Source organism: Sander vitreus, chromosome 4, assembly GCF_031162955.1.
Source record: "Sander vitreus isolate 19-12246 chromosome 4, sanVit1, whole genome shotgun sequence".
Lineage (NCBI taxonomy): Eukaryota > Metazoa > Chordata > Actinopteri > Perciformes > Percidae > Sander > Sander vitreus.
In genome coordinates this window covers 20,147,945-20,220,033 of record NC_135858.1, presented here as the reverse complement: position 1 = coordinate 20,220,033, position 72,089 = coordinate 20,147,945, and the positions used below count along the sequence as shown (strand labels likewise).

Here is a 72,089-nt window from a genome sequence, read left to right as displayed (position 1 = left end):
CTGGAAAAGGCTTTATTGTTCGTTTATTTATTTAATACTCTATGAAACAAAGCTGCAACACGATGATTTCACTCCCAGTGTCTGATGAGGGGATGCAGGCCGAGCTGTATCAGGCCTGTGCATCTCGTGAATCATAAAATAAATCGCTCACTCTGTCTTGCTCCTGCTGTGTGCGTTTTGTGTGTGTGTGTGTGTGTGCGTTTTGTGTGTGTGTGTGTGTGTGTGCGTGCGTGCGTGCGTGCGTGCGTGCGTGTTTCTGTTGGCTGCACCAGCTCAGAATGAAAGAGTTAATGACAGAGGCTGTTATCAGCGGGCTGCAGCCCTCGCTGATCTGCGCTGTCTGATGGAGTGTGCTGCAAGATGAAAAGAGCAGCCCTGACACCAGCAGCCAGCAGGTTACAGCCACCGCACACCTTTTCACGACCTGCTGTACAGATGATAATAATAATTATTATAATAATAATAATACTGGAACATATTTTTGTTTGTCATTAATGTGAAGGTATTTAGATTCAGGTTAGGCTACAATGAGATTAGGTTTATTGTAATTAATCCCGTATAGGCTACGTGCGCGAGCACATCTTCACGCACGAGGACATCTTAAAGTGCTCCTTTGAGGCCTCTGTTACACCGTGTCAACTTTCGCCCTATATTATTGTAGGATAAGTGTCTCATACTGATGGATTAAACAGGTTTGGAGGTCTCAGACCTTCCTCACACACAAATGTGACAATAAGCTTTCAGATTCTTCGCAGACCTAAATGAAAGATTTCACACGTTTGATCACAGCTACTTCTGCATCCACACGCGGTGTCTCTGATCTCTGGGAGCGCCATGGTTATCCGTTTACAGAGAGGAGGAAAGTGATTTTCTCAGTTTATCACCCATCACTCTGAGAGTCATCAGAAGGTCAGGGTGCCACGTCCCAGGAGAGTCTTCTTCTCTGTCGGTACAGATATTACAGATCAAAGCTGTGTTGTCCGAGTTTGCGCTGCTTTGTGTTTGACCTGCATGTTCGATATCCACCGGATTCTTTATTTCTTGATGGTTAAAAGTCAAATACAAAACGGCATTGTGATCCCACTGTGTCCTCAAATCCATTTTCTCCAGTATACCCACTCCCACCCACATCCCCCCCCCCCCTCTCCCTCCTCAGTATTTCACCCCCGGCTCTCCTTTTTCACATTACACACATGGGTGAGCTGGCACAAGGTTCTCCGCCTTCATGTAACCCCTCCCTCCACCCCCCCCCTCCGCCGACCCCAACCCAACCCCCCATCTTTTCCTCGAATCACTAAAATAATGGCCTAATTTTCGCGATTATGGGGGATAATGTATCCTGGAATCAGTATTCTGATTACACAGCCTGTAAAGATCTGCAGACACTGGGACACTCACCTGCTATTGATGATCGTAAATTAAACCAAATCGTATAAAAAAACAAACCTGATATGCGCATATGTGTGTGAACCACACATATGCGCGTTGACATGTTGGTGTGTTGCTGCAATGTGTAGCCTAATATATTTCACTGCACAAAGCAGGGTAAACAGGACTGTATGTTTTCCATGGCTTTGACTGCAATTATGTGTATGTCTAGAATGACTTTCATTGTAGACTATCATTACCTCATCCATTAAATGTTTTCAGTGAGACAAGCTAATGCTGTGTGTGTGTGTGTGTGTGTGTGTGTGTGTGTGTGTGTGTGTGTGTGTGTGTGTGTGTGTGTGTGAGAAAGAGAGGCAAAAGAGAGAGTGGGTGGATGTGTGTTACATGAATCGTTTGACGCACGACCCAGATTGCGATGGTACAAAAGGATTTTGGTAAAGAATATATATAAAAATGCATTCTTCCTGTGCGGCATCACCTGTCATTTAACCCACGACTGCCTGGCTGCTGCGTCTGTCTGCCAGCCCAGCGAGGCAGAAAAATACCACCCAACACTCAGCAATTAATAAAGGACAGTGAAAAGGCTCTCTGGGCTCTCTGGGGACTGTAGAGAGAAATTAGCCCACATCAGGCTAATCAGAGGACCTCAGAGTCCATTAACATTTGCATCACAATCGCAGGTAGCACACTAGTCTCTGTTATCGACTAGATTATGCGTTGTCTGCGCTGAGCACTTTTGTGCAAATCGTTTAGAAATCAGAGAGAGAGAGAGAAAAACATTTCAGAGGCTGTTCATGATGGAGTCCAGACTTCAGGACCACGGACAGCGTTTGTTTCTACTCAGCAGCTTTAAAGGGAATTCCACCCAAAACCAGATTTAGGCTATATTACATTTGGAGGTTAATTCTTGATCAGACAAACAACACGAATTCCACTTATTATGCATTTGTGAGACTTTCAGTTACACTTTCAGACCTTCCTCGATGGAATGAGTTGCTCAGTTGTCTTAGAGATTTTTTTTATCAGTGATTTGTGTGCTGTATAGGCTATTCAATCTCTACCAACATAGACGCGACAGGAAGTCAGAGGAGCCAGACTTGAGTTAAAACATTTTAGAGAAAGACGAGATTTCTGGATGGGGGGTCCTCATCAAAATGGGGCTATATTAAGTAATTGTACTATTTTTTCACCCAACCCCATCCCATATAAAATTGAATGTACCAAATCAGGCTACCTCTTATTTACTCATCTAAAGTTGTATAACCAACGGACGTTTTACCGACTGTTATTGTCCAGTTTTTGGAACAAAGAGCATCGTGCTTGGAAATCATAACTGAAAACAGCCTGTTATACATGCAACCATCATCATATTCCTATCTCCAGTGTTTGTCTTCCCCTCACTACGGAGCTGCAGCCCGAGGCAGCAGGCAACCATAGCCGCCGCCCTCTTCCACAGAGAGAAAAATCCAGGTGGCCCGCAACACATAAACCACTAAGAGCCTTTTCATTACTCCTAATGCGCCTGTTTAATGGCTTATTATGGGCTCCCGAGAGACTTCCTCAGAGAGGGGTTTGTATTAGTCCTGCATGATGGCGTCTGTCTGAACAACAGTGACAAATGGCATGAGAAATTCTTCTACTCTATCTATCTATCTATCTATCTATCTATCTATCTATCTATCTATCTATCTATCTCTATAGTATAGGCCTATCTCAAGACCAATAATAGGCAATTTAATTAATAGCAATACTCAAATGATTTGTATTAGCCAAATACGAGTATAAACTGTATCTGTAGGTGAGTTTATTCCTCTCTGCCGCCGTGTTTTTGATATGAAACGCTCCCCAGACGCCGTTTTGCGGTTAACCCACGGTGACTTCGCTCTCTCCATCAACCTTTTGACGTGCTGCTTCCCGGGTTCACTCTCCTGCTGCGACACATTAACATTGTAATTGCCTTTTTTTGAGCACAATAAACTGAGCCAGTCCGCGGGGACCTGCACGGCCCCGGGCTGGCACAAAGCTATGCCATCGATTGTTCACACACTGACAGTGAAATAAATAAATAAATAAATCTCGATCCATCAACAAACATGGACCTGGATATGCGTGTTTTCCTTTTTTTATTTTTATTTTTTTAATTCATTTTGAAATTCTGCAGATGATGTAGGGTATCTGGTGTGCACATCTCCCCTCAGGGCACATAAAATACATTGTGGAATAACAGACCTAATTATTGTTTTAAATGGCCTACTAATGACATAGGCTACAACGTTAATATTCTCAGTTATATCATTTATGTCAGACATAGGCCTAATTTGTAAGTGCAAGTGAGTAGTAAAGCAACATGTCTTCTGTATCGAGTAGGACTTAAAGTGTTGGAAAACCATCAATATCTATCACACTTAATCTAGTCTACTACACTACTACAGTAAGCACTCCTTTCATTGTGTGTGTGTGTGTGTGTGTGTGTGTGTGTGTGTGTGTGTGTGTGTGTGTGGTCTTGTCACCCAGAGCCAAGTCAATAAAGGAGCAGACCTCAGTGGCTGGTTAGCTGACGTGTAATAGTTTTGTTCTCATTAAAGTTTTATGTCATGAGAGCAGCGACATCTTGGTCAGCTCTCACAGGGATTCCCCTATGTTTGACTCAGCCTGCACTGTTACTGAGAGAGCTAAAGGTTCACAGTGTTTCATCCTGCAGTACTTGACACAGTCACAATAACACATGACAGGGAGAGTTTGCCATCAGGACAACCTGCCTGATGAGCTGAGTGTTTTGAAGTGTGTATCATGTAATAGAAGCCTGTGCTTCCAATCCATGCATTACTTCAATCCATGTAATGTAGACTATAGATTTCATAGTTTAAGTGAATTACTGACTAGTTGTTAAAGTCTCCCCTTTTTGGTAATCTCTGTTTTAAGAGAGAATTTTTATTCAAGTGTCATACACCCTCCATACAGACACTCCTTACATTACATACAGAGACAAGAGGAAAAAACAGAAACAGAGCTAGCAAAACATGTGGAAAGAAAGTACAATATGTTTTCACTACTGTACCTAAGTACAATTTTGACATACTTGAGTATTTTCATTCATGCTACTTCATACTTCTACTCCACTACAATTCAGAGGTAAATATTGCACTTTTTACTTCACTTCATTTATTTGACAATTATAGTTACTAGTTACTTTATACATAAAAAAAACATATGATGCAATGCTATGCTACAATTCTACCCAGTAGTACACAAAGTATCTCAAATCGGCTCCACATTGAAAAACTCCAACATTAAAATGCTTTTACATGGAATAATATTCTATAACACTTTCAAAGGAGCCATTCTGCATAAGGAGTACCTTTACTTTTAAAACTTTAGTTACATGTTGCTGATAATATTTTTGTAATTAAGAACTTTTAACTGTGATGGAGTATTTTCACAGTGTGGTATTTCTACCTTTACTTAAGTAAAGGGTCTGAATGAATACTTCTTCCACCACTGTAGATGTTTATCAAAATGTGTATTGACATGACAAACTTTCATACTGAGCTGCTGAGCTCTGAAAGGAATATTTCGACATGTTGTGAAATATGCTCATTTGCTTTCTTGCTGAGAGTTAGATGTGAAGATTGACACCACTCTTATGTCTGTTGCCTTAAATATGAAGCTACAGCCAGTAGCTAGTTAGCTTAGCACAAAGACTGGAAACAGCTAGCCTGCTTCTTTCCAATGGTAACGAAATCTGTCTACCAGCACCTCTAATGTTCACTAACAGATTATATCTTGTTTGTTTAATCCGTACAAAAACATAGGTGTAAAAACTGTGTGTTTTATTTATTTATTACTATACTTTAGAGGTGCTGGTAGATGAATCTTGTCTGAAAAAAGATAAGCTAAGCTAGCCGGCTGCGGGCTGTTGTCTATCATTGAACAGACAGACATATCTCTTTAAGTGTTACCGAACGACAGTGTACTGATTACAGCAATAAATCAGCAAAAAATATATTTGAGGATATATTTTCGTGTCTTTCAAAAATCAATATGTAATGTCCTTGAGGCACTTTCATTCAGTTCCCTTCATGTTTCTTAAAAAAACATTTCACTTAAGTGTTTCTTTCTAGGAGCATAAATAGTTTTTTTCCCCTTTGAACTAGATGCAGGATCAAAAGCTGAGAACAGGGAATCCCTTTTTCAAATTAGCATTGATGCTTTGTTTATTCTAACGAACCCCTGTGTTTTTATTAGTATAACCCATCCATTTCCTCTCCCCATTCAGCCTGAATGATTCATTGAAATGCACATCTTGTTTGCAATTGACTACGTTCACAACCTGCTGAAAGCTTTTTGTTCTCTCCCTATGGTGTCGGCAGGCCTTCAAAAAGCTTTGATTTAATTGAAACTTGCAGCGCTCATTGAAAGTGCTCAGAGCTTAATAAAGGCAACCTCTGGCCATGTTGCATACAGGTTTATGAATATGCTTTTTAAAATGGGTTTTTTCGCTCAGAGTCCTCCGATCCCCCCACAGTCGAACAGTACAGCCACTCTGGGCTGTCATTAAATGCTATTGTCAGCGGCACAATCAAGAGCAGGATAAAAAAAAATAAAAAATACTCCAGCACTTATCATGAGCTCAGCCACAGGACCCCCATACACACACACACACACACACACACACACAGGAACAGGAACACACCAGGAGAATAGACGTTACTATTGATTTCTGGGCTGATGTGCGAGGCGTTGCACAAATACTGAAGCCTGGCTACAAAAGGTGTTTTTGTCTTTCAAGAGCTATAATTGCTCTGCAACACCAGGCCAATGACTGGCTCTATATTAGACAGCAGGTCAATACAGCAGGTTTGCTACAGTCTTCAGTTTAATCTGAACCCCTCGTCCCTGCAAATCTTCTTATAGAGCCGACTTCCTCACATGGCTTTGAGAATAGATATAGGAGCCCAGTAAGTAAATATGTAATAAAATAATATGACAAAAGCAATGTGCTGAAATGCTTGTGTTCTCAATCAATGTCACTTTATTGTTCTTGTTATCAACAAATACCATGAAATGAACAAAACCAACAATGAATTGATCCTTCTAACGAGTAGGATCAATGTTCCCTTGTATCCAAAGTCTGATACAGCTTGTTTTTATGTGCCATAGACCTCTATTGTCCAAAAAACTATTAAAAACACATCAATGAGCCGCACTGTTGCATTGGGTGACATTTTACCTTCATTGCAAAGAACTTGGGCACTGTAGTTTATGTCTGACTATATCCCTCACACCTCCTGGTGCTTTAAATACTCACTAACGCACCAAATGTGTTGTCATTCGTTCATTTTGTTTGACGTTTTTGCATTGGCCTGGCGTTGAGCTTTGGGTCCCGTGGTCACCGTGTACTATGTGATGTAATTTCCTGTGAACTGGCACGGGTGGTCCCAGAGACCCGTGCTGCGATCGAACGCGTTTGGACAGGCTAATACAAAATGTAAATAAACTAACCAAGTCCTCATGACACGAAGGACAATACAAGGGCTAATTCGCAAGTAAAAGTAGTCCCCAACAAATACACTATTTACAAAATTAGCCAACCAACTGTCATCAGATTCGGATTCAAATGTTGCTTAATCCTGATTGGTTTACTGAATTACATGACATCACCTTTTTCCATTATTGCCCCACCTACTTCAAGCCAGTGAGGTCTCAGAGAAAACACAAATACACAAATCTGTCATGTGAAATAACCAAAACTGTTCAAACCTTTGCGAAAACAATCGTATGTTCATTAAGAAAACAATTACTCCTAAAAGCTAATTGGGAAAATACATTTTCAGGGCCTTTAAAATATTATCAAAACAGACTAATGTCCTACACATCACTCACAGGTTTCTCTGACTCCCTCAAAAGCATCTCTCATTCACTTCTATTGACAGACTAGAGGCTAATCTAACCTGTTTTTTTCTGCCTGAGTTGTGTGAGCTGCGTCCCTAAGGGCAACTGCAGTAACACATCTCATACAAACCTGTCAATATACTCAACTTCTCTCACTCCTCTCAACACCGGCCCTCAGGCTCTCTCCTTGTGTGTCTACAATTCAACACTGATTGCTTTCTGATCTCCCTCTTGTACTGTTTAAGCAGAACATTGAGGAACACAGGCACAGCTGCAGAGGGCAAGCTAGCCAGGGCAGGAAACACACAGTTATTCAGGGATTTGCTACATCTCAGAAGAGTCCTTTCAAAGTCAAGTTTTCATAATTATAAGATGTTAGCCAAGTAAACAGGAGCGATGCAGGTGGAGCTCATGAAGCCCATTTTTTTTTAGGTTTTGGTGTATGTTTGTATGTAGCTCTAGAAGAAACAGCCATGTTAAATTTAGTATCAGAAAAATCATTTGGCATTATTTGTACTATAGTCAGTGAATATTTCTTAATTTGCAAGCTTTACCGTGCGAGACCCCAGGAAGAGTAGCTTCTGTTTAAGACAGATAGAAGCTAATGGGGATCTTAATAAACAAAGAAAATACAACCAATAATGCAATATAAAGGCCTAATGTTTGCCAGGTTATTACAGCAACATTTTCTCCTCTCACCTTTGGTTGCAGCCATTGTTATACTGCAGACACTCTCACCTGACATTAACAACGAGATGACCATGGTTTAATATTATGTGTATATATGTCACATTTGTAGAGAAAGATGTTGGCTCAAAATAACTGCAACCTGTGATATGCAAAGTAGGACGTCTCCATTTCCACGCTCATTTTTCTTCATCGCCTCTATCTTTGGGTGTTTGACAGAAACACAAATCAGCAGGCTCCCTGCTGTCTGACCACAGCCTCTTGTTTTGGTCTCCAGTGGGCACACTGTGCTCATGTTTAACAAAGCTGAGCAGAACTGCATGCACACACATTTCCACATTTCATCCCTTGAATGTGGTTTCAGTGGAAACAGGCTTAGGTTTAATTCCCACAGGAGTGTCAAGGGCCTAATTCAACTGTACTATGGTGGTGGGTTTGCACATTTTAGCCCATTAACTATCTTTTGCATACTTATACTGGATTACTGCCACCTATTTTCCACAAGCAGACTAATTATTTTCAAATTAGTTTCCTAACATCCAGGGAGCCATTAGTTTCAGTTCATATCAGTATGGTATGAAAATCAACTTGCAGAGAAGAGTCAGTTTTAACGCACCCCGAATGATTTGCAAAACAAATGTAACTCAACAACATAACTCAATCCCTTTGTTGGATTAAAACTTTCAAACATGTGTTACTTATCTCTAAAAGTGGTACATGCTGAAATGATCTGAAACCAGTGGCTACCTGTAATGAAGGATCTCAAAACGTATGTTATACCTAAAATCTCAAGTCCTCCAAATTATATGAGGAAATACTTCTACTTCTATCGACACTGGTTAAGATTAGGTTAGGTTTAGGCACAAAATGACTTGGTTATAGGTATAAGGAAAGACATATCTTTCCTTTTACCTAAGTACTTGGTAAGGGAACGACCGTGGTCATGTTTTAAAGAAACAAACGTTGACTGAAAGGAACAGCGACTGAAAGAAGTGTTAAAGGCCAATGTTTTGTTGACACATCCATCCACCTCGACCTCCTCTCTCTGTAAACTTTGTGGTTCAACCTTACACAACGTCCTTCTTTGCTTTTAACAACCATTTTTGAGGATTTGCTGATGTTCTTTTTTTGTAAGGAAAGTCTCACGTTGTAAATGGTCACTTTTAATGCAAAAATGTTCACATGTTCTACTCTGGTACATCCAAAACTCTTGGCAAACAGTGGTCCTCTTTATAATCCTCTTTAGTTGACATTAATTCACTGTTTAGAAAATTACTCTTACATCCAGTCAGTTCTGCCCCATCTTTGGCATTCCTGTAAAAAGAAGTAAATATTCTTCTGGTCAAATCTGCAGCAACAGAAGTCAAGCTATTAGATCCCACCTCTCCCTAATTCAATCTTCAATCTAGTTTATCACGTTTCCACCATGATCTGAAATGTTTCTCCCCCTTTAGGTGGGCGAGATAACATCTTCTCTATTGTGCGGCTGGGTTTAGTTGAGATAAACAGCAAACAATATTAAACACCTTCATATCTACACCCTTCTCTCTCCTCGCACGATCCAGTTCTCACTCCCACTGCCTTATTGCATTTCAATCTTTCAGCTCTCTGTGTAGTGGTATCTCCCAGCGGCGTTGCTGTAGTTTTTATTTCCAGTCAGCATGTGCTTCCAGTTTCTTGCTCTTTGTTTTTAGCCAAGCTGGGGGCATTTTCTAGATGTGGTTGATTGGTCCAAAAACTATTAGAAAGTTTGTCCAGACATTTACAGTCCCCAGAGGATGAATCCCAATGACTTTCATGATCTTGTGACGTTTCATCTAGCACCACCATTGAGACATTCATGTTCCCCTCAGGATGAATTGTAATAACTTTGGTAGTCTCTATACTTTTCCACTTTTCATCTTTCTTTTTTGAATTTTTGAATTTGTCCAGTACTTTGGTTTATGACAGAATACCTTTAAAACTAATGACATGCCCATCAGCCTCGGCTATACTTTGGGTTTACTGCTAATTAGTCAATGTTAGTATGCTAACATGCTAAACTAATAAGACATTTGTCATGGTAAACATTATACCTGCTAAATATCAGCATATTAGCATTGTCATTGTGAGCATGATGCATGCTGACGTTACCATTTAGCTCCAAGCCCTGCTGTGCAGCCCCACAGAGCCGTTAGCATGGCTGTAAACTCTTGGTCTTGTTATGTTTATTGAAACAGCTTTCATTTGCACAGTCTGCTCCTTTACTCTAGACTCTACACTAGTTCAATCAACAGAAAACTATTCAGCAATTATTCTGATAATATTATTTGCTTAAGTTTAAGTCCGTTCCACTTGTTTTACATTATAAATTGAATATTATTGGCTTCGGACTGTTGGATTTAATCAATTGTGATGGGTTTTCTAATCTTTTAGAGATAATCAAAACAATTGTCAGAATATAAATAATGAAAATAATGATTAGTTGCTGCACTAGTTAGTTTAGTGACCTTCCTGTGCTTTTTATTTCTCTCTTTGAGGTATGCTTGCTATTATCTGCCTCTTGTGTCCTTAACTCTCATTGTCTCCTTCATATCTCCTCTTTCTTCTCCTCTATCCTTTCTTCTTTTCTTTTTTCCACCATGTCCTCTCCCCCTCTGCTCTGTTGTGATCATACCTCCACCCAGGCACCTGACTGCAGATAATCACCTGTAGAAAGAAGAAAAAAAATCTCAGTTTTTTATCTGCAGCCACAGCTGCAATTCATTGTAGAGTGGTGAATAGTTTAATAGCACCCCCCTCCCTCGCTCCTCTTCTTTTTTCCTTTCCTCCACTTTCTTTCAATGCTGTCTCCTACAGCTGGTGCTTTCTAAACAGTGAAAAGACCCAGCTCGATTTGAAAGCCCCATTTTGATTTTGCGGAACAGCAGCTGTAAATTATAGGATGTTTTAGGAGAAGATGATCATGTTAGAGATTAAGTTGCACACTGGATTTTACAGGCTCAGAAAGTGTCCCCCTTTGTGTTATTGTGTTTTTTTTTTTTTTACACAATTATGTGGTCTTAAATGGGAGTTAGAATTCTACTATTTCTAAAACATTAACATTAATCTGTAAAACTAGACTGTTTGTTTACAGACTAAATAAAACCGCTGTGTGTTTAAAGCCAGTTGACGGGATGGTGAGAGAAGCGAGGTGCTATTAAAAACCACCATTTGCTCTTGCAATTACAAAAAGGACAATTTTGACCCCAAGGCAGTGCAGCGCACAGCATGATTTAAATGGCGCAGGGGAGCAGTATATTGCAGGGCTCTGTGTAAAATGGCACACTGACAGGATGAACTAAAACACTTTGCTTTGGCCCAGACAAGAAAGGGGGACAAAACTGACCCAGGCTATAACCTTTACTGACTCCCTGTCCTTTCCTGCAACCATCAAACAGGAAGAGTTCTATATCTGTTTGATGTTTAAAGTAATGTGTGTAAAATGCTTTGAAATAACACATGATTTGTCTGCTCTTCCATTCCATTAGTTTTGTCAAATTTAGCTTTCAACTACAGTATGTTGCATATCATTGTTGTCCTGTGAAAAAGCCATGTACCTCCAAAATGTTTCATCAGCTATTATAAACAGCACTGTTTTCAGTTTAATGTTTTCATATAATCCAATGGGGTTCTTACATTGTGTATGTAGGTTATTTACTCCTTCAGTTTCATCAAATTTGGAGATGTATGGTTTTCACTGGACAATGTGATGGCAGAGTTTATTCAGATGTCCCTGCTTGAAGAATGTTTTCATAATTGAATACCTACTTTACTGGTATTTCAAAATTGTTACTCATGTAGAGCAGATACCTTTCACAGAATCACAGTTACAATTTTGGATAAGTTTGGTTACTCGCCGTCCAACAGCACAGCAGCTTTCAATGTGCTTAGATTAAAATGTAGCTGCTCGTCTCCCCCCCCCCCCACACACACACACACACACACACACTTTGTTCACCTGCATCATTCAACAAAAGAGCAAAATAAATTGTGAATGAGGTCTGTTTGTATGTGTACATACATCATATTTTTGGGTGTTTGTGTACATGCATGATATTTTATAAATATATTTTTGATAATTTGGTATTTTCAAAAAATACAAAATAGGTTCCTCCTCGACACATGCAAATGATTAAATGGACAAATAAATACACACATTTACTCTTTTTTTTTTTTTTTTTAACTTGAAACATTTCCTTATTTAGTGATGTTTGCTAACTAAGTGAACTACACAGTTATAGAGATAAAAAAAGTGTAACAATTCAAAAAACTCATTGATAAAGTTAAAAAAGAAGGGAAAAAAAGTATTTCAGGTAATAAAAACACACCCAACAGATAACATGGTATCTGAGATTATCTCAGTATCTCTGCTCACAGTGTTAGTCAGTAGATCATCTGAGATCCGCTCTGTTCTCAAAGACATTATTTCCGCCTCATGGAGTGGCATGGCTCTCCACTCCACTGTGTGAAGGGGTGTCTGGGGACGTGGACATGGGTTGCAGGCAGCAGCGCATCACGGCATCGAGCTCCAGCTGAGTGAGGATTCATGTTGATTTTCATGCTTGGCTAAGCCTGTTTTGCCAGCTGCCATTTATGCTCAGACATTCATTCTGTGTGAGTGACTGTGTGTCCTATTTTGGCCAGCATAATGTGGCATCCAGCTTAAAATAGAAACAGTGTCATCGTAGCAAAGCATGATCACCAGATCCTCTTCGAAACAGAATAAAAGTAATTTTTTGCTGTAAATGTAAACACAAACTGCAGCATCTTCTTATTTCTGGCACTTCAAAAGAAGAGCTGAGAGCTTTTTCTTCCCTGCCCAACATACTGTAATTCAGCTTGGCCTCTAATACATATCATTACTGAAATTGCCTCAAATTTGTTGCCATGGTTATTTTTTTCCTCTCTTTTTAAAGCTTTGTGCCTCCTTGGTGGCCGATGATTAGAGTCGACAGTGGCTAGAAAGAGTCTGGATGTGGGGAGACTGTGTGTGTGTGTGTGTGTGTGTGTGTGTGTGTGTGTGTGTGTGTGTGTGTGTGTGTGTGTGTGTGTGTGTGTGTGTGTGTGTGTGAGTGTGTGTCAAGAGGGGGATATGCTGCAAGGCAGTGACCTGGTAATAGTGAATTCATCCACAGGCCATATTCAAAGGTAGCTGTTAGGGTCACAATAATTGGGAGACAGAGCTGTGAAAGAGGAGTGTGTGTGTGTGTGTGTGTGTGTGTGTGTGTGTGTGTGTGTGTGTGTGTGTGTGTGTGTGTGTATGTGTGTGTCGTGCGTGTGTGCGTGCGTGCGTGTGAGATTGTCTTGGGTATACAGACAGACAGACAAAGAAAGAAAGAGGCAATGATTGACTTTGAGAAAAGGAGGCTTAAGGCAACACTGCAGACTAGCAGGAGAAGGCGGTACTACATTTGTCTGGCTAAATTCCTGTTTGCTCCTCGGACGCATAAATGGCATGGAATATATAAAACATGAAATTGAAATAGTAACTGAATACTAGCATGAGAAGCAGGGTTTTACTTCCCTCTCTGATTGAAAGTTTCAAGCCTGTTTCACCTCAGAAATGTGCTCTGTTATATCTCAATGATATCATGGGGTGGTCCACCTTTACATCACTGCAGCCAGGTGAGAAATCAAACTATGGGAGGTCAGCAAAGACAAGTTTATTAAGATACCTTTTAATGATACGGCTCTTCTAGACATCATTTTATTGGACTGCATGGATCAAATTCTGATTACACAAAGGGTCATTTGGGGTGTTTGTTGGGCTCAGAAAAATGTGTTCACTGTTGTAGCTACATTTGTAGCGACTTTTTTCAGCCACAGATTGATAGGCACAGTCGATACTTGTCAGCAGGATCAAGTTTTTGGTCTTTTAGTGTGATTTGTTGCCAGACTTATCCTTTAAGTTGGATAAATATAATTCTCCCCATTCTGAAATTATTTATAAGTAATCTTATATATAAAATATAAAGATACTGTAGCTGAGTTGTGTTTTCTCCCTCCCCTCTCGCAGCACTGTGTGTAACCCTCTGTGTCTGCTGTCGGCCCTGTCGCAGGCTGTTTGAAGCTGAATGAAGCGCTCTGTCTCGTCTCTTTGCCACAACACAGCAGCATCATCATCCTCTGACACACTGAGATCACAGGGGTGTCCCGTGCCCTGACAGACACACACACACACACACACACACACACACACACACACACACACACACACACACACACACTCTGGTGTCCCACTGTCATCATTACCACTATCCACCCACATCTCTCTCTCTCTCTCTCTCTCTCTCTCTCTCTCTCTCTCTCTCTCTCTCTCTCTCTCTCTCTCTCCTTCCTTCCCCATGCTGTGGTCAGGAAAAGTCCCCTGGAAGGAGTGGTGCAGCATGCGTGTTTCTCTACACTACGCATGCTATTCACTAAAGCAGCCAATGCAGGGATGACGTGGTGTGTCGGTGGGTGTGTGCTGAGTTTGTGGCTCTGTATTGGACGTTGGAACAACTATGACTCTGGTGCAAAGGAGCTGTTAGACATCTGAGGGCACATCTGAAGGACAGAGCAGCATGTACAGCTATTCTTCTCTTGTCTTTTCCTCTCCTTTCTTTACTTTCCTCCACTCTTCTCCCCACCCTACTTCATTTCCTCTGCTCTGCTTTCCTCTCCTTTTCTCATCTCCTTTCTTCTCCTCTCCCTTCTTTATTTCCTCTCCTTTTTTATTTCCTTTCCTCTCCTCTCTTTTCTTTATTTCCTTTCCTCTCCTCTCTTTTCCTACTCTCCTTTCTTTATTCTTTATTTCTCCCTTCCTTCTTGTTTCCCTTCCTCTCTCCTGACCTTTCTTCTCTTCTTCTCTTCTTGTTTCCTCTCCTCAGATGTTGAGGACACAAAGGGTGGATATAGGTGACAGATGAAGATGCCATGGTAACAAACAATTCAAAGAAAACAATTGTCATCTTATATAATGGCGTACAGTATTTGGGGCAAACGGGTGTGTTTGATATGTGTGTGTAAGGTGCTGGGGGGGTGTTGATGGCAGTGACGCATAGGGGGGAGGGGGGTTGTCTTGATCCATGAGTCATGTAGAAGAAGGGAAGCACTGCCCTCCTCCCTCCCTCAGTGGGGTTTTTGACGCTCCAGGCAAAAAGCTCTCTATTGTCACTGTGTTGTAGCGATAAGGTTTGTGCGCCACTCAGTAGCTGCTGTCAGCATGTGTATGCAGGCATGCACACACGCACGCACACACACATCACAAGCATCAGTCTGTGTTACATACAGTCAGATTTGTTCACTGTGAGACAGGCTGTCAGTCTGAAGTGTCACTGTTTGTCTCTATATGTACATGTCGGTAGTGACCCAGGGGATGGTGCATCTGTCGGGGTCAGTGAGGCAGTGATGCCAGCGGTGTGTGTGTGTGTGTGTGTGTGTGTGTGTGTGTGTGTGTGTGTGTGTCACAAACATCATCAGCTGCCACAAACACAAAAGCTGCTGCAGCCGCAAACACACCAACCGTTTTCAGCCACAATACAGTGCGGCTATAGATCCCTGAAACTGACTATAGACAGTAAAAGGTAAAAAGACGAGTCACAAATGAAGCTGAATACATCAATAAATAATACAGTTAGTTAAATAATTACAATTCAGTGTGAGAAGACATATAAATATATGTTTTCTTTAACATCCAATCAGTTATTTTGAAACAGTAGTTTCCATTTAACTATTTTTATGCTCATTTTTTGATAACAACATTGCTTGATGTTTGACTGGTGCTCTTTTAATTTTATCATCTTATTCCATCTTCCTCATCTGCAATGGTTTAATGGCACCCAACTGGAGAATTAAATTATTAAAATTAAACCAACTAACTTTCATCATAGCTGACATTGTAAGCATTAGCTATTGATATATTCATGTTTCTCTCTGATAATCTTTTACTCTTTTTTGTCACTGTCAGGGCTGGTTTCCCTCATTTCCTCAACACAATATTCATTTTGTAGTAAAAATCAAATATAGTCTATACTAAATTGAGAAATACATTGTGAATTGCTGAAATGAGCTCAAATTCACATCTGCCTGAGTAGATCAGTTTAGGGTTATCTGCACCGGAAGCAGCCTCCTTTAAGCATATTTGTACTGATGGATATTGAAAGATAAAGACGGCCTTTTCCGTGCAATCATTTTATCTTTAATTATGTGCGTTATTGTAATGGAACTTTTTATATGGAAATGTGATTATATTAACACGACATACATATTGTAGGTTTATTTAAAGCAGCTCTGCTTTTAATTTGACACTTTTCTTTTGAAAATAAAAGAACGAAGTGGCTATTTAAATATCTTTGATGTTCCTTTCAGTGTGTCTTCCTGATGCAGATTCACAATCAGCTCTCCGCCTGTCTGTCGGCTTTCTGCAGGGGAGATAGTGCTCTCTTCATTACGCGCTTCATTAATTTAAATGCTAATTGATTCTGCGAGGGCCTTTCAGACTGAGGGCCAAGTCCTGTCTCCCCACATTGATTGTGTGTGTGTGTGTTAGCGTGTGTTTTGTGCACCTGCTGGATCCTGGAGTGACACGTCCTGACAGAACAGCCTCTCCTGCCTGTCTGCCTGCCTCAAGTGTGGCACTGATATGGTTTGAGTGCTTCAAGCCAGAGAGACAAGTACTACACTCTAAAACACACACACACACACACACACACACACACACACACACACACACACACACACACACACACACACACACACACACACCAACAACCAGGCTCAGAGGGTCGTTTCAGGGCCTAAAAGCACAGAAAATGTGAATAAAGGCAGTTGGCATATTGTATGAAACTGGGTGGATAAAACAGAGGATGCAGGGGCAGTTAAATGATCCGTGCTGCGTTGCTAGGAGACACCGGGGCTGGATGGTAGAGATAAACGTTGGGATACACCCCTGGCGGAGAGCAGAGGGTGGGAAAGAGTGAGGGAGGGGGAGGCAGAGGGTAAGAAAGGGAGAGTCTAGATAAGAGGGGAGGGGGGTGAGTTATGTGACAAAGACAGAGGCATCCTCATTCATAGCAGATAAGCTCTCCCGCCATCCCCCATCTTCTTTCTTGTCTTCTCATCTGTTATTTACAAAAGTTGTTTAGTTGTTTTCGTCAGAGACCTCCATCCTTCGTACATCAGCTTTTACACATTTTAGTCATTCAGCTATTTAAAGATCCCATCCAGACATGTTTTATGACATAACATACTACATGCTTTGAATAATAATCTGTACAGTCTTTCCACAAAAAAACAAAATACATCTATTCCTCCTTCCTGCAAAATCCAGAATATATAAATGTGCACGTTTTGTTCATTTCAAAAGTTTTATCTGCAGACACATGATGTTTTCTTATTTTTTCCAGTTTCCACATCACACTGGTGTATATCGCACATTGGGCCATTTCGTCAGATGAATATGTAAAACAATGTTCTATTGTCAAACACACATATGTAATTCTGCACAGTGAAGCTCAAACATCTGAGTGAAGAGACATTAAGTAGAAGGGGGGAATTGAAGGGATCTCTTTTCTACGGTAGTTTCAAAGTGTTCACCTGTCTGGCTCCAGGCCTCTGAATTGCTGTCCATCTCAGATTTTTTTTTCAGATATGAATAATGAAGTAAAATTAAATTGCAATTCGGTCTGATGACCAGGTTAAGGCCTTCACCCCCCCACACACTCTTTATCAATAAAGAAATGGCTCTTTGGTATACAGAGTTACTGCCCTGGAAACATATTTTCTCAATCACATGAACACAATATTTTCTGCCAAAGTTAAAACAGATTTGGTTATTTCACGAGTGATTTCTGTATTCCTTTTTTTCTTTCTGCTCATTTGAAGTGGGCGTAGCTCAGTTGGAAAAAGGTGATGTATGTACTTCTGTGCACCAATTAGTCCTCCTCAGCTGATTAAAGCCCCCACATTACCAGAAACTAGTACTGGTTTGAACCTGGTAATCAAGCCTGTGAACTTTCACTTCTGGCACAAACTCTCCAATCACTCAGACACGTATTATTCCATCAGTGATTACCTCAGAACAGTCCTGTAAATCTGTTATATAATAACACCAGAACATGGTTTTTCATCCGTTTCCTGCCTCACCCGAACACATCATTAGCAGCAGATTAGAGTAGTCTAAATTTGGAACTTTACTTTTGTGCAAACTGTCTCATCACTGGTGGAGCCTCTATAGCTAGTTCCAGGCGGGGAACCATGGCTGCCACCATGTGAGCACCGGAAAATGTTTCAGCTCGCAATGTCTTCCCCCATCAATCCGGTCGACTCCGGTCAGCCCGGCACAAAAAGACAAAAGCAGGAGAAGAGCGCTTCCTCCATCAAATGTGAGGGAGGTGGTGAGCTCTGAGTGCACATCGTGATTAGTTGTGAATGGGACGCAGTGGTCTGATTGGTGGAGAGAGCCGGGGGTCAGGCGTTCTGCCAGCAGCTCATACAAGGCTGCTGATTGCTTTTCATCCACTGATTACAGTAATTTAGATCTGCAGCAGGCCAAAGGGGCCTGTGTCTGGCAGGCTGGCTGCTGCTGCTCTGTCTGGTGGGGCTGCAGTTTGGGTAGCTTTTTTTTTTTGTTTTCACAAAAGAGTGAATGAGGCTGGATCAAACATACAGTATTAAAACGCTTCATTCACAAACATTAGTAACACCCCAGATGGTGCATGTTCTAAAAATACAAAACACATGGCTCTAAACTCTAATTCTGTGAAAGAAAAAAACAATGAATGCTATATCACACATTAGTTTTCTTCTCTTTGTCTTTTAGGCGGACATTTGGACACGCTGAGACCTTGAATAATCAAAGTTGATGAGGCAGTTAGTTGCGAAGGTTTTTTCCAGGAGCGGTGGCGATGATTAATCAAGGAACTGAGCAGCGCTGGCCTCTTCACCTGCACACATTACAAGGTTAATCTCTCTATTGATTACAGCAGCAGAATGAAACCAATACTTATTATACAGGTTTTCTCTGATTTCACATATATATATATATATATATATATATATATATATATATATATATATATATATATATGTGTGTGTGTGTGTGTGTGTGTGTGTGTGTGTGTGTGTGTGTGTGTGTGTATGTTTGCTTCTTTGTGAGATGCAGTTGTAGATTCACAAGAATGATGAATGATGCTTTACTTGATACCATCTTTCTACCACACCCATTACCCCATATTGGAAAAATAAATCACGTTTAGCACAACATTAGATTCACATTTATTGACAAAAACATTTTTCTAAAGTTTTTCTTTCTACAGCAAATACTATTTTCACAGAAGTATTAAAAACAATGACTTGTGTAAAGGGCATAAATATACATTCTGACGTCTGCTGACTGACGTCTAAAATCTTCACCACAATAAAAGCTGGACGTTGACGAAGACAAGAAGAGGTCCACAACCACACTTTGATCACAACAAATGTTCCTGTAACCGTCTATCATTTAGTCTCCCTGGGTGATCATATAGATAACACTGTTTCAGAGCTATCTAGCCCAATGGACGTTTCTTCTTTTTCTCTCACACACAAACACATTCACATATGTACAAACACAAACAACAGAAAAATGATGTAGTGTGTGAACTTGTGTCCCCTGTTTTGGTGACTCCACATCGTGTTGTGTGTGTTTACACAATACTTGTCCATGTGCTGGGCTCCTAGGGGTGTTTGGACTCACACTGCTTGGCCTCTGGGGTGCTGCTTCAGAGGTGACCTAGTTCTCCTGATTGTCAGCAAAAGGCAGTTTCATCGGCACGCTCTGTTCTGAGGCACTGAACTGGGACCCTGGGACAGGCCAATTGGACTTGTGTAATGAAGCTCATCACACACATGCACGCACACACACACACACACACACACACACACACACACACACACACACACACACACACACACACACACACACACACACACACACACACACAGCTGCTGTCATCAGGTCCAGGGCAGCAGAATTTATAACATTTATTACCTTCTCCTTTATGAAATAAATGTGATTCCTCAGCGTGTTTCTGATGCATGCACCACACCGCCATTATGGTCAATTATTGGGATGTGACAGAGATGGAGCAGAGGGTGTTGATAGATGTTGGTGCTGGGCCGACTGTCATTACTCCATCTATTGAGTGGAGTGTGGGAGACACTTCCCACAAAATGGCTGCGGCGCACCAACATGGCTCCGACTGCGAGGAGTAAATGATTCACATCTGACGATCGCCGCAAAATGTTAAACACATTCATTTGCGTGTGTTTGAATACCTCGAGTAGCAACACAATCAAAACAGTCCTACTGCAGTGATTTCAGTGCCTCTTCACAGCAGAGTGTATGCATGAATATTTACACATTTACGTTACTGTACTGTTTAGGGTGTAAAGAAAATAAGTACAATAAGTACAAGAAATATGTACAAGAACACTAAATTCCCACACTGAGTATGGGTGACTTAACACAACATACTGTTACACTGAGTGCAGCAACTCCATATTATCCTAAAGTCTCTCTAGCCTAAATTATACTCATCAAATACAGAAGCAACAATGGCATTACATTCATATAAATAACAACAATAATCCCAGTATACCCCAAGAGTCACTTCAGTACTTTTGGCACTTTCATGTGTTTAAAAAGGAGAACTGAAGACCAGCTTCACTGTGTGTTCTTAACAATTCCCTTTAGAGGTGCAATAACTGTCCTTGAGGTTGAATCCCTTGGTATCAAAAAAAGAAAAGTCTCTTTGAGCACTGTTCTGTACAAGTCAGGGGTCCTTGGAAGTCCATGGATTTTTTTTTTATAAGGCCCAGGAGATTGCAGGGTTTCACAGATAAGAAGATATCGGTTCATCTGGGACTCTTTCCCTCTTTGAATGGCACAGACGAACGGAGTCGATACAGAGAAAAACCCCTCCATCTTTGTTTACTTTGTGATCATAATGTCTGAGCTGGAAAAACGGTTAGCAGAGAGACAGATTAGAGGGATCAGCCGGTTGATTAACTGATTGATCAGTTGGTAACTGTATGCTTACAAAGAGCTGAAGTCCCGCTCCGTTTCCAGGTTAGCTTCTGTTCCACTAGCTTTCAGTTTTCAATATTTGTTCTCTCCTGCTGGTTTTTAATTAACAGTAATTGAAAAGTAAATCTCTCCTAGAGAATGTATGTCCATTTAGTAGCAGAATGGACCTCGAGGTGACAATTCCGTTTCCGAGGTAATTGATGGATCTATGTAAAACCAGTGCAGGATAAGACACCAATTTAGCCAAGAATATTGTCGTAAAGCTCCTGAATAATGTTTCAGCTTTTTGCAAAAGACTGAATGAAACCCAGGATATGAAAACACATTGTCTGGCTGGCCTGAGCAGGAGGCGGGACCTGTGCTCTCTATAACCAGAGGTGCTCTGCATCCCCATCTGCTCACTCATGGCTGGAGATGATGAGAGAAAAGATGTCAAACCAAACTGCCAAGCCCCTCTCTCTCTCTCTCTCTCTCTCTCTCTCTCTCTCTCTCTCTCTCTCTCTCTCTCTTTCTCTCTCTCTCTCTCTCTCTCTCTCTCTATGCAGCAGGTTCTCTGTCACGTCAACGGCTTTCTACTTGCAGCGTTGAATTCCCGCGGCAACACAGAATGAGAATGAGAGAGAATGAGAGGAAGAGGGGAAGAGAAAGAGGGCAAAGTGTGTTCATCTGACTATAGCCAGTTTTTAGGCTCTGCTCCTGGCAGATTCTCTATCTATGTGTTTCTGTTTCCTCCATCTGTCTCCTTCTCCCTTGTTGATCCAAGGATGACATTTTTTTTTTTTTACGCTATGCCTTTGTCCTTCTCTGGCGAGCTGTTTCCCAATCTGTTCGTCCATCCTTCACAGCCCTCTGCTGGCGTTGGGTTTCAGCTTGATGACCCACTCTCCTCCAGAGTTAGTGTTGTACAAATCCAGAAGGTGTGCGTCAGGATCCAGGCAGTGCTCACCTGCAGAACACACACAGAACAATGAACTAGAAGCCCTAGTTGTTCATTTAATATATCAATTACGGCTGCAACTAACGATTATTTTTACATTTCTTAATGTCTCGATTAATTGTTTGACCTATTGAGTGTAAGAAAATTGTGAAAATTTGTCAGTTTCCTGGAGTCCAAAGTTGACATCTTTAAATGTCTTATTTTGTTTGATACTGATACTGAGTAGCTAGGGAAATTTTACTTAAAAAATGACTTAAAAATAGTTCCCGATTATTTATCTGTCGATCAACTATTCGATAGATCATCCAGGTTATTTTTCATCTCTAGTATCAATTCAGGACTTGTGTATCAAAACAGAGATTATAAAATCAATAATCTCAGTCAAGAACGTGGAGATTCAGAAGTTTTACATTACAAAGCTGAACTGACACGACAAGTTTTTTTCTTTACTGTTAACTGTCAGCTCTTCTGTGAGTGCACAGACGTGTGTAATAAGCATTTGTCTGCTCTGATAACTGCAGATGCACCGCTCGTGTCTCTTTGGCGCTTGCACAGTTCATTATGTAAAACCGCACTACCCTCATCAGCTCAATGAGCAGAAAGACATGCAAATGTCAGCACCACTCTGACCAGAGAAAACGCTGGACCAACTTACCAATATTCCCTCCCACCTCATACAGGGCGCAGTCCGGATACGCCACAGAGCCGTTTCTGTGGAGAGACATATAACACCTATGTTGCTTCTTTTTTTCATGAAGGTTGATAAAGCACATAATATGTCTTTCGTTAGGTAGTCTCGCTTTGCCAGACCCTCCTCCGCAGCGCTGTGGAGGAAGGTCTGGCTAGTCCACACAGCATTCCGGGATAGGAGAAAAATGTGCTCTGGTTTATTGGCATTTCTTTAAGCCAATCACAATCGCCATGGGTGGCGCTAAGCACCGGCAGCAGGCACAGTGCCGCTACAAAATAGCCTTGGGAAGGAACTTGTTTTGGTGGAATATGTGTACGTTCAAAAGTTGTTTCAGTCGTGAAACAGAAAACTCTGATTGGACAGATAGTCTAGCAAGCTGTCAGGATTTATCCTGCAGAGATCTGAGGAGCAGTTAACCATAGTCCTCATAAATCCACCGGAGTTTAAAATTCCAACACAAAGAAAGTGGAAGGTAACGGACATCCGGCCGAAAAGGAATTTCCGGAAGTGGAACGTCGTGGATATAGACTATTCATTAGGTGACAAAAGTGACACCATTACTACTACAAAAGAAAAATCTTAACTGCTGTGCACATTATGCAACAAAATCAAAGTTAAGAGTTGTCATCAGCATGTAGTCATTTAGACTCTGCAGCATTGTACCTTCGCATTTTGCCCTTTCCATTGTCGGGGCTGCGGAGGGTCTGGTGTTGAAACTGGGCAAGCAGGTCTGAGGCTCGGGAGTTAATGTTGAGCGGGAACTCCATTGTGTCGCTCACCAGATCCCCGACCTGGATCTTCACCGTACGGCACGGCTGCAGGGCAAAAAAAAGAGTAAAAGAATATTTATCACCTTATTAACTTTGGATAGTAAAACAACAAAACAATAACGTTTCTTATACATGCAGCTTATACAGTGACACATTTTCCCAGGTATAATCAGTATGTGAGGAACTTCTTTTGAGATTTGTTTCAGTAATTTATGGCTGTAATTTACTGTATATTGTATTAGACATTGCTGTAGCTCGGGTCTACTATAAGCAGAGTGTGTGATGCAGCGTGGGAATGTGAAGCAGCTCACATCTGAGGTGTTTTTATCAGGTTTTTCGCGGCTGTCTGTGTGGATCTTCCTCAGCAGGTTCTTGATGCGGCGATCGTAGAACTGGTAGCGCCGGTTACTGTTCTCATTCAGCTTACGTACCTGGCTCATCAGGAAATTAGGGATCTGAAGAGAAAGGGAACGTGACACAACATTTAATTAGAGAAATTACATTTTTGGCTGATATTTAATTTCCAACTTGCTAGATGACAACAAGAATATAAAATTCTGTTTTTATGATTTTTATGATATGAGTGTTGCTACTTTACTCTTTATTACTAAGAAAACTGTGTAAAGATTTCATAGAAAAATTGGTTATGAGTGCAGGTAGAAAAGTAACAATGGCCTATAAATAGTTACACAATTATATCTAATGTTTCTGGTTGAATATGTGGACGGTCCTACCGTCCAGAGCAGGTCCTGGTAACGGATGAGGAGCCTCATGACATCAGCTGCCTTCTCTGCATGCCCTTTCTCTGCCCCCTCAGTCAGTCTGCTGGGGACGGCCTTATGGAGGAAGAGGTTGGGAGCCATGATGGTTGCTACTGCCCACAGGTTCATCCTGTTTCTCTTCTCCCTAGAAACCACCTTACTGAGGAACTCGAGGAGGGCCTGAAGGACACACAGATGGAGACATGCTTACAGATACGTGAAATCAAATCTTTTTTAAAATAAAATTAGATCTAATGTGGAGGTTGAACATTCCAGTTTTTTTTTCCAGAGTTGAAACACACTCACTCACTTTTAACTGAACAATGTGTAAACGTTGGTTACTTACACTGAAGCACAAAATGGAATAAATGGTAATTATCACAGTGACTGAATCATCTGCAACGCCTCTACTGAGAAGTATGTTAATGCACAGTTTCAGCTGCCTCCACTGAAGTCATAGTAATTAGTTCAGCTGGATTTGGTGCTCCTAAGCCGAGCTGACTGCACACTGGTGTCGCTGAAAGTGAGTCATGGTTGATGCAAGCCGTTATATAACAGAGCAGAGAGTTTAAAATGTGGATAAAAGCAGAACAATAAAGTGATGCATTATGAAACTTTACTGCAACAAAGCTTTGGAATGTTGTTTCAGGAATGTATAAATTGAGATGAATTTCTTTTTTTTTCTTTTAGATTTTTTGGGCATTGTAGGCCTTTATTGACAGGACAGCTGAAGAAATGAAAGGGGAGAGAGAGGGGGGAATGACATGTAGCAAAGGGCCGCAGGTCGGAATCGAACCCGGCCCGCTACGTCGAGGAGTAAACCTCTATATATGGGCGCCCGCTCTACCAACTGAGCTATCCGGGCGCCCGTGAGATGAATTTCTGTCAACCTTAAGAAGAGCATGTAGGGTGTGGCAAATGCTAAATACAGCTTTAAAGCCAGTAGAAATCTTAATTTGTAAAGTATCTATAGCTGGCAAATGAATGTAGTGGAGTGAATAGTACATTATTTCCCTCTGAAATGAAGTGGAATAAAAGTATAAAGTGTCACATGAAATGGAAATATTTAAGTAAAGAACCTCAAAGTTGTACTGAGTGTAAGTACAGTACTTGAGTTCATGTGTTTAGCTTTATTCCACTGTTGAACGTGCACATAAGAACCTGGAAGGAAAAACAAAGTGTTTACGTGGCCAAAGCAGATTTCTTCTGGTTTTATGTTTACAGAACTTTTCACAAATCTGACTAAATCAGGAAACCCCCAAAACATCATAGGTTATTATCGAATGCATACATACACAGTGTTCGAGAATCGTGTAATAAGAGAGCATCAGTGTGTGTTCAGTCTATTCAAATGTGCTAAAATAAAATCGGTAGATCTATCTTAGAGTGTGATAACTATTTTTGTCTTTACTTTATGAAGTGCATTGTTGAGGTGTTGTGGAGTGTGTGTGTGTGTGTGTGTGTGTGTGTGTGTGTGTGTGTGTGTGTGTGTGTGTGTGTGTGTGTGTTTGTTCAGTGTGTACCTTCAGTGTGTTCCTGTTGGGCTCAGGCAGCAGCAGGATGAGCAGGTTTAACATGTGGAGTTTCTGCCTCAGCTCTGTGATGTCTGAAGGAAGAGGAAGCAAAGGTAAGACAGGTTTAACACACACACACACACACACACACACACACACACACACACACACACACACACACACACACACCCTCTTCATTTCCTCTGCCTTTGGCTAAGAGTAATGGGATATCTAAAGATTAATGACATTGTGACAGGTGGTCATTAGATTTGTTAGCTTATGTCTCTGTGGTCACACATTGTTTATCACTTTGCACTGATTCTCCCCACAAACTAAACACCAGTGAGTCATCAATCAGGTCATATTAATATCAATCCACTTTTTTTATTAAGGTGAGACTAATGTGAATATAGCAGATATTTTACAACTGCTTTGTCACAATGCAGAGACGCCTCTTAAAAGGCTATCAACTTGTTCATCTTAATGTTGGTTTCTCAGCAGAAGCAGAAAAGGGTGAGCATCACGGTGAAGAGATCCGGGTAAGTATGATGTGAACCCTACTGAGCTGTCTGGAAAAGTGGGCAGCAGATTGTTGAAGTCGTTTAGAGGAAGACAAGAGGAATTGTTGTGTATGCCTGATTTATACAGTTACTATGCAACTTGCCAGATAAGAAAACACATAGACAATACGGTCAGTCACTTCAAAAACACACCCATCTGCATACTGATATACTGTCTGATCTGTAACAATTCTGTTCATTATGTTACTATACATAGGCATAATTTACAGGGGGGATGGGGGGGTTACAGCCCCCCCAATAATCAAAACTGGCCAGTGCACCCCCCTCCCCCCAATTTAATAATAATTTCCTTTACAAAAATAAAGTGTAACTATGACACTAAACTGTTTGCACTTTCAATTCAATGCTTTTGAATTTGACAAAATATTCAAAATGTTGCACACTGACCTCTGACGGCACTGAAGGTGTTGAGGTACTCGGCGGTGAGCAGAGGAGCGGGCAGTTCCCGGATGAACTTCTTGAGCAGCGCGGCGGCGTCGTTCGGACTCACCTCGTCCCAGCTGACCTGCCCTGAGTAGAAGTTGCTCTCCAAGTTCTGCTGCAGATGCTGCAGGTAGAAAACAACGAGAAGCTTTCAGAACTGCATGGGCACCTAGTTTTATACAGTCTATGATGAGCACAGATGAATTGTCGGTGTTAAGTTCTACCTCCCAGACATAAAAAATAGCGGGAATACATTTCCAGTGTTTGTAATGTTACATTTTCAGTGACAGTCATTTTGAGTTATCAAGATGTGGAGAGTTGTATGTCACTCACAGAGCTGACATGGCTCTGGAGCAGCTATTTAAAGCTCATTAGTAACAAACTAACTCTTTATGGATGTTAGAAACACAGGCATGAGGTCACAGCTAATTACCTGGCAGTGTTATCAGTCGCTATTTCTTTAGGCGTTTATAAGGGTATATAAGCGCTATCATCTTTTGTGTTACTGATTCTTATTTTACAGCCAGAGGCAAACACAGCTTTCCCACATGTTATAAAAATACTAAAATGGTTCAGGCAATATTTTGAGAACTGGATTAAGAGCATAGACTCCCGTTGATTCCTGCCTCTATTTGTGGATCTAAAATCAGAACAAAATCTCAGAATATGCTGAGAGTGGTTGATTCTTCATGAGCTTGGGGCAGAAGAGAAAATATAGTGTCACAACTGTAGTACATTAACAGCTGAACTATTATCAAATATGTAACATATTTTGAGTTAATAAAAAAAAATGTTGGGGAACAAGAAATACTGTTATAATGGTGTAATATCTTGGTTCACTAATATAAAGTAAAGATTTTTCTCTCTCTAAATGATAATTGTTTCCAAATCTATTATCTGTAACAGGATCTATCCCAGTAATCTGTCCTGCTGCTAAATGGCGCCCTCTTCTGTCTGCTTTAGTTTAATTGATTCACCATCTACTGTGCATGTGCTGCATTAAATACTGTATCCAGGAGGTGACTCTGGCAGCAGCAGCAGCTGAAAAAAACATAATTGATTCCGTTGGAATCCATTGGAATGTTCTAAATGTCAACTATAGTTAAACTAAGTAAAGCTGTTTGATTTTCTTCACTGCTGTTCAGGCACTTCTGACATTTAACTGTGTCTATAATTATATGTTATAATGATTATAATAATGTGCAGTGTCAGCTTTGTGTCACAGAAATAATGAGTTTATCCATTAATTGTACTTTGATTCGAGATTGAGATCCTGGAACCCGCAGGATCCCCTCCGAATCGACACCTTTCTTCTCCAAAAACGACAACAGCTGCAGATAGAGAGAGAGAGAGAGAGAGAGAGAGAGAGAGAGAGAGAGAGAGAGGGGGAGAGGGAGAGTGGAAGTAGAGAGAGACATTAGCAGAGAGTCAGGCATCAGTAGATAAGAATCTCTCGCTCACCTCTGCTGGTTATTCTCAGTAACTGCCGCTATATACAGGGTGTGGTCAAAGCTTTTCACATTTAGAGGACACTGAGGGTTTTATGTGCTTATATCTAAAGACATGGTTTGTGGGTTCAACAAAGCAAAAATGTGCCGAACACATGCTGTGCAAAATATGGTGACAAAGATGTAAACTGTCATCTTGTGTCAGAGCAGAGGAAAGAGCACATCTGATATCTTATAGGCACACAGGCTGTTCAGATTATTGGCTAAATGAACACCTCAAGCCCACATACAGTACAGATAGTATCAAAACAATCATATGAAAAGCGTTTGGAATAATCTTCTTCATACACTTCTTTTTTATTTATTTTTAAGGTCATATAAACACGTGTGTATTACAGGTTCTCACCGCCTGCATGAAAAGAGGAGTCGAGGTGTTGGGCTTTATTTTCTGATCGTTCTCCAGCAGCGTCGCCAGCGGCACCCCGTAGAGCGTGCTCTCTGTGAAAGAAACAAGATGTCATTCAATTGTTGGCATTGCATTACTTGCATAAAGGAGATATTTCCCTGTGTTATGTGTGTGTGCCTACATCCATACTTCCACATCATTGCTTCCATGGAATTCCTTGTAAATCAGCGTGCCGACATACAGGAACTGCAGTGTGTGAAACTATGGCTAACCAAAATAAATGCTAGGATTACTTATGGCTGATTAATGTATTGCTAAAGAATGTAGGAAAGGAATAAAAAGAAATTCAGACAACCAGCAGGGGGGTGTAGTAGTTTTGGAAACATGCCTCTTAATTATGACATATATTAAAAAAAAAAAAGTATGGCAAAAGAAATTGCCCAAAATTATGTATATGCCTATTTTTGAAAAGTAAGTGATGTAGTACAACCAGCAGAACACTAATTATGTGTGAGGCATCTATGCGTGGAGTAGTTTTGGAGACATAACTCTGTAATTATGACATACATTAAATTTTTTTAGGCAAAAGATATTCCCCCAAATTAGGCATATGCCTATTTTTGAAAAGTAAGTGCCGTAGTATAACCAGCAGAAGACTAATTATATGTGAGGTAAGTTTAGAGACACAACTCTATTTAATTATTCAAATATTAAATGTTTTTGGCAAATAAATATTCCCCAAAAGACACTACCTTATTTAATCATTAAATTAATAAATATTGTTGTTGTATCTCTTTTCGGTGTTGTAGTTTGTAGACGGTCCCTAAGATCTCGTCTTACTGCCGTCTCACCGCCGGCTGCTCATAGAGACCAATGTTCGTTTTGATGAAAATTAGTTTGTAGCTCGTTGTTTACCTTACTACGGAAGGAAAGATGCATCGTTTGTGATTTAATAACATTTCGCTAGAGTAATTGATCCCGGAAGTTCGAATCTGTGAATATCTTTCTAACTTTACCGAAGTAGTTGAGCTCTGAGCAGCGCTTGCTGTGGCTGTCTTGAGCCTGCGCGTGTAGGGTGCGCGACTATACGGTTGGTCAATGTCTTTTTTTCATTCTAATTTCGGGTTAGGGTTAGGGTAGGGTTAGGGGTTAGGGTTAGGGTAAAACCCTAATTAGAACACAGCTTTGTTCTAACGCCGCTGGGCGCTCCTTCTCTTCAGTCTCTCTCTCTCTCTCTCTCTCCACCATATAACGCTACGTGCTTTCGGGCGGTTGTTCCGTCTAAGTCATTTCCTAAAGCTGTTTGTAACGCAGAAATAAAATGGATTAATGATCATTTTATTCATATAGTTTATATCTGACTTTACAAGCTGACTTCTCTATTGGCCGTTGAAACAGGTGAAGCCTCTTACGTTCTAAAACCAGCCTCTGCCACTTGAACAGCTGAGTCGCAGCCACGCCATCAGCTAGTTTGAGGCAGGTCGGTTGAGGATTTTAAAATTAATGCGCTGTTGATATCTTCTGTAGAGACACGATGGTGGAATCTACACATCTCAATTCTCCAGCGGCAGCCACCTGTTGTAAACAAATTCAACCCAAGCGCTCTTTAGTGACGTGGTTGATTCTGTTACTGTTGATCATCTGTCCTACAATTTGATTGGTCCGAACAGATCTTGTACCGAACTTCCCGACCTCGAATGTTGTGGGCGGGGCTAAGTTTGGCTGGCATCCAGGCTATCATTTACCTGCAATACTTTGGAACTCCTTTTTAATACTGGTTTGTGTCCAGGGAACACTACTAAAACGTGTTTCAGAGTGAGTCGCTCTTCTGACGGCGCTTTGCTATACAGTGGCTTTACTAATATGCTCCGCATTACCAATGTAAACTGCCGTTTGCAAAAAAATGTAATGCGACACAAATAATCTACTGGGATGTAGAGCATGTCCACGATGGGTGATGTTAGTGATATGAGGACGGATAAGGTTATGTAAGCTACATAACTGATAGACTGGGAAGAAAAACGATACCGCTCAAATACGTAGTTATCTGGAAATTAAAATACATCGGGGCCTCAATATCATCTCAACACCCTGCGAAGTAATACAGCTTCTTCTCTTTTGAGAAAAAAATAACGTTTTATAGTCTTATTAGTCGTTTTATAGTAACATGGTTAATAAACCAACCCTGTTTTTTTTATTCATGCAGATACAGTAACAAACTGCGCTAAAATGCGCCTGATACAGACTGAATGAATGAATGAATGAATGAGGAAATGAAAGAGGGCTGTGTCAGCAGGCTGGGCTGGTGTCAGAGGGAGGAGACTCAGAGAAACTCGAGGTTTGAGTCGGTGCTCCCGACCAGGTTAGGTTCACAGACTCAGTTACCATAGTAACTGACTCTGAGTTTAAGTTACCTCTCTTTCTGAAACAGAAAACCCAGAGTTTCCCTCATCTCAGGGTTAACAAACTCAGAGTTTTCACTAAACCTGCTTTCTGAAACGGACCCCAGGTCACCCTACGAATAGTTTAGTCTTATTTCCAGTGCGGTTATGTATACAGAAACAGGTACATGAGCAGGGAAACAGAAAGAAGTATCTGCAGACATTCAAAAGCTGATAGTTTGTGCAGAACTAAAGCTGCAGACAACCATTCAAATGCCAGTTTGAGTCATTGTTTTTCTTGGATTTGATTGGCTCACATTCAGAGACAAAAAAACAGACAGAATAAACATTGCACATAGTTAAAATGTTATTGTCTAGGAAAAAACAGCTGCCAGCCTATTTCCTTGTGTATGTGTGTGTGTGTGTGTGTGTGTGTGTGTGTGTGTGTGTGTGTGTGTGTGTGTGTGTGTGTGTGTGTGTGTGTGTGTGTGTGTTTGTGTTTTTTTAAAGTGCTCCCTTTGTGTGGCTGTTTTCATACCTGGGATTTTCCTCTTGCTGGTTTTGTGCCTTTTGACCTCCAGCTCTAAGAGGTCGCACAGCGCCGTCATGTCGATGAGAGCCAGCTGACGCACCTTCTTCATGTCACTGTGGGAGAGATCCTGAATACGAGTCACTCCGAGACGGCACTTAGGGCAGACCACCCGCTGAGAAGGTGAGAGTGAAGGCAGAGAAAAGTGAGGAGAGGGGGATTGGAGTTAAGAGATGGGAAGTGGAGGTGAAGAGGTAAAGAAAGACAAAGAAGCATACAAAGCAAAAAAACAACAAAAAAAAGCAGAGGAAGACGAAAAGGGATGAAGAAAATGGACACAGTGTCAAATCATTTACATAATACTTATTGTAATATAATGTGCATCAGTCATTCCCTTGATTAATATTATAAGCAGTGTAAGTGTGGCAATGGTATCCATTCAGTTATAATTAACATGTTTAAAAAACATTATTTTCCCTGTTGCTGAGGAAACTTATTTAGCCTGAAATAGAAAAAATAAATCTACTGGACTCTGTTACATAACAACTCTTCTTTTGTTTTGAGCTAATTCCCCCATTCTTTCATTGTTTAACCCTGTTATCTAACCAACAGCGGGGCTGATTAGAATTGGCTTACACTAACGTGTGTGTGTGTGTGTGTGTGTGTGTGTGTGTGTGTGTGTGTGTGTGTGTGTGTGTGTGTGTGTGTGTGTGCGTGCGTGCTAATTAGGTTAATTAGGGTTATTATTCATTGTGTATGTACCTTGCCCTCCCAAAAAAATAATCATGTTCTGTTTTCTGTAAATACATTTCAAATGTACTTTCACACCCACCAACATTATTGTAGGAAATGCATGCAGTGAAACTTGTCAGTACTTCCCATTTATGCCCTAATTGTCTTCCCGTTTCAAGAAATCACTGGGATGTTTACAAATTTCCCTATTAGAAATAACGTTTTAAAACTTTCCACAGATTTCCTGAAGGCCTCAGGACATACAATCATGAGTAGGAGAGGATGAAGTGTTTTGGTGCTTACAGGCAGGGTGCCATCCTCTTTTCTGCGTTGGCTTTTGTTCTGCGGCAGCTTGGCCTGTTTAAGGAAGATGACAGCCTGTTCGCAGTAAGCCACGTCGGTGATGAAGACTTCCTCTTTGGGAGTGCCTCGCCGATGCTCTGCCGTCATAGCTGAGTGGTAAACACACATAAACACACACACTCCAATCTATTAGTTCACTCAAGGAAGTCTACTGTAGAGAAATCATTAAAAAATGTGAATGCACACTACATGAGGGAACAAGAGGAAGAAAAAGGACCAAAACAAGTCCACAAATATGAGGAAATTTACCCACATGCTCTCTTTATCTTTTATCACCCTACACAGAGGAACAAAACATTTGGCAGAGATTAATTCAATAAATCCAACCAACCAATCAGAAGACACTGTAGATGACAGGGCTGAAGCCTGACTGATCCCAACAGATAATCCCTCATTAGAACCTCAAAAATCTGCTGCTCACCTGACTTCTTCCTTAGGTATGTCTTTTTAAAGACATGTCAGGGAGTTCATTCGTAGTTAAATATGTGAGGAGTTTGTAAGATGATACAATGATCGAAGTACACGAGTGGTTACTTTGTTCAAATCAAGTCTTGTTTTGATTTATTAGATTATTAAAACAATTGCAGCCATAGATTTTTAGGTTTTGTGCTATGAATGTACTTTCACTTCTTATACCCTTTAGGGTAAAACTAGGGTTAGCTAGTTTTACTGTAATAGTACTACTGTACTGTATGTAGCTCTTACCTGATAGTGGTGTTTTGGCAACCGATGCCATGCTGTTTTGGGCAGGGTCTTCACTATGCTGGGACTCAGGCAGAAGGGTCTGGTGAAACGTCACAAACACATGTCAAGTCAAGTCAAATTTATATCACAAATTTGCCTCAAGGGGCTTTACAATCTGTACAGCATACGACACCCTCTGTCCTTAGAGCCTTAATGTTGATAAGGAAAACTCCCCAAAAAAGCCCCTTTAAATGGAAAAAAGGAAGAGCTACTGAGGAGGGATCCCTCTCCCAGGATAGACAGACATACAATGGATGTCTGTGTACACAACACTTTCTCTAAGGAACAACTTTACTTAAAAATATCAGTCTTGTATCATGTCTTCTCCACCACTGGGAATAGAGTTAGTGTTTTATATTGTCCATTGAGCAGATGGAGATGGATACGAAGCGTGTTTCCTTTGATAAAGGACTGATAATGATCAGTTGAACAGTGTCTCTATTCCCCTCTCAGTGCTGCTCAGACAGACAGGGAGGACAAAGCGTGGCCTTTACATGGGATTTGCCTCTATTGTCACATGTAAGCCCCTCTGCATGGAACAAGACAGCACAACACATTGGAACAATAGAAGGTCCTTCACTGAGACCTGGAATTCACCAGTGAAATGAGTAATTTTATATTTTACTGCATGCAACTTTGACTCAGACTACCTCTGCTTGCTGTATACTTGTATAGCAGAATAACAGTAATCCTGAGACTGGTCTTTGCATTTTTTTGGGTGGATGTAAAGTCACTCTCAAATTTGCTCAATTTGTTTTGTAGATTATTTGAAGCCATGAAGAGCTAGCTGTTCCTCCTCTACCAGGGTGTCAGAGGCAGTGGTGAGTTACAGAACAACTTCCCTTAGACTAGCAGGAATAAAAAAAACTGTTTAGAGGTATTTCAAAGTTCTCACCTGAGTGATGGGGGAGTGGAAGATGTCACGAACGTCACGCGGTGCGGGTTTGTTCCTCTTGCGGAGCGACAGCGTGTAGGAATCCAGTCGCCGCTGGACGGCTTCGGCCTGGGTCCGGGTCAGAGTTAACAGCAGCACCGCGTTGTCTACATCCTCGCTGTCCTCACTGATGAGGGTCGATAAACCAGCATCGGCCAACCACTGCTCCTCCTGTTCGCCTTCTGAGACACAAACAGACAGTGAAATATCCCAACAGGCCACATTTAAATACACAGGGACGACAGCAACAACATGTAGATACAATGCATAGTAAAATGCAGGATTTTACCATATTAAATTATAATTTTGATGTAATGTATAAAAATGTTGACTAAATGACTGGACTGGGTTTGAGCATAAAGTCCCTTCTCGGTCTGCAGGAACTACCAGCTAGTTTTAAACCAGTGATTTATTTAATTAAAACTTAAGAAATGTTAAGCTAGTTTAGACTTTAGTTAGTTAAATCAGTCTCTAGGAAACATCTATAGCACAGTCTAATCAAAAGCGATCAACTGTGAAAACAGGAAGTCCTTGTAGCATCACTGGCTGTAACATATAATGTAATATAAAATAAATATATAATAATATAAATATAAATTCAGTTCCCAAGTATAACGGTTTCTTTAAGTAAAAGTAGGTATGATTTTGTTTTATTTATGATTGCATTGATGGAGAAACGTGTGTTTCAGAGTAAGTAGTATGACATTAGTTATGTTATTAGGTAATTTAGCAAAAATCAGAATGATTGGACACAATAAAAGAGCATTCCCATCATGAATGGCAATTTGGCTTGTGCACATAAAACACTCCCTACCACAAAGTGTTTGATAGTGTTGTCATGGTGATGAGCACTTCTTTGCTGCATGAGCGAAACCTGATATGTTGCCATGGAGGCTCTCAGTAGCAGCTGTGTTAAGCACTGATGGTTTGTAATTCTACCACATAAAATCACAATGATTTCTAGCTAAGCTCTTTCTATCCATTCTTAATCTATCAGCGCAGGATTCACAGTATTTACCTTCTGACTGTCTGGAGTCCCTCTTGGTGCTGTCGAGGTCTGTGTAGCCACTCCCCTGTCGGATGGTCTCCACCTCACTCCAGAACGAGTCCAGGCAGAGTTTGTCGGGGTGCTGCTCCTGATCCTGGGAGGATGGCGTGTGCGTGCTGTGTGCGTGCTCAGCGGCTGCCTGGTCCTGCGGGCTGGCCCAGGGCTCCACACTCATCTCGGTGGGGCTGGGATTTCTGGTACAGACATACACACACGTAAAGAAATCGCACGCATGCATGCACACAAATGAGCAGAAACACAAAGACACGTACAAAGAAAGAAGAAATGAGGACTGAAGCGATGCGGTGAGGATGAATCAGCCGGGAGAGCCCAGAGAGATGGAGAGACTAAAGGAGCAGGATGGAGGGAGGGCCAGAGTGAGGAGAGAGATGGCGAGAGCGGACACAAAGGGGGGTCCTCTATTGTTCTTGCAAAATGTGGCCTGAAGGCATAGTACCCTGTAGATCCACTAGATGTCCCTGTAACAATATGAGATCTGTTTCCCTATGGGTCACACCCCTTCATCTACTTAAATAGATACATACCCACTAACAATGAAAAAAATGACAAAACACGCAATGAACAATTTCAAATAAATAAATCATAGACCATGTCAGATTCTTTTCCAAAAGCAAGCAGGAAAAATGCAGCCAGCGTTTCCTGTGTAGGACTCAAAAGAGGGTACTGTTCTCTAACAACAATGGGACACACTCAGCTGCAGACACACTTGCACCCTCAGGGCACTAAATGTGACTTGGTGGTCACAGACACAGGAAGTGGTCAGCTGAGTCACTCCATCGGTGTGCGGTCCAGTCACATTCCTCTAGTCAGCAGATCTCAAGACATACCAAACCACATTCGACAGTGTCTAAGGAATGCCATATGGCTCATTGTGCCAACATGAGCAAAGAGAGACAATGAAATGATATTGTTGTATGCATGTATGTTGTCAGAGCCTAAAATAGCCATCGTAGTTTCAGCTGTTATACAATGAGTTTATTGAGACATTTCAAATGAATGCCCAAAAATAACCCCGTAGATAATTTCCGTTTGCACATACCGGTAGGCTGTCTGTGTGTGTGTGTGTGTGTGTGTGTGTGTGTGTGTGTGTGTGTGTGTGTGTGTGTGTGTGTGTGTGTGTGTGTGTGTGTGTGTGTGTGTGTGTGTGATGTGTGTGTGTGTGTGTGTGTGTGTGTGTGTGTGTGTGTGTGTGTGTGTGATGTGTGTGATGTGTGTGTGTGTGTGTGTGTGTGTGATGTGTGTGTGTGTGTGTGTGTGTGTGTATAAATGTCAGTTGTTATTCTCACATAAATCATACATTAGAAATGTGTAATGACTGATGAAAAAGAGGTGCCAACAGTCTGTCTGTGTGCCGAAATCAGGACAGGCACCGGGACCTGTACAGGAAAGAAATACTTTTTTTAAGGTCTCTGTGTGTACATTTGTAGCTTCTAACTAAATCTCTGTGGTTTGAAGTTTAGTTCCTATTTCTGGGTGGGCTGTGATGTCAGGAGGTGTGAGTTTAATTAGATTCTTAATTCATCGAAAGCCTCTGTGCAAAAAAATACTGAAATAGAAAAAAGAGAAATAGTAATTGTCATTTCCCTGTAGGGTCTTATACTATAAATTCCTAGCAAGAACACAAAGCAGGTAACAATTCCATTGAATGAGACAGGAGAAAAATCTGGTAAGGTGAACAGTAGTCTATATCCACGACGTTCCACTTCCGGGATTGTTCAGATGTCTTTCATTTCAGCTGGATGTCCGTAACCTTCCGCTTTTTTTATGTTGGCATTTTAAACTCAGGTGGATTTATGAGGATTATGGTGAACTGGTCCTCAGATCTCTGCAGGGTAAATCCAGACAGCTAGCTAGACTATCTGTCCAATCTGAGTTTTCTGTTGCACGACTAAAACAACTTTTGAACTTTTGCATGTTCCCGAGGCTATTTTGCAGAGCCGAGGTTGCTCCGTCCGGCGCATAGCACCGCCCAAGACGATTGTGATTGGTTTAAATGAATGTCAATAAACCAGAGCACGTTATTCTCCCATCCCGGAATGCTGTATGGACTTGCCAGACCCTCCTCCGCAGCGCTGTGGAGGAAGGTCTGGCAATGCGAGACTAGGTGAACAGTAGTGAAAGAAATGACTGTCTTTGAACCAATAGCCTAATTTTACATTGCAATAAAGCCTTTACATTAATCATAAACTGTCAAATATTGTCAAGTAAAATTGATTATGCTATTGTTTTACTGGTCTCTAACATTCCAACATACATCTTAGTAGTAATGTGAGAGTAATGTTGAGTCCAATCTTTAATTTCCCTGGAAAGACTTCCAACATCCAAGATGTCCTCTGTCAACATATCAAAACCATCAAATTACTTAACTAAACCAGACATTAAATGTTTATAGCATAGGCTATTATAAAAAATTATGCACAGATCAAACGTACTGGATTGGTATCAGCAATGATACAGATATTACTGAAGACATCGAGTCAGACAAGACACACCTGTCACTTACTTTTCCGATTTATCAATCAAGTGTTTAGGCTATAAAATATCAGAAAATAGTGGAAAACCAATTACACCAGAGACGGTCAGTCTTCAAATTGCTGGTTTGGTCCGACCAGCAGACAGAAGCTCAAAGATATTCTATTTACAATGATATAAAACAGAGAAAAGCAGCTAATCCTCACAAGAGAGAATGTTTGCATACATGTTTGCCATGTATGCTTGAAAAATGACATAAACAATTAATCAGTTACCCCAATTGTTGTTAACTAATTTTCTGTAAATCGACTAATTGTTTCAGCTCCAGGCGTATCCATTTTGGATACTGTTTTTAGTCGCATTAAGATTGTAACAACACGATTTGTATAAATCGCCTGTAAAATAAAATTTGGACAAACCTATATAGGATTTTGTTTTATTAGTGTCTTCACTTGGAAGTGATGTGGAATTACAGACAGAGACACACAGATTTTAAGGAAAATAAATTATAAGATCTACTATCTGATCAGTATTCAACATTAACCACTAACTTGAGTTTAGATATGGGAATCCGTATGGGGAGATAAAATGCAGTAATAAGGCATTCATAATGAGTAATATAAACATGTAAGCATAAATGTTATTTTCATACAGCATCTGGCTCACCACATCCCTCACACACAGCTGGTCAAAGCCATAACATGTGCTCACAACCTGCCACTCTTATGGATTAAACATATCAAGCCTAAGAGATCAGAGATCTGCAGACAGCTGACTCACAGCAGTGCACTCTGGATCCACTTCAACTTCAGGGAATGCAACAAGGAAATGAGATTCAAATCATGTAAAAATATCTGAGAATTATATTAAAAATGACTCAAAAATTCTCAAGAAAAGCTTTTTTCTATACCACAAATGAAGTCTAGTAAACTACTGTACAATTACAATGTGTTTTAACTGTTTGGACAGGGTTTAGCCCCCTAACCCTAGCTGTCACAATAGAGTCACCATCTAAAAAAGTTTGGGAAACACAGTCCAAAGTATAAAGTACCTGTACCACAACTGCAGCCATTTTGACTGACATGTTTATCACTTCACTGTCAGGTTATTTTTCAAATTTACCACACAGTGTGCCATCTAAACAAGTCCCCTTTAAGCTCAGACAACACCCAAACTTTTACCAAAACATTCATGAACTCGATCCTGCTGATCCAGCTTCAGCTCATCACACATACCTGGCTTTTTTCTGTAGGGAGGATGGCTTTATGCGCTTTCTCCCCGCTGGGCTTTGGGAAGGACGGAGCCTGAAACGGTTCAAACTGGTGCGTGGAAACTGCATGATGGACCCGATCCTGCTCACCAATACCTCCTCTCCTCCTCCTATATCCACAATGCTAAAGGAATCCATGAATTACATTCCGGCACAAAACCTAGCTTTATCCAGTCCTGCTGGACACCATGTGAGTGCGGTGTAAATCTGTGCACTGCTCCGGTTTCTCTGTGCGCTGACAGTAAGTGTTGTTGTAAAGACTTCACTGAGTGGCTGTGTGGTGTGGAGCTGGAATGCAGGACGGAGTGACGACACTCTGCACATGAACACATTATTCACACCTGTCCCCTCCCAAGTCACCCTGAGGTAACACGCCCTGCATTCATGCCTGATGGCCATCAAAGCTGGTTTAAACAAGAATGTTTGACATTTGTTTTAATCTAGTTAAAACACTTGGTAATTGTAACGTGACAATTACCTTTACCTAGTCCAGGTAAAGGTCTGGGACATAAACTTTATTGGCCTTTTAGTGAAAGCTACACAACTTTACTTGAGCTTATTAATCAAGGTTTCTGTGTTGAAAAGATGAGGCATGGCATCAGCTATTTGCTTTGCTGTTACTATTAGAATTAAGTTAATCAAATGGATGAAGATGTTTTCTTCTTTTTCAAACTCTGTGGTTGATCTTGCATTGCAAACATTTCAGCATGCCTTAGCAGAAGATAGTTACTTATTGTAACATCCTAGTTCAACCTCATACTGTACCTGAGCCCTCATAACTTTTGACATAAATAACTTTCAGGTGGCTGAGTGTGGATGTGATGTAATCTCTATGAGAACAAGGTAGAGCAAGAGAACATGTCTCAAATTCCTCAAGTGTAACAGGTCTGTCAACATTGTCTGTGAGCCCTCACAAACTCACTGACTCATATCACTTTTTCATTCTTTCTTGTCATGTTGATGACAGCCGATCTATCAGCTGAATATGTAAACAGACAGAATCAGATGCCTGGTGAGATTAGGTGAAAGGTGAGAAAAGGGTTCTAGTGGTTTTGACACTGATTTCATCTCAACAAAGATGTGTGTCCTACAAGGAAGAGTCTGACCAGCTACTTCAACCTCTACAGTTTGTCATACGAGTGTTGAGCCTGACCAATAACTAAAATGACCTAAAACAAAGTATGCCAGCAACATCTCCACAGAATGCCCTCAGAGGACAAATTATGAAGAGGAAAAGGAGAAGAAGAAATCTTCCTTGTTTGCCTCAAGAATCAAGAGGAAAAGCAGCATTGTCTTATTTTTAAACCTGGTAATAATACTCCTCACCATGCCAACAAGTTATAAAGCTTAGCCACAAAACAAAACACATTGTCCATGCTACTTTTCTAAATAGACAATTGAAAACAGGGACTACTGAAAATGTCAGGGTGTTGTGATTGTTTCTTGTTTAATGGGCCCCAAACTAATACAGAGAATCAACAGGAAACCATCCAGTCTGAGAGAAGAATGGACAAAACGTCTTACGTTCATTCTCAGCACTGTGTAAAACAATACAAAGTAACCCCAACAAGAAACACGGTAATCCACTTGAAAAAGCGGCTCGCATAAAGCAAAATCCTCGTGGCTGAATTCCATTGCAAGCCTCCTAGCTGGCAGAGAATGCAACAGTTTGCTCACACAGTTTCTTGTCAAACCATCTCACAGCATGTAGGGTCTGTCCTATGATACAGAAAATCCTAAACAAAAGTCCCTAAAAAAACACAAAAAAGCACCAAAGTAAAACCAAAGTGTGGAGTTAGACAGAATAAAACGGTTTTAACAAACTTGCTCAGCACCCATATCAAGATTAACCTAATAGTAGTGAAGTAGCTTAATCCATACATGAGCTTCAAGTCCCAACAGCCCCCGAGTCCACAGCGACAGCAGAGTCCTAATCCTACCTGGCCTTGGCCCATGCGATGGCTCTGCCCGAGAGCAGCAGCAGGGCCGCCGAACCACTTCGCCCCCACGGCATCCTGCTGATGTCCCCCCTAACTGCTGCAAGCTGTGGGAAACAGCAGCTGCCTGCCCCTGGCAAGCTGTTTCCTTGTAATCTCTTCAGAGCAAAACACATCAGAACAAGAACGGTCTCACTGCGCTGGTAAGCACGTCACTATATCGCATCCTGGTGCAGGAAAGGAAGTCTGCATGGTGGGTGGGGGGCCGGGAAGGAGAGGAGCTGAGTGGTTAAATACTTAACTGGGGCTGGACAGAGGGCAGAGACTGTCTGAATGGCTGGTTGGATCGACAGTGCTGGAGCTGAATGTATTGGGCGCAGGACACAACAGCTGCATGCTTGACTGAGTGGCAGGCTGGCTGGCTGGCTGGCATGACTGTTTGGATAAAGTTATTCTGGGGCTTCATCATTTCCACCAGTGGGACAAAGAAAAGTGGAAAACATCCTTTGTTAGTGGCAACATGCTAACATTCATTTACTGATTTACTCAAACGCAGGAATCTGCTTGACCTGTCTTTATGGTTGTCATCCGTTACTGGAGGCCATGATCCAATTTACTGTCACTTATTTACAGCAGGGTTGAATATTAGTAAATAGCAGGCAGGTCTCAGCTTGTCCACAGACACTTTTAAAAATGGGAATTAAATGGCAGTGGCTCTTGAACTTTGGATCAGGACTATAAAAGAAAAGAACACAATGCAGTGTCCTGATACAGTTTTTGGACATAACATGGTTTGACATGGTTTTAAGACCAAAATTGAAATCCAATTTGCATTTATGTTAGGAACCCTCAACACAGGTCAGTTAGGACCAGTCTGCAAATGGTTTCAAAAACTAAAACATGGTAAAGTCATTATACTATGCATAGATTGGAACAAACTACCAAAAGATCTTTTTGCATGAAATGTGCTCTACAAAGAAATTAGTCTTGCATTGTCTTGCCTTTTTTTTTAGAGAGCTGTGAGAGAACAGCACTTAGGATTGGACTTTGTACCACAGCAGTGTTGGGTAATCTTAAGATTATAAGAAACGTATACAATGTTTCTAGGAACATATGTGAGCTACTAGCTACAACGGTGTAGCTGACTTTGTTCACAGCAAAAAAAAAAAACACTGGGACATTGAGAAAATGTGCTACTCTTACACACTGCACGTAATACCCACTAAGGAAAAAACATTTTTAATTTCTTTCACATCAAAGAAAATAACGTCACAGTCAATCTAATCAGCTCCTAGATGAGGTTTTCTGCACAAATTTGTTCCTGTATTTAAAAAAAAATGCTGCCATGTCAAAACAATAATTACTTTGTAGATACAAATTTCAGTTGTACAGTTTAGAACTAGTAAACTCAATACAAAATCATTTGGCATTTGGTGTGGCTAAAATCAATTGTGGCACCTCTCTGTTGTACAGTGAGAGATATCTGGTGGGATCAGTTTGAGAGTTTCAGCTCTCTGGCAGTTTGCCCAGTCACATCTTACACACAGTTTGTCTCTAACCAGATCAACACAGATTAGGGAGACCACAGGGCATTTGGGCACATCCCTCTTGGTATTTGGCCTTTCTCACCTGCTCTCTGTCTACTCACAGTAACTCACTACTCTCAGTCTTCTCCATAGTCTAAACAATAAACAATGGAGAAGTCTCTGTGGTCCCCAGTGTTGTGTCTCTTATCTCTCTAACCTTGAATTCAGTTCAGTAAAAACCACCATATCTGCTCTCCTGTAACTTCCCTAATGCCGTCCTTCGTTAAAATGTTTCTTTCCTTTCTCTCGAATCATCTCTGACTGTTGTACCTGGTAAGTCAAGCCCTTTCTCGCCTTCACTGACACTGTGACCTTAGCTCACAGATATGCCTTGAGAGAAAGGAGAGTGGAGATGGCATGTCACAGTGTGACCCTACAGATGGCATGTGACAGCCAGCTCAGCCTCATGGCCTGCTCATCCACCTCTTGGCAAGTAAAGCACAGAGAGTGAATGGGATGCGAGGGGATGGCGCAGGAAAGTGGAGCAGAGTATAATACAGGAGAGAGAAAAATTACAAATAAGAGAAAAGAGGGCAAATTCTAATGGAGGAGGATAATACAGAAGAGGAGGAAGATGTACAGTAGAAAGAGTGTAGGAACATGGACAAAATCAGTAATGTTGGCCTTTGCTAAATGTTTAAAATGTGAATACGAATCAAGGACAAAAGAAGAAAATGTGTCCCAGGCTGAGGCGGACTCACTGACACTTCTAGATGGCTTGACTAACAAGCAAATGGTGACACAGAGCCAGAATAATGCCGCCTGTCACTTATACCAATAACTCAACACACATAATTAAAAACGTGGTTGCATGACAGCATGCTGTATATGCTCACACATACAGAAACAGACAAGAGAAGAGGCGAATGAACTGTGATAAACTGTGTCATCAAATGCTGGAGTTCATTTGATGCAGCTGATGAAGGATCATTTTCGATCCAATGACCACAACACTATCCTACACAAACCAACGGAAATATAGTGTAGATCTGTGGTGAACAGCTTTATCACCAAGACCAGAGATTTTTATGGGATGAAAAAATAGGTCATGCGCCTGTGATTTTCCTCTTATACCTACACATAGGCAGAACTGCACTGTAGCAATGGAATCCCTGCATTGCACCGACAGAGATGTGGGTGTTTCTGCTCATCGTTATTTATGGCTGCAAAGTTTGGAATTCGTCTGGGCGACTTGTTCTGAAAGCACAGATGGGAAGGTGAGTTGGAGAAAGCTTTAATTATCTGGTCATATATACATACTGATGCATCATTCAAAATAAAATAACTTTACAGTGGCCAGCTCATAACTCTGTGCATCACTGAGGTTTTCTTTCTGTCAAAAATGTCACGATTTCACCTGAAGCAGGGGTCCTGAAATAGTTTTCAGTGAGCTGAATTATTACCAAATGAGCTCATTATTTTTACTAGTGCTGCCCAGCTGAGTATCTTTCAAAAATGTTCAATACAGATAGCTACCCGTGAATTCGATACAGGTAGCCTACTTTTTTCAATACCATTTTTATAAAAAGAAATTACGATGTAAATCGTTTTTTATTCTTCAGCTCCTTGACACCAATGTGACGCACATTGTAATCAAAGCCTCTCAAAATACAACAACACACACGTGAGCCCCGTCTCTGTGAGTAAAGTAGTGTTGTTCCTGCATATGACCTGCATGGCTCTACGACGTATAACGTTAGACAGCCAATCACAAGCATTATTAGGTCTTGTGGCATGCTGCATGCTTATATATATAATAAAGAAACGAAAAGAATCAAGCGCAATATTAGAGCAGTACACTGCAATAGAATTTACGGAAACACTTAGTCTTGCTTTCAACTACATTTCTGTTATTGTGCAGCAGACAATGCTGTGCTGAACACATGCAGGAAGAAGAAAAAACGCCCATAGCAACAGGTCGGGATACCCTAGCAACCAGAAACGCTTCACGACTGGAGAACAGGAACACAAAGCCAAACAGCCAAACACATTACAACCACATATAGCTAGGTCAATTATTGTACGTCTGTTTTTTTTGTTTTGTTTTACAAATTGTAAAATGTTAGCTAGCTAGCTAACGAGAAACAAAGAGGTCCTCTAAAGTAGCTAATCTGAACCAGTTTACTTAGCTATAACGTTACCTGGGGAAACACCGGCGACACCCCCGGCGTAAGAAGGCTCGACTGAGTGAAACGCGATTTTTTTCATGTAGCACAACAGTGATGAGTCTGGCTGTGAACGGTGACAACAAACAGATGACGGGTGAGAAGCTCGCCCTGCCTTCACAGATTAGATACTAATACATTCATGTATGAGAGTGGCTGCTCTCCTCCACCAACCGTCCACGTTATCCTTCACACGTTGCGGCTGACGTCACCACACCGGGCCTCAACAACAACAAAAGTGCCATAGGGTGTACCTGTATGCTGGCTGTGTGTGCAATTTATGTTTACGAACGGAGGTGCCATTTGACCAACTCTGGTTTCTGCAGGAAATAATGCTTCAATGAAAATCCCCGGCTCCACCTGCCTGTGATCTCGTCATTCCTAGAAATTTGAGAGAAAAAAATATGTTGGATTAAGAGGATCCTCAGTTAACTCAACCCCTAATCTTGTTTTTTTTTTTTTTTTTTTTAAATCCTGTCATCTGTCAATTTTAAAGACAGATGAAAGATTATTCTGGAGGAAACTGAAGGATTAATTTGCTCATTAGACAAGTGATCTAATAGAAATCACGAATGTTCTTCAACACATCGCCATAAAGATAAGAACCAGGAAATACAACTTTCTATATACAACTTTCCCAAATAAAGTGAGATTTTATATGGCTGATGTGCTCTGTGTATTTTGAAGTTGGATGCCTTTATAAATGGCTTTTATGGCTGAGACAGAAAACAAACTTTTTAATACCTCCACTCTGACTGACTGCTAGGCTAAAGCATTTAACTGTAAAATAAAACGATTTAAATAACCCTTGCTCTCCAACAGCTTTGCATAAGACTCTGGGATACGAAGTAAACCACAAAGAAGGAATACAGGATGTGTTAATATGACATTATCTTACTGTAACACAGCAAGGTTGTGTAAATATGCAAACTCTGATTTCCATTGAAATTGGTCGGTGTACAAAAAATCTTCACTTATCCCTGTGATGTAAAGCCATGCAGATCCTGTAGTTGTTAAAAAGAATAGTTCTCAGGAGACTCAGAATTTGTTGAATATAAAATTGTGACGCATTCCACTAAATACCTGTAGTGTCGTGGACAGTGAGTGTAAATATGAAGACCTGTCCAAACATGAAGCATTGAGCACCCTCTTGGCGCCTGTCACAAATTTGAAACATGAATAGCACTTGAATCTTGAGTGAGTCACAATGTGACAAAATTCATGGCCCGAGGTCTACTTATTGAAGGCCACAATGTGCAGCTAAAAGTCAGATCATTTCCAGTAAGTGCACCTTGTGCTTTTTCGTCAGACTGTTTTTTCCAAGGTTTTTCCAAAGAATCCTCAAGCTCACAATCAACAATGTATCAACTATTTATAATGGCAAATGAAAAGCCCCAGCTGACTCAAGTTTAGACTGCAGCCTCCTTAAACACATTCACAGCTGTTTAAACATGCAACATTATTGGTTATGTTTAGCCATACTAGCAGCACAGCTCCAGGGATGGCAATGTCAGCTGGTCAGTTATTGGTCCACCGATTTGGTCCGGACTAAAATATCTCAACACCTGCTGAACCAATTGAGATTACATTTTGTACAGACATTCATGGTCCCCAGAGGATGAATCCTAGTGAATACCTGCAGGATCACAACAATCAGCAAATACCTGTAAGACTAATGCCATTCCAATAAGCCTCAGCTACACTTTGTGTTTAATACTAATTAGCAAGTGTCCGCATGCTAACACTCTCAACAAAGATGTGTTAGCATTTAGCTCAGATCACCTCTGTACAGAGCTGCAAGCATGGCTCTTAGTCTTATTTTATTATGGTTGGTGAGTGGGTGAAAAGTTCAAATTGGTTATGGATTTGGCTTTGAATAGGATTAGTAAATTGAAAAAATACACTTCAAACAACTAGTGGAAATGTAATCTTTATTGTGTTACAGTAAAGATGTTACAGTAACCTGAAGTGCGCCTATAATCGACATGTATGTATCAACCTATAACGTTCTCACATCACTCGAGAAATAAATCACTTACACTGTCGATTCAGTACTGCAGCTGGAGTTATTTATTTGTAGATATCCCATTTCTAACATACTGTAAACGCAGCCTGACTCATGCATTCCATCCCTGCAGAGTGTCTAGTTGCAGCTTTTAGGTGGAAAGATCATTCCTCCTGGACAGATAACTTCTCTCCGGCATCCTGTTTTTGTTTCATTGTCTTCTCAGCTTTCTTGCAGACAGTCCATTTCATTCCAGGGCTGTGTGTGTGTGTGTGTGTGTGTGTGTGTGTGTGTGTGTGTGTGTGTGTGTGTGTGTGTGTGTGTGTGTGTGTGTGTGTGTGTGTGTGTGTGTGTGTGTGTGTGTGTGTGTGTGCGTGTGTGTGTGTTTGTGCGAGAATGTGAGGAGGAAACACACACACAGACAGAAAGAGACAGGGAAAAAAGAGAGAGAAACACAGTGATAAAGAGCACAGAGGGCCTGTAAACAGCCCACTCTCTTCCTGCCATTGTTTCATCTCAGGGACCCACATGAGGCACGACTAGGCTACGCCTCCTGGACATCAGCTTGCTCCCCCTCCTCATTGGCCCACTCCTGCGGCTGCTCTGCGTTTCCATGGATACAGATAATATGTCTGCAGATGATTGCATCCCCTGCTGAAAGGCATTCATGGAGGCAATAATACAGAACAACCTGGAATTCTGACTGTTAAAAGAGCAACATAGATATAAAAACAATTCATGTGTGTTATCACTTAAGAAACATTTGGTAAACTTTTCCATGAAATAAGAAATTTAAACTTTTATCCTTTGACATTTAGTTTAGCGCCATCATCAGATCAAAATTTCAGTTTGTCAGCTTAATACTTGGTATGGTTTATGACTAAATATCTAAAAAAAACAGATAACATTCCCATCAGCCACAGCTGCACTTTGTGTTTTGTGCTAATTTCTAAATATTAGCATGCTAACATTGAACCTGCTAAACATCAGCATGTCAGCAGGCTGATGTTTAGCTCAAAGCACCTCACAGAGCTGCTAGCACGGCTGTAGACTCTTAGTCTTTTTAAAGGGTATTTTAGGCTGAGACATCAGATAATTGTCTGAAACCACCATTGAGCATTTCATCCTTCAGTTTATGTGAAAACCTTAAAATGACCAATTATGGAGATACATGACACAAAACCTGTTTGGTGTGTGAGCTCCTTTTATGTGAATGTGTGTTTGAATGTCTATGGCATTTGCATGCATATTTCCACAAGAGAGTATCTGTGCGCATTTTTGCATGACCTCATAACAAGCTTGACAAATGATTGATTGAAACCCTGTCTTGTAGTGTGGAACCTTATCTGTGCTAATGAGCAAAGCCTCCTTTAACACTGAGCCACTGAGCTCCACTGAGCCATTTCACACACATGAACTCTTCCTGTTGATACCTACTGTATATAGTTTAGGCCAGAGAGAAACTTATTTGCACTGATCAGAAAAAAAAAAAAACATTGATGCCCCATGTTTTTTTAAACTTTTTATTTTTTTTTATTTTTTTTTAACAGCGTTTATTTAAAATAGTGAAGACTCACGGGCTTTTCCTGGCCTTGTGCTATCTAGTGTTGTGTGTGTTTTTAAGGTCTGTTGCTGTTCTGTATGTATCATTGTTTGTTTCTTTTTACTTTTATGTTCTCATGTTTTTTTTTAAATAATTTTTACTCTCGTGAAGCACTTTGTGGCCTTGCTTTTCGAAATGGTATACTAAATAAACTTTACTTACTTACTAACTTACTTACTTACTTACACTGACATGCATCAAGTTGGATTGCTAAATTCTTCCCCTCAGCTGCTTTACTGTAGTAGACCTTGGAAAAGGGCCAGCCATCTGCTGTCTTGTGAAACCTGCCCTCCTTATGTGGTCCAGTGGATTATGTCGTGAATAAAAGCTTGTGTTTGGTTCTGTGAAAAGACTGAGTCAACAGTTTGCTGCATTTCATCACAAGTTTATCATTATATGAGCTTGCAGCGTTTCACACATTGATATTGCACATAATTGGGAAGGAAGAAGGCAAATTGTGTCTTTTCTGAATAACATTTGTGGCAGCAAAAACAGGACAAGAAAATGTCACAAAGCAGCAAAAATGACTCTTGTTTAAAACACAAAGAAATATCACGCAGTAAAAAAAGAAAATAACTTGTTAAATATTTTCATCACTGCCTCTTTGTATTGACAGCACAGGTTAATGATGATGTTGATGAAAGTTTGTAATTTAATTCATTCAGATGTAATCTGTCCTCACAGCCTACCACAGCTACTCTACTATACTTTTTTTTATTATTTTTCTGCTGTTGGTTTACAATGAAGGGTTTTAACATGAGTGGGGCGATTACATACATTCACAGACAATGGACGTTATTCAAGCAGGGCTAAAACCGCTTGCTATTTTTAACCACTTTCATTCATTCTAATATCCTGCTTTAGGATTAAGCCTGATTTAAACTGGGCAACAAAGTATTTGTGGTGGGATGTGAGCTCAGCAGCACGAGTTGTGATGACGTTTGATTAGGGAATTAGATGACAAGAAAAGGGGAAAGAAAGAGAAAGAAAAAGACAATGAGCTAATGTAATGATGTAAATAAAAATGACTCTAATTTTAAGACTGGGATCAGAATGATAACTCATTTCTCATAACTTAGAATGAACTCTCTGGACACAGGAGCAACTCACTTCTTGCCAAATATTCTGCTGCCATATCAAAATGATACAACTTTAATGAAACCTGTACAGTTTTGTTGTAGAATATATAACATGTGATAGTCCACCAGTGGTCGTTCTTTTTTTAATTAACTTTGTCATCTTCTCTCTTACATGTTCTTTTTTGTGATTCATATGCAGTAGATTTATTTAAGGGGCATTAGTGTACTGAGTGATCAGAGAAAGTGCAGCTGACGTTTTGCATGTTCAGTTTATCTTGCGCATTAATACGAATAAGTCAGCATGGTGCACTGGAAGGCAGTGCTTATTCAGCAGTCTATAATAACTGTTGCTCAGTTGCTTAGGTAAGTAGAAATTGAGAGAGCATTACTAACCTTACTATCACTTTGTTGTTCATGTGTCGAGGAACTGCAGTATAACACCACACCAGCGACCCTCTGTGTCATAATGTGGGTACTACAGAAGAGTCATCACGTAAACACTTTGTAGTCCTTACGACAAAATAATAAAAAATATCCAGCAGGACATGAAGGCACAAAGACAGTGATGGTAAGTGCAAGCCGTGCCACGCTGCATGATATTGGCAACATAGATAGTGTTACTGTCTGCAGCAATATTTTTTGTCATTGTTTCAAATATTTTACATGTAATTTACTAATGAGGCCACTAGAGAGAGCTCTTATCTTTCTGTATGCAAAGCTAAGAGGGCGAATGAGGGTGAATGGCAACATTTTGTTATTGCAATTTACTAACAGGGGGGACTATTTCCTGCAAAAACATGTTTCTGCACGATCTATCACCATCCAATCTAAATAGATGTATGGATGATTTTCAGTGCATTTATTTCAAACTGGGTGGTTTCTCTTGATCTATTCTGGAGAGAGTTATGTGTTCAAACTGCCTTTGATCAATTGTTTGCTCATTACTTGTTCCAAGTGCAGCTGTTAACACTCTAGAGGCAGTGATTCAAAAAAGACCACACATCTCATTTGTATACTGGTTGATTTTTTATCTTGAAGGCACTTGGCTGCCAACACATGTTTAAGGTGCATCTGACTGGCAGGAATAGCTGTGGAGGGAATGATGAGTGTTGCACCAGATGGAGTTTTTTGCCTTGCATGGGGGAACATAAAGAGTTGGTTGGTACAGGTGGGGATTACGTAGGTTTTTTTTGTTCTTCTCACTTATCCTTACTTAGCAATTGTATATGGTCTAGAATGCTTCATTCACCTTTCAGTGGTCTATCAGATTTAAAAGAAAGTTTTCAAAGCTTCACTAAAACTGCACTGTCAATGTCTGCAGTCCATCTTAAACCTCGGTGGAGCTCCCACAGAAGCTGTGCTGCAGAGTCAGACCGCAGCATGCCTCCAGCAGAGAGCGAATTACCCCTTTGCTGTTATTGTTGGTGGATGTTTTAAGATTTGGAAACCTGCTGTGTCATTTATGCACACACTTAAATAGAAACAGCAACTTTCGTACAGTAACTGCCAGAACAGTTTAGACTTCTTGGTCATGATCTATACATAGATTTACATTTTAGGCATTCACACTTACTGGCACAATATGCAATATGACAGAGATACAATGCCTAGAAGAGAAAGAGGCAAGATGAGAAATCATTTCTATATTGTTGCCAGTTCAGATGAAAGAGAACCGTATGTTGCCAAAGACGAATCACAGTATAATCTGGTTTACTGTCAAATCCTCTAAAAGAACACATAGACCTGCAGGTCTTACATCAAAGCTGCATTATTGTTCCTCTCACCGTGACGTGTGAGTGGTAATCATTGGCTGCTATGACAGGATGCATACGAGCTTGATACTCTGTTTGAGTGGCAGAATCTTATTGACGCAGATTGAATATCCTGTCTGCAGTGATGGAAAGTTCTGTACTTACAATTTGTATGCTACTTTATACTTCTACTCCACTACAATTGAGAGGGAAATACCAACATTTTTTAGGTCACTATTTGTATGACAACTGTAGTTACTTTACAGATAAAGATTTAACATGAAAAGACATATGTGTGTGTGGTATAACTGTGAAATGTGAATTTCCCCTTGCAGGATAAATAAAGGCATATCTTCTATATATGCTTATAAAATACAATGTATTGCTAATGATTAATCCAGTGGTTTTTGGCTTGTGACCTCTTACAAAAAAGCAACGTTACGTCATTCTTGTCACGTTTGAGATGTCTATTGGTTGTTATCAGTTCCACCAAAGAGATGTTTCCCCTCTAAACTTCACACATGGTTTCATTCAAATATATGTTTGAGCTAGAATAAAATAAAATAAATAAATATATATATATATATATATATATATATATATATGTGTGTGTGTGTGTGTGTGTGTGTGACGCACATTTGTTTTTCGTTTTTTTCATACCTCATTAATCAACTTACGACCCCCCAGATTTATTTTGTGACCCGTTAGAGGGGCCCAGCCCCTATTGTGAGTTTGGAACCACTTGACTACAGAACTGTATAGTTAAAACTAGCTCAAACTCGATTACCTACAACATTAAAATGCTACTTAAAGTATGAAAAAGCAAAAGTTCTGCAGAAAAATGGCTACATTGAAGAATATATTATTATGACATTATTAGATTGTTTATATTGTGTTGTATAATAAGGTACATTTTGCTGATAATACTTCTACACTTACTACTGCATTTCTACATGGTAGCATTGTTTAAGTAAAGACTCAGAGTACTTCTTACACCACTACCTGCAGTTCAGACATTTCACTATCAAACAAAACTACAAACTTATCAAAACATTATAGTGACACTGTGGATTCACAGAAAACTATCTTGATACATTTGTGGATGACAACAAATTAATTGCTTAAAGTGTTTAATAGCACAGAAGAAAAAAAAATCTATTTCTAACATTTCTGTGTTTTTATGGCTTTGGTCGAGCTGCTAAATTCATTATTCCTCTCTTCAGCTGAGACATCAGCAATATGCAAATATCTTACAGTTATTTGCTCCCAGGAAACAATTATTTGTGGATTATCTTTCCTTGGGCCATAATGATGACACCATTCTTTCAGTTCTCAGAAGTTTTCTCAAAATAAATAAATAATAAATAAAAAAGAAATAAATAAATCTTCCACATTTGTTTTTTTTTTGAGTCAATGGCTGATGTCATTTTTTGTTTGGGAGTGTTAGTAGAAAAAAATTGTAAAATGAAATGTCTTTCCACTTTACTACACTTTACAGAAGAGTTAGAGCAGTCTGGATGAAGTGAATGTGGTGATTTATTTTCATACATATATAAATTCTCTGCATTCTGCAAAGCCATTTTGACCATAAATAAAAACATATTTTCTATTACTGGGCATTGCAGATAGTATGTGAGAGTAACCAGAAACGAGAGATCAGTTGCAAACAATTATCTCCTCTTTCAGTCATTTCCCTTCACCCTCCATACTGTTGCTGTCACAGTTCATTCAAATATTTTGAGTCTGCTTGCTACTGAAAAATGCTTCTGTCCCCAGGAGATACACCCCCCCTCAGGAGCCCTTACAGGCAATTCAGCAGCAGACACTATTTCAATTTTCCATGCCTGCAAGGTGTACTTATTTTCTAGTTGAATAAACAACTAGAAAATAATTTGCAATGGTTACATTTGCATCTCTATGACGCATACATGCTCATGTGCTCTCCGAGTGCATTGCTCTGAGGGTCAATGCACACATTAAAGTCCCTCTTTACTCAAAAATGTATTTTTCTTGTTGTTCACTTGGATGTTCAATTGGACCTTCACTGTGAGGAATGATGTATGTGCAAAGTACACAGGATATTTTCAGACAGACAGAAAGAGAGTCATGACAACTGCGATGACTGTCTGTAAGGATACAAAAGCCCAGAAGATTTCATTATTCTAAAGGACAATCAGCCCAAATGTCACATTTTTGGTTTTCGGTAGCTTACTTTCTAACAGTTTTGGAATCAGATTATTTTCTTAAAGTGACTCTATGTAACTTTTAAATGTTTCTGAAACTGTGTAATTCTATTTGATGATCATAAATGACCTGTAACAGCAAAGAAGACTAACAGTGAAAACAATGCTATTTTTATATAGATTTTATTAATGCCTTTGCTGGAGTCCGATTTTACCGCAAAGTCACAAAATGATTTACGGCAAGTAGACAGCGCTACAGAGCACACATTCTGATGGGTCACAGATTTCACTGTATCACTATTGTATCCAGCCAGGTGTGGAAGGAGATTTCTTTATATTGGCCTAATTGTATTTTAATGTTATTTTAGAAGTTATCTGATGTAGTTATGGCTGAGACTGGGGCAGGGCCATCACAATAAATGGAAATTAAACGAAGAACAACTAAAAGCTAAAAGGGAAAGTGAAAGACAACGTGAAAACCCGAATCACAGCTCGGTTGGGCTTTCAACAGATGGAGACAATTACGGGATTGTAAATGATTTAAAACCAACCCTAAATTGGCCTTCAGGTATGTAATATGTCTATTTCATCCATAAAATAACTTTAGATTGCGCAATATGGTTGTGCGTCAGTAGCCTACATTAAATCAAGTCCCCCTTTCATTTAGCGCCTGTTTTTTATTCCTTTTAGTCTGTGTTTGTGTTTGCCTGCTATCTTCTTTTCTCTTGTCCCCCTGTCCTTGGGTTTCATGAAATGCGCTATATTAATCTAAGTTATTATTGCGTTCGTTGCTACAACAAACTCTTAATGCTTTGGCTCATGACACAGTGACAGTGATACCCGGTTTAGCTCACGATACAGCCAGGCTAAGTTACCGAATGCAACACTTGAAATGTAACGATGCATCTGTTACTTATTCTCTTAGTGTAAATGAATGATTTTCTGTCCGAGCAAAACATTCATTGCAACTATGTGACCTCCCTTAACGCTAACTCAGTAATCTACAGTGGGTAATGGGTACAGCACCGTAAAGAAAAGATCTTTACGACAGCAGGTGTAGTAAAAACACTACCGCTTTTGTCCAAAGCGGCCGCTAGAATCAACACAAACTGAAAGTTACAAATATTCACTTTAAGCAGTAATACTAATGTAAAAATACAATAACGTTTTACTGTTACAATTAAAGCTACAAGTAAAAGTAATGCATTCAAAATCTTACTTACAGTAAAGGGACAGTTCACCCCAAAATATTCTCCATGAGTACACTACATTCTGTGCACTGCTAGGGTTGGTGGGTGTAGTTTGGTAGAAATAGTTCCTTCATGAAACTGCTCACAAACGGGTCTGTGGATTATCTTGAGTAACCTATCATGATTTCCAGAAAGAGACATTGATGTTCAGTTTTTCAAATGCACTTTTTTGTGGTGCTATGAGAACCACAAGCCGAGGCCTTCCATTATATTTGAGAGCAGGCAGACATCTCTATGGCCGATATCTCTGACACTCGGCAACTCACCAAAACAATCAAGATTAAAGGGGTGATAGAATGATTATATAGGGTATTTCACACTGTTCCTTAAGGTCTCCTAATAGGGTATGTAACATTGGTTGGGCTGAAAATTGCCCGAATGCTATTTTATTAGGCCCTTAACTACCCTGTGAATATGGCTCTATTTGGAACAAGAGCTTTTCTTCCAAATATGGTATGCTCATGAATATTTAGATGAGTTGCGCGCTGATTGGTTTGAGCGAACCACATAGAAACACATTGGAGACGAGACAGCAGGTCTTATATTTCAGACACTGCAAAGTTATACATTGTTTGTCGGGCTATTTTGTTATTAAATTCACTTCTTAGACTTTTTTAAGCGAGAAATCAACTATATAAAGCTCAAATATGGGCCGTTATAAGAAAATTGATGGCTAATTGCAAATTTGCATTAGACGTGTCGGACTTAAGCTAGGAGCTCCACACAGTCTGACGAGGAAAGCGGCAACCTCCATACCCAGTGAAAGTCACCGTTTCCCTGGGTACTGGACTACTGGAATACTCGGGGCTCCACGGAGCTGGCTGGCTGCCAGCTGCCAGCATAACTAGAGTAGCTATATTTACAGTTTGAATTTCGTCACAACACTTATATAACATCTACCCCAAGGTCTTATAAAGCTAACAATGGTGTCCGATTTCAATTTAATGCATTTTTGTGAACAGTAGGGGTTTCGTTAGCTGCTACTGTCCCTTCAATCCTATGTGTACAGATCGCGGCTAGTTAGCTTCATTTTCGGCGTAATTAGAGTATATTTACAGTTTGAATTTCGTCACGCCACTTATATAACATCTACCTCAAGGTCTTATAAAGCTAACAATGGTGTCCGATTTCAATTTAATGAATTTTTGTGAACATTAGGGGTTTCGTTAGCTGCGACTGTCCCTTCAATCCTATGTGTACAGATCGCGGCTAGTTAGCTTCATTTTCGGCGTAATTAGAGTATATTTACAGTTTGAATTTCGTCACGCCACTTATATAACATTTACCTCAAGGTCTTATAAAGCTAACAATGGTGTCCGATTTCAATTTAATGCATTTTTGTGAATTTCAGAGGAATTCTAAGAGGAGGCTAGCTAGCTCTCATTGATAGAGCTCCATCCAGCCGCAGGCTCTATCAATGAGACTCGCGGACAAGAGGCGTTTATTTCCCCGATCGTTTGTTTAAATAACTCAACACATTATAATTACACACATTATAAGATTAACTGGAACCTGCGGTAAGAGATTGCTGGCGTAACAAGCTCGCTGACCGCGCTCTCACCTAACACACACCGGCCATTTAGCAGGAAGAGGGGAGCTGCAGGCCCTGGAGCTCTGTCAGGGCAGCGGTGTTTGGTAGTCCATTAACCCAAAAAACGGTGACTTTGCGCGGGTATGGAGTGCCGTGGGCTGCCAGCCGTGATGGAGCTCCATCTACCTCACAGCAGGCCGGGGTCTATGAAGGAAGGCAGGCCGGGCGGCAAGGCAGCAACACAGGCAGCACCGGCCGCTGAACTCCGACACACAGTTGGACAAAATTTGCAATTAGCCATCAAGTTTCGTAAAACGGCCCATATTTGACCTCTACATAGTTGATTTCTCGCATTAAAAAGTGAATTGAGAAGTGAATTTAGTGGTAAAATAGCAGATGAACAATGTATACAATTTCTGAGATCTGCGCGACCTATTCTGAAGACTACCTGATCTCAGGTCAGTGGTGTAGCCCAGAGCCATTCTCTATCACTCTGGTGTAGCCTATGTAAATGTTTGGGCGTGACAAAGATAGAGACTAGATCCAAATGAGGAGGAGCCGCGGAGTTGACATCAACTAGGCGGCTCATTGAGATTTGCCCGTTTTCAGAGGCAGTTTCAAATTGTGAGATTTGCAGAGGAAAGAGGTGTCAATGGGATTTTTAGGTTCTATGTATGTCCTAGTTACCCACTAAACTGTCATTATTCAACTATGACAAGGTAAAATTGGTTTTGCATTCTATCACCCTTTTAATAAATAGCACTACAGGTAAGAACTGACCTTTTAAGTAAAAAAAGAAAAGAAAAATCAACAGCAAAATGTAATCAAGGTATCAAAAGTGAATTCATTATGCAGCAAAAGGGTGTTATATTGTTGGAGTATTGCTACTGATGGATTACTGGGTAAGGATTTTCATAGTGTAGCTGATGGAGGTGAAGCCACTATTAACTACTTTATATTCTATAAGATATTTTTACGTAATCTGAATCTACAGCTGTCAAATGAATGTAGTAAAAAGTACAATATTTCCCTTTGAAATATAATGGAGAATAGAGTAGCATCTATTCATGTATTTCTGAGGTTATATCCACTTTAAACAGAATAAAATATAGTTGTAACACCATTGTGGTGTAAACAGCTCTATCTGTTCACTCAGTGCTGTTAACCACAGGACGCATGTCAATAATATAGGCTGCAGCGCACTTTATAAAAGGACAATGCATTAATACTTAAATTACATTGTGTTAAACAACAAAAGAGCAGTTGATAATAAGAGCATACTCCATCTGCGTTGATGTGCAAATATCTTAATGGGGGGACTTGACAACTTGGACTCATTGCTCGCAGAGCAGCTACTTGGCACTGATCCAGTCTTCACCACAGAGAGAAGAGAAAGATAAAGGAGATGGGTGGATCAATGCAGGGCAGAAAGACATGCTGTGTATTGTTGGAGCAGATTTATAATCCAATTTTTAATAGCATCACACAAAGGAAGATTGTCTTTCCTGCAATGCTTCTTCACAAAGAGTGGAGAGCTGCAACAGAATTGGATATTTTCTGTGTTCTTGTTCTCATTAGTCACCAACAGTGTGTCTTTTTGTCTGCCTGCTAACCATAAAAACTGATGATGGAAAGTGTCTGTCTTGAAAACCCCCTTTTAAATTTAGCACTTAGTGATCAGATTAATCAGAAGATTGATACTCTCATATCTGTCCATGGGATAGGAAACTGAAGCCAGAAGATGGTTAGCTTACTAATTAACATGCTAAATCTTTACATGCAGGTTATGGGGCAGACTATTTCTTGGCAGTGACTTCCTGAGCTTCCAAGCAAGCTGTTTCCTCTTGTTTTCCTATAGTCTTTATGCTAAGCTAACTAACCACCTGCAGGCTGTATAGCTTCATATCCAGCATGCAAACATGAGTGTTATCAATCTTCTCATCTAATTCTTTTCCAAAAATGTTGGACTATTCTTTTGAATGGCTCCTTAATAAACTTGAGGGACTTTAGGGACACTGCAAAGACCTAATCCTCATTACTGTTACTTTGTGGTCTTTGTTTAGTCGTGCCACTCCCAACAAAAACAACCAGCCCTTTCTGCTCCTTGGGAGAAGTGGGGCAAGTGCAAATCCATAAAATATGTAAAGGGTAAAGTCTTAAGCCTGCCCACCATTTCCAGCTGCCATGGGACCAGGAAGATTAGGGTTAAGAGGAGAAAGGGGAGTGTATGAACAAATAACCTACTTTACTCCCTCAACCATTCCTGCTGACCCAGATTCTCAGATCACAGTGTTTCCATGCTAAAACTTTTATATCCCCATTTTATCTGTGTGTCTTTGTCGACATGTGCATACATATCTTTTTTTTGCCAAGTTTGGATATCATATTTCAGTGCATACTGTAGGCTACATCTTAAGGCACACATGCAGTGATACAATGTTATGATCATTATCTTTACCATAAGTGTTGCAGATTGACTTCCTTACCTGTCATCTTTCAAAAGCTTGGTGACATCTTCGTACTGAGATCTTTGGCGTATGGTGCATTGAAGTGAACACTGTGATGATCAACGTGGCGGGAAAATAAAATTCTTCCATCCCTGAGCCTACAGGGCAGACAGTGTTTTTCTTTACTGCACAATAATAGTAATTAAATCATTGAATGATTAATAATTGAAAAGAGAAAACTACACCACCTCAGACAGCTTAAGATATTCATAGTCTCTCTGGGGCTCCTAAGCACTCTCAGGGGGCATCATGAACTGGTCTGGGAACTGCTCCTGTGACATTATACTTCTTTCAAAACATATTTGCTGTTACTAATTAGTAGTATATGTCATTTTTAGGAGACAGGGTTAAGCACAGTGTCCTCTGAATCCTTTGCATTTGCAGAATGTACCAAGTTTTATTGTGTAGTTTGTCTTACTTCTGTGACCCATCTATATATCGCTTTAAATTCCTATTTTATGTATTATTCTTTATTGCACACAAGCGTTTTTAGCACAGCCTGAAAAGTATGCCATCACGCATTGCACTTTGCATATTGTATGAGCATGAGACAAATAAAACTGTTAATATTCTTTCTTTGAAAACATCAAATAACAAAGAGCAGCATGCATTTGCAGCATGCATTTATATGTTTCAATAAAAATAAAAATGGACAGGCAAAGTTAAATGATCTCACTTTGTGCATGTGCATTTCCATGCAATTGTCTAGAAAAGAGCACCACTCTCTTGTGCAAAGAGAAAGATCTCTGCACTAGAATCAAGATAATGACACTTCATGTGGTGGGTGGGTGTTTGCTCGAGGTATGACCACAGAAAGACAGGAGACCTGGGATTAAAAGCAAAAAGAAGAAGAGAAAACTAGAAAGGAAAGGAGACACAAGTAGGCAAAGATAGAGAAAAGAAAAGAGTGGGAGAGAAATCCCAAAGAGTGGGAGAGATATCTGAGAGACTCAGAGAGACGCTCTCCTTCAAGCTCTACTGTCTCACCAGAGAGGCTGTGCAGCACTGATTTTAGTTTCAGCTTTAATGTATTTGACACCTCATGAGCATTAAGACAAGTAAAAATACTGCTAAATAATACATTAAATAGAAAGTCTTTGGGACAATATTGTTTTATCAAGATGAGTGTTCTGAATATTCAGTTAGCTGTTGAGAGGTGCAAAACAAGAGTTAGAGTTACTGAATGATTCACCACTGACTGATATATGCATCATTCTTTTAGTGTCCTAAAACCGAAACATTTGGAGGTAAATGATAAAAAAAGATTCACCATTATTGGCCACGTATGTTGACATATACAAGTTCTCAGTATAATAATTTAATAAACAATGCTGAAAAAATAATTTACAGGATGATACAAATATAGACAGGGAAAGAAGTGATAACAATGCTAAACAAAGATAGGCAAACATAAAGCTATAGCAACAATTTATAGGCAAGTTAATGTGCTATAAAAGTATTGCGCTATTTTCTAGACCTTACCTAACCTGGTGCCTGAATCGGGCTGGTCAAAAGTATATATTCAGTTCTGTTGTCGGGTCTCGGGTAATCTCATGACGTGTCATAATCATTGCAAAGATATCCATCCATCCATCCATCTTCATCCGCTTATCCGGGGTCGGGTCGCGGGGTAGCAGCTCCAGCAGGGGACCCCAAACTTCCCTTTCCCGGGCCACATTAACCAGCTCCGACTGGGGGATCCCGAGCGTTCCATGGCCAGGTTAGAGATATAATCCCTCCACCTAGTCCTGGGTCTCCCCCGAGGCCTCCTCCCAGCTGGACGTGCCTGGAACACCTCCCTAGGGGAGCGCCCAGGGGGCATCCTCACCAGATGCCCGAACCACCTCAACTGGCTCCTTTCGGCGCAAAGGAGCAGCGGCTCTACTCCGAGCTCCTCACGGATAACTGAGCTTCTCACCCTATCTCTAAGGGAGACGCCAGCTACCCTCCTGAGGAAACCCATTTCGGCCGCTTGTACCCTGGATCTTGTTCTTTCGGTCATGACCCAGCCTTCATGACCATAGGTGAGAGTAGGAACAAAAAACTGACCGGTAGATCGAGAGCTTTGCCTTCTGGCTCAGCTCTTTTTCGTCTAGCAGTGCGATAAATTGAATGTAATACCGCACCTGCTGTGCCGATTCTCCGACCAATCTCCCGCTCCATTGTCCCCTCACTCGCGAACAAGACCCCAAGGTACTTGAACTCCTTCACTTGGGGTAAGGACTCATTCCCTACCTGGAGAAGGCACTCCATCGGTTTCCTGCTGAGAACCATGGCCTCCGATTTAGAGGTGCTGATCCTCATCCCAGCCGCTTCACACTCGGCTGCGAACCGATCCAGTGAGTGCTGAAGGTCACAGGCCGATGATGCCATCAGGACCACATCATCTGCAAAAAGCAGCGATGAGATCCCCAGCCCACCGAACTGCAACCCCTCTCCACCCCGACTACGCCTCGATATCCTGTCCATAAATACTACAAACAGGATTGGTGACAAGCGCAGCCCTGGCGGAGGCCAACTCTCACCTGAAACGAGTCCGACTTACTGCCGAGAACCCGGACACAGCTCTCGCTTTGGTCGTACAGAGATTGGATGGCCCTGAGAAGGGACCCCCTCACCCCGTACTCCGCAGCACCTCCCACAGTATCTCCCGGGGCACCCGGTCATACGCCTTCTCCAGATCCACAAAACACATGTAGACTGGTTGGGCATACTCCCAGGCTCCCTCCAGGATCCTTGCAAGAGTAAAGATCTGGTCCGTTGTTCCCACGACCAGGACGGAATCCGCATTGTTCCTCTTCAACCTGAGATTCGACTATCGACCGAACCCTCCTTTCCAGCACCTTCGAGTAGACTTTACCGGGGAGGCTGAGAAGTGTGATACCCCTGTAATTGGCACACACCCTCTGGTCCCCCTTTTTTAAAAGGGAACCACCACCCCGGGTCTGCCACTCCTTAGGCACCGTCCCAGACTTCCACGCAATGTTGAAGAGGCGTGTCAACCAAGACAACCCCTCCACACCCAGAGCTTTAAGCATTTCTGGACGGATCTCATCAATTCCTGGGGCTTTGCCACTGTGGAGTTGTTTAACTACCTCAGCAACCTCCACCAGGGAAATTGATGCCAATCCCCCCCTCATCCTCCAGCTCTGCCTCTACCATAGAGGGCGTATTAGTCGGTTAGGAGTTCCTCAAAGTGCTCCTTCCACCGCCCTATTACCTCCTCAGTTGAGGTCAACAGCGTCCCATCCTTACTGTACACAGCTTGGATGGTTCCCCTCTCCCCCTCCTGAGGTGGCGAGCGGTTTTCAGAAGCACCTTGGTGCCGACCCGAAAGTCCTTCTCCATGTCTTCTCCGAACTTCTCCCACACACGCTGCTTTGCCTCTTTCACGGCAGAGGCTGCAGCCCTTCGAGCCCTTCGGTACCTTGCAACTGCCTCCGGAGTCGTCTGGGATAACATATCCCGGAAAGACTCCTTCTTCAATCGGACGGCTTCCTGACCACCGGTGTCCACCACGGTGTTCGTGGGTTACCGCCCCTTGAGGCACCTAAGACCCTAAGACCACAGCTCCTCACCGCAGCTTCAGCAATGGAAACTTTGAACATTGTCCACTCGGGTTCAATGCCCCCAGCCTCCACAGGGATGCACGAAAAGCTCCGCCGGAGGTGTGAGTTGAAAGTCTGTCGGACAGGGGCCTCCTCCAGACGTTCCCAATTTACCCGCACTACCCGTTTGGGCTTACCAGGTCTGTCAGAGTCTTCCCCACCCCTGACCCAACTCACCACCAGATGGTGATCGGTTGACAGCTCCGCCCCTCTCTTCACCCGAGTGTCCAAAACATATGGCCTCAGATCAGATGAAACGATTATAAAATCGATCATTGACCTTTGGCCTAGGGTGCTCTGGTACCAAGTACACTTATGAGCATCCCTATGTTCGAACATGGTGTTCGTTATAGACAATCCATGACTAGCACAGAAGTCCAACAACAAACAACCACTCTGGTTTAGATCAGGGAGGCCGTTCCTCCCAATCACGCCTCTCCATGTGTCTCCATCATTACCCACGTGCGCGTTGAAGTCCCCCAGCAGAACTATGGAGTCCCCAACTGGAGCCCCATGCAGGACTCCACTCAAGGTCTCAAGAAGGCCGAATACTCTGAACTCTTGTTTGGTGCATATGCACAAACAACAGTCAGAGATTTTCCCCCCCACAACCCGCAGGCGTAGGGGAGGCGACCCTCTCGTCCCACCGGGTTAAACTCCAACGTAGCGGCGCTCAGCCGGGGGCTTGTGAGTATCCCCACACCCGCCCGGCGCCTCACACCCTGGGCAACTCCGGAGAAGAAAAGAGTCCAACCCCTATCCAGGAGTATGGTTCCAGAACCAAGACTGTGCGTAGAGGTAAGCCCCACCAGATCTAACCGGTAGCGCTCCACCTCCCGCACAAGTTCCGGCTCCTTCCCCCCACAGAGAGTGACATTCCACGTCCCCAGAGCCAGCCTCTGCTGCCCGGGTCTGGTCCGTCGAGGCCCCCTGACCTTCACTGCCACCCATGTGGCAGCGCACCCGACTCAGCGGTTCCTCCCACAGGTGGTGGACCCATGGGATGGAGGGATGTCCGCACGTAGCTTTTTCGGGCTGTGCCCGACCGGGCTCCCGTGGCAAACCCGGCCACCAGGCGCTCGCTGGCGAGCCCTCCATCTGGGCCTGGCTCCAGACGGGGGCCCCGGGCTTCCTCCGGGCAGGGTCACTTCATCCCTTCCTCGATTTTTCATAGGATTTTTTGAACCATTCTTTGTCTGGCCCCTCACCTGAGACCACTTTGCCTTGGGAGACCCTACCAGGAGCACAAAGCTCCAGACAACACAGCCCTCAGGTTCATAGGGACACACAAACCTCTCCACCACGATAAGGTGATGGTTCCCGGAGAAGATTGCAAAGATAATCTTTTTTAAATCAAAGCAGAGTGTGAACTGTGAAGTGCAAGTTTTTCTATTTTGACAAAAATGTGGACACATGAAGACCTCTACTTTGAAATGAAAATAATTTGGAATGCATTTTATATGCATAATCAAATCCAGTAAAGATGTGATCATAATTAATAACAGCATAGTTTGACATTTTGCAACAACAAGCGTGTCCCAGCCGTGTGCAACTGGAAAGTTTCAGCTGTCGTCTGTGCTACTTGCAGCATTTCTGTATTTAGTTGTGTTTTCTCTATTTGCAGTATTGTTTCCTTTAATTCCTTGTGTTTTGTCTATTTGCATGTTTTCTTAAGTTGCAGTGTGTTGAGCTCTCAGGGCCACCGTGTATGATTCTGACTTTCAGTCTTGCAGAGAAAGTGACTAAATTGAGCATATTTCCCATAATCTTGAACTGTTCCTTTAAATAAATAAATGAATAAATATCATAAGAATTAAATTCCATCCAATAAAATCAACACATAGGCTTATCTTTGCTGAGGTGGTCGGTGGTGGTGGTGGGGGCCCCTGGCGGTCTCGGGGGCCCCACTGTGCACCCCTGCCTTACACAGTGCGCTTCAGTCTCCGCCTCCCTCTCAGCCCCGCCCTCCAGGAGGGACGGATAGAGAGGAGAGAGAGGGACTCTGCAGACACACACACACACACACACATTTGCACAGAGTCACACACACTGAGCTTTCCTCCGCTGAGTCTACTAACGGGACAAGTTTAGACCTCCGGGATATTTCTGCCTTTTCTCCGCTTTTCTCTCGCCTCCATGTGAACATCTCGACCCGGAGTGAGGTGAGTGCACACATTTAGTTGCCAGTTTTTTGGGGGTGAGCCGTTGACTGGTTGAAACTAAACGAGGGGGAAGAAGAAGGGGATTTTCTCAGTAGAGGAGGAAGCGGCAGGCAGGAGGAGAGGCATGTCCGACTCCTGCTCTTCTTGGAGCGGTTTTAGCTAGCTCACTTTGCCGCCTTTCGGTTGTCACTAAACGCCTCAATAACGTGTAATTAACCAGGCGAAAACCGTCGTTTCCGCAGCTGTGAATTCAGCTACGCGGCTTGAGATTAGCAGAACGGCTTCAACATCCTCCCAGGGATGTTGCCATTACACCGCTGTAATGTAACGTTACACACATGGCTTTTCTTACAACCACTACTGCATTTCTGCAGCTGATACTTTGGCCACTTGGACACAGTTTGAAACCGTTGAAGGCTGCAGAACTTTACTTTGTTACTTATAAATCACGCTACAGAAGTGAGGAGAGCTCACCAAGGCTGCAAATGTTAACGTAAACTAAGGTAACGGTGTCTAAACTTTTGAATGGAAAATTAATCTCGATGAATCTTGTTGATTATTTGATTAACTGCTTAATGATGTGGTCTATAAAATATCAGAAAATAGTAAACATTTGCTTATTTTGTTCGACTAACTGTCCAAAACTCAAAAATATTGAATTTACAGTTATATAACACCGATAGAAAAGCAGCAAATTGTTACACATGAGAGGCTTAAAACAGCATATGTTTGGCATTTGTGATTGATTATGACGATGATTTTGTAATTGTCTGTCAATCATGAATTTAATAATTATAAATGTAGTAGTTTATAATGATATAAAACAGAAATCCTCATTTAAGAAACTGGAACCAGCAATTAGCTTGAAGGGCTGCAACTAACAAAAAATGGATTATCAATCGATATCGATATCGATCTGATAATTATTTTCTCGATTAATCGTTTTGTCAATAAAATGGTAGAAAACTGTGAAAAATGTCCATCGCATTTACAAGTCGAAGGTAACATATTCAAACGTCTTGTTTTGTCCAACCAACAATCCAAAACCCCAAAATGTTCAGTTTACAATGACAGAGAAGAGCATGAACTCCTCACATGTAAATGATGACAAATAATTATTAAAATGGTTGTTTTATTTTCTGACAACCAATCGCATCAGCACCACAATACAGACTACACCACATTAAACATCTATGGTATCCTTTTGTACCATGAGGACATCAGAACTGAACCATTAGGCTCTGTCTCTCTCTGTCAATGCCTCGTGTTCACTCAAAAGACTGAAAACATCATCACTTTGTTAGTGCCTGGCTGTGTTATGCATTTAAATGTTTGATGTGTGGAGACGACCTGAGAGCATTCTCCTGCTGTTCTCTCAGCATCTGTGTGAGAGAGAGAGAGAGAGAGGCCTTCATGCAGACATGCTTACTGTACATACAGTATCTGCATGCAAGTAGCTGAAAAAGACCCTCAGGTCTGCATCACAAACATGCATCCGGACTGAAATGTTTGATTACATAAACGCTTGTGTCGTATGCACAAGGCTCAGGACTAAAATGTACTGTGTATAGTTTTCTTTCAGCTGTGACATGTGAGGCTCACAAGTGAAAATCTGACACTGCAAAGAAGACACGTAAAAAAGCAAGTTACTCCAGCTTAAATCTCTCATGCTCTTTACACATAAGATGGTAAGATGACAGGAAGCAATTGACAAAGGGATGCAATAAAGGTTGGCTGGATTCGAACCGCAGATATCGCTGTTCATGGTTGGCATCGTTACCTCTAAGCTGCCCTAGTTTGATCAGCAGCAGTAAGAGCTGTGCTCATTGGAAGATGGAGCAGCATCCGTCTTGGCAAAGACGCAAAGTGTAGTGTAGGTTTACATTACCATGTGTGTGTAGGTAGGTAGCAGGAAAGCCCAGAAAAAAAAACCTAGCAAAGATTGTTTTGGAAAGGAAGCAATTGACCTCTTCTTCAGAGAGGAAGAACATGAATAAGAAGACAATCCAGAACGGTTTGGGTTAGAAGTCTGCACACTAATTAATCTGCTACTGCATCAGCCTCATCTTTCTTATGTAGCCAGCAATAATCATCTGTTACTTTTTAACTAAAAGGTAACATCTTTTGCACATTGTCATCCTGATCATTGATAGAATGATATAATCATAATCATCATAAACAACAAATATTGCTATGCTTTCTTGCCATTATTGTTACAAAACCCATGACCACATTAGCAATGCACTCCTCCACATTACAGCCAACTGGTATTTCAGGCAATAAATCATTAGGCTGTATATAGTGTAATAGCAAAATTAGATTCCTCTGAGTGTCTGTTCCTCTCCGTCTCTGATCTCTGAGGAGCCACACTGCTCTCCTTCAGTATGTCCTCTCCACTGATGAGCTGCCTCCATAATATATCCTCTGTAGTTTTGTACCCTAACTGATGTTTAATTATTCCGACACGGTGATTTGGCTGTTGCTCATAAAATATTGAAACAGAAGCAGCCCAGGAGGCACACTGAAAGACACTGGCTTCACTCAATCCTTAATACGACTCGGCGTGGAGCTCGGCGTGGAGCTCGGCGTGGAGCTCGGCGTGGAGCTCGGCGTGGAGCTCGGCATGGAGCTGGGCGCCGTCTGCGACTGACATCAAATTCAGCACAGATGCACAACCACCGTATAAGTTGTTTAGTGAAATTTTTGTTTAAATAAAATACAATTTTCTTTTTTTTCCCCCCAGTCCTCGCAGGAAGTTTCATGTTTTAACGTGAATCTGTTCTTGACCTCCTGCTGCTTAAGACGTCTTCTCTGAGCCGTGCCTGAAACCAGTGTGCTTGATTACTATCGAAAAGTGATTATACTAGACCAGCGTTCTGATTACAGCTACTAACCAGGCACTGTCTGCTAATTTGCTGAGACAGGCAAATCCCAGGGCAGCTATCAAGGCTACTTAGTGGCCCTAAAATTCCACCACCCCGTCTCTTGACCATTTTGTAATCAACTTTCTTGTAAATACAAACGTCACCTATTGAGTTGGTCCCTCCCTGGATATTGATTTGATGTTGAGGTTTGACCTGAACACTGAAATTTTTTTTTTATAAAGTTAAGAAAAAAATATTTTATTTAGACATTTTAAGCATTCTGATGGTTTTTCTAATGACAATCTTATGATTTTTAGTTTTCTTCGTGTCACTCTTTTTTCAGTGTTTTTAGTTTTTCAAACAAATGTTTTTAAAGTTAAGTCTGCTTCTCTCTGCCGATGTTGTTTTTTAACAGCTGGATAAAGTTAAATTAATTGACGTTATGCAGCGGTCCGCCCTAACAAGCGCTAACCTTAGCTAATGTCAGTCTAACTCTGGGAATTCCAGGTGAACTTGTGAAAGCTGTTGCTATACAGTGAAGACAGAGGCAAACTGCAGTCAAGCAGGTCCGAATCTCACAAACCCAGATAGAGCGACAGGAAGGAGCTAAACCAATCAATTCGCGTTGGGCAGCTCTACAATAAAATAAGATTTTACCCATTTTAAATATTTAAAAAAATAGAAAATCAATATGTGGCAGTCAACGCTGATATTGTGGCGGGCCACCACAAATAAATCAATGTATGGGAAACACTGTCCCTGGTTGTGAGTTGTAAAATGTGCAGCAGTGGTATGTCACCATCTGTTTCTAGTGCGAGACAAACGGATACCAAAGGAAAACCAGCTGGCATGCAAATTATACTAGTATTGTTCAGATTGTGTTTTTGGCTTTTGTAAATACTTAAGGGATCAGTGGACTTAATGGTGGACCACTTGCTGATGCATGCTGGGATATTGTGTGACCACTCACTGAGAGGATAAAACCACAAACATTGTTTTGTAGAGAAGAGCTTTCGCATCATGTCATCCCAATCGATTGTGTGTGTGTGTGGCTCTTAATTTGAAGTTAGTCACTGTTCAGTTCAAACCATTTGTATCCATCCAACTGTTTTAACAACTGTATACTACTATCCCTGTATGGATGTGATATTATTTCTATCTTTGTTGTCGGCCTGGCTCAGGTTAAACTCTTTGTGAAACATGAACAAACACAAGCAATGAAGGCAGAACTTTCTTTTATTCTCCAGTTTGACAGTCAGTTATAACGGAATAAGAACATAAATAAACTACTTTAACGTAGATTTTCTTTAGGGCTTTATTACGTCGTATCGGATCGGTGCATAAACTCCAGTACTTACCGATACCAGCGTTTTAGGCAGTATCGGAGCCGATACCAGTATTGGTATTGGAACATCTCTAATTCCAACCCCTCCCATCAGGCCAAATGAATGAATGAGCGAATTAATGAATTTTGCTATGCCACTTTCTGGTGTGACCTGGCACAGAGGCTTGTACAATCCTTGAAAACCTCATTACGTTAACTCAAAAAGTCAATGTCAACTAGCCTAAAACAAGGCTGTTTTCATAGTTTATTTAAAGTTTATACAGTATTTTGGAGCAACCTGATGATCACTCATATAAATCTGTGTTTCTGCATACTGACGCACAGTGCAGTTAAAGCAAAAGTAAAACGCATGCCTTTTATAGTGTTTTCATGCTTACAGTGTCCTTTATAATGCGCATTGTTTTTACATCCTTCTACCTTGTGCTGTATTTGTAGCTCATTGCATGTTTCTGTGTCAAATCCAAACATGTAATGCAGACTCTGTCTTTAGCAGACCCACCAATCAGAGTCAGTGAAGTGTTGTGGACAGGAAGTGAGCTCATAGACTTTGTGGCCTGCACTCTGTGTTCAGGAAGGCATTTGACCCAGGGGGGCATTGTTACGGTTTTTTCCACCCACATTGTTGTGGAAAGCACACAGGCCAGCCTCTCTGGTCTAGTTTGGTTACATGGTTACTTGTATGTACGTACATGGAATTCTTGGATTCTATTGAAATTGTCTTCATAATGTTTAGAAAGCAACACATGATTTCTCAGCATAACAGTTCTTCATACAGTCTATATAGCCTCTAAAAATCTTCACTATCCATAAAGATCCATGCTTCATTCTGCTCTCCCTAGATTAGATGAACACAGCTGTTGAACTTCAAAGGCAAAATTCAGCCAACGTTGAAAGTGTTGTTGAAATTGTGTGTGTGTGTGTGTTGTTGTTTGTGTGAGCGCGCTTGTGTGCTTTTTGAAGGCTGTTTTAATGAATTTTTGAGATGGGGCCTTTTAATGTCTGGTTTGCTCCGTCTTCCAGCTCTGTCTGTGCTCTACAACCATTGGTCTAAAATTGACTGCACACTCTGGTGCTTGGTTGTGCCTGGTAGTACCAAGGCTGCAGTTGAGGGGTGTGTGTATATGTGTCAATTTGTGGTTTGTTTGTGCCCTTGTTGTATGTTGTTTCTTCTCTGTAAGGGGGGGGAGATCGTGTGTGTGTGTGCGTGTGCCATCGTCAAAAGGCAAAAAATTACACTTGCAGACGCATCTATGTTCACACGCACACCACGCTCTGTTAACCACTAATGTTTTTCCCATTAAGGTTTTATAAACTTGTGAGAGCTGAAGCTTCTTCAGCTTTCAGATTTCTTAAGTGCAGGATTCCTTCAACGTGTGAACAGCTGTATCTGTTTAAAAAGCGATGAGTGAACACAAGTTTGTCCGAAAGCTTACTTTTAGGAATCCTCAGAAAAAGACGAATGCATTAAGTTTATTAGTGTCTAGACATGATGCTGGTGTCTGAACTGTTCAGCATCAGTTGCAGCATTAATTTAAAGAAGCGGCAAGTAGCTCAGATCTGGCACAGATATATGGCCCTCTGTTGCACCGGCTCTGATACAATGACATGCTCAGTGTTCAACTGCTGTGGGTCAACGTCCCTGCTAGCTTTCGGTTCAGCTATCTAATTACCTGCACTGAGGAGGTTATGTTTTTCTGTCCTGTTTGTTTGTAAACAGGAAAAATTATGTTGACAGCTTTCAAAGAAATTTAGTATAAAGGAACACGTGTCCACTATTTCTTATGAAAGGGTTTCTTAATATTGTGAAATATATTCACAATTTTATCAAGAACTACTGCCACAGCTTTAATGAAATACATCTGGCATATTTGTCCACTGGATATACAGTAAGTGACTGTGTGTTGATGCAACATCAAAATGACCACCTAGTAGAATAAAAAATCAGCAACATTCTGGATTTTTTTTTTTTTACCAGTATGTTGTTTTATTTATTTGTTACAAAACTTAAAGCTAAAAAATAAGTTGGAAATGTCATAAAATGATGCTGTCTTTACTTGGGCTGTTGGAATATAATTTGAATAGTAAAAAAATGAATCCTAATTGATTTCTGAAATTACTATACAAATGTATTGGCTAACGTTAGCTTCTCAACTTGGCCTACTCGCATGTGAAAACAAAATGCTTTTGTTAGGTCATGTCTGAGCAAAGTTAGCGGGAGTGAGCAACACAAGGCATTGTGAGGTCTTAAGGCACGGAGCTGCGGTAGAGTCAAAACAGTAGAAAGGGAGTGACAGGCTGCGGCTGGGAATCATAAGAAGGATGAGTAATATTGTCTTAAACAAATAAAAAATGCTTATCATTAATTAACGTGTTCATGTTTCCTACCTTCAGTTATAGGAGCCTTATGGTGACAGCTAATGTTGATGTTAGCTGCCCTTTTAAAGTCTGTTTCGACTTCATATATTAACTTCTAATAAGTGTGTATATTACCATGACAATCTGCAAGAAACAGTTTGCTAATAAACCACTGACAACGTGATGACAGCACAGTTTTGCAAAGTTATCAATACTGTTAGCATGATGGCTAACACTAACGTTAACGTTACTCCATTGATGACATATCGTTTTGGCTGTGCTTTCTAACATGCTGTCAGTGTGCTAACCGAGCACCGTATGCCTTTACAACAGAGCTGCTTTGCTACACTTGTTGGATAATGTTTTATTAGAATTCTCTATTGATTTGTGTTTGTCGCCGTATGCTAGTGGTATCCTTTTAATACAAATTCTAACCAATCTCAATCCTCGAGCCTAAACCTACCCAATCCAACCAATGGAGGCAACGAGTACTGGCCAATCAAAGGCAAGTAGGTCTTACCTTTGACCATTTCTGGGAAACGCAGATTTGTGCCCCTTCCAGGCTAATGTTGGTAATCCCTCTAGTGGACAGAAGGTATAACAACGACCACATGTTGATAGTGGCATTGGCAATGCATAAGTCTGAGTAGTGTAGTAAATAATTATAGGCTGAATTTGAGCATTAAATATTCGGATATAATTCGAATATTAAAAGTAATAACGAATGAAATTTAAATGGTATTATAGAGGAAGATTGACATCTCTAGTCTTCACACCTGAATATGATTATCTGATTGTCCCACCTCCCTCTAATCCTGCTAGTCTGCCTTTCCACTTATTTACTGTTGTTTCAATCTGTGTTACCTTTGAATTATTCTTGGAAAATTGACAATAGTGTATGGGTTAATGGTGCGATGTGAGAATGACTGAAGAGAGCGTGGAACTAAAAAAATAAAAAAAATAGTACTTTCACTACCCTGTTTGGAAGACAATATTGTGTGGTATCGAGATGGGCCTGCATGTTATTCTGTTCTCAGTGAAGCATTTTCTTGCCAACAGTGCTATAGCTAATCATGTTATCATAATATATGCACAG

At 41.0% G+C, this 72,089-nt stretch overlaps 2 protein-coding genes across 4 annotated transcripts in view; one reads left to right on the top strand and one right to left on the bottom strand.

Moving 5' to 3' along the window:
• Positions 1-19,233: 19,233 nt before the first annotated feature.
• Positions 19,234-41,195, bottom strand: arhgap40 (Rho GTPase activating protein 40). 2 transcript variants are annotated; one of them, XM_078248938.1, is made up of 15 exons: positions 41,003-41,195; positions 35,270-35,493; positions 34,213-34,433; positions 33,279-33,357; positions 32,514-32,662; positions 31,488-31,653; positions 28,569-28,660; positions 27,968-28,045; positions 26,679-26,838; positions 25,720-25,802; positions 24,170-24,376; positions 23,747-23,890; positions 23,329-23,480; positions 22,630-22,685; positions 19,234-21,983 (listed from the first exon to the last, which is right to left on the bottom strand). In XM_078248938.1, the coding sequence occupies exons 1-15, from the start codon at positions 41,173-41,175 to the stop codon at positions 21,877-21,879; spliced, it is 2,091 nt and encodes a 696-aa protein (XP_078105064.1). In that variant the 5' UTR covers positions 41,176-41,195; the 3' UTR covers positions 19,234-21,876. The 2 variants fall into 2 exon arrangements, with proteins under 2 accessions (XP_078105064.1, XP_078105062.1); XM_078248936.1 differs by lacking the exon at positions 41,003-41,195 and adding an exon at positions 39,028-39,367.
• A 23,083-nt stretch (positions 41,196-64,278) lies between these two features.
• ppp1r16b (protein phosphatase 1, regulatory subunit 16B) overlaps positions 64,279-72,089 on the top strand; it is an 87,583-nt gene continuing 79,772 nt past the window's right edge. For both annotated transcript variants that reach the window (XM_078248934.1, XM_078248933.1), the window contains exon 1: positions 64,279-64,429. The gene's annotated coding sequence lies outside the window, so the exon portion shown is untranslated. The remainder of the gene's footprint in view (positions 64,430-72,089) is intronic.

Bases quoted from the DNA above. Each gene is read 5' to 3' on its own strand.
- arhgap40 (XM_078248938.1), bottom strand. From the start codon at position 41,175: ATGTGTTTTGCTCTGAAGAGATTACAAGGAAACAGCTTGCCAGGGGCA. The intron at 26,839-27,967 runs GTACAATTAATG...TTCTACCTGCAG, and splicing joins GATCTCAATCTCGAATCAAA to CATCTGCAGCAGAACTTGGA. The intron at 23,481-23,746 runs GTGAGCTGCTTC...TTTGCCCTGCAG, and splicing joins CTGATAAAAACACCTCAGAT to CCGTGCCGTACGGTGAAGAT.